Consider the following 72,089-nt stretch of genomic DNA (forward strand, 5'->3'; position numbering starts at 1 on the left):
GATAAGGACTTCACAATTTTTAGTGACACTTCATTGAATGGTCTTGGAGGCGTCTTGATGAAAGAAAGTAAGGTCATAACTTATACATCCCATCAGCTTAAACTCATAAGTTCAATTATCCCACCCACAACCTTGAGCTAGTATATATTGTGTTTGCCTTGAATATTTGACGACGTTGTCGTTTTGGTGAGAAATGTCACATCTTCACCGATCACATGAGTCTCAAGTATATACTCACCCAGAAAGAGTTGAAATTTAGGTAGTGTAGGTCGGTTGAGTTTCTTAAGGACTATAATTGTGTGATAGACTACCATCGTGTAAAGAAAATATTATGGCAGACCCCTTAAGTACAAAGTCGATGTCAGAGTTGCGAGCTCTCTTAGTACGATGTAGCTTGTTTAGTGAAGGTAGATTATTAGCCGAGTTGTGAGTTGGGCTTGAGTTAGTATGCAATATTAAGAGATTATATAGTTTAGATGATTGGTTAAAGACTCAGTTGATCAAGCTCGCTAAGGCGAAGCATCGGGTTTAGAGTTGTATGATGGGGGTGTATTATATTTCAAAAACTGATAGTACGTACCCGTAGATACTCATTTTCATAGAAGAATTCTTCATGAGGCACATTGTAATCCACTCTTAGCTCAATCAGGTAGTAACAAAATATACCAAGAGGTTCGACAGTTATACTGGTTGCCATGCATGTAAAGGGAATTGTCAGAGTTTTTCGTAAAATGCTTAGTGTGTCGGCATGTTAAAGGGAAACACCGGGTTCATTCAGGATTACTTTATTACATTCATATTCCTCAATGGAAATAAGATAGAGTAACCATGGACTTCATGACTGGGTTATCCATGATTAGAGAGAGACATAATACAATTTGGGTCATAGTCGACCGTCTGATCAAATCAGCTCATTTTCTCCTAGTTATGATTGATTATACCTTTAAGAGATTAGCTCAGTTGTATATCCGTGAGATAGTGAGGTTACACGGGATACTGAATTCTATCATATCCAATACATATCCTCAATTCACTTCCCAATTTTGGAAAACCCTTTATGAATCACCAAACTAAACTTCAATATTGCTTTCCAGCCTCGAACAAACGACCAGTCAGAATATGTTATTCAGATCCTAAAGGACATGCTTAGGTGCACCATTTTTTATCTTGAGAGTAGTTGGGATGAACACCTATCATTAGTGGAGTTCACATATAATAACAGTTTTCAATCGAGCATTCAGATGGCTTTGTACGAGGTCTTGCATGAGCGTAAGTGTATAACTCCACATTGTTGGACAGAGCTCAACGTGGGTAAAATAGTGGGTCCCAACTTGATTAGAGAATATGAAGAGAAGGTTCAGTTGATTCAAAATCAGTTAAAGGAAACTTTATATAGGAAGAGATCTTCCATAGATTTGAAATGCAGGGACATAAAGTTCGCAGCGGGTGACTAAGTGTTCCTCAAGGTTTCCCCATGGAAAAAAGTGGTTTGTTTTGGGTGCAAGGGAAAGCTAACTCCACACTTCATGGGACCAGTGGCTTACCGGTTGGCTAGAGTTGGAGCGCATCCACAATGTCTTCCACATATCCATATTTAGGAGATACTGTTTCGATCCTTCTCATGTCATAACCCCAGAGAAGATCAAGGTAAGACCAAAACCTATGAGGAAGAACCGATCAGAATCCTAGCAAGAGATGTAAAGGAAATGAGGAATAAAAGAATCCATCTAGTAAAAGTGTTGTGCAAGAACCACGACGTTGAAGAGGCGACTTGGGAAATCGAAGAAGATATACAGCTTCAATACCCTCACTTTTTATACTTAGTAAATTTCAAGAACGAAATTTCTTTCAAGGAATAAGAGTTGTAACACCTTGAATCTCGGGTTAAGAGTTTTGTGCTAACCTGGTAGGACCTTAGAATAAATACTTCAGCTTGTAGGAAGCCTACACCCAAGTTGAGTGGATTTGAGCATGGTTTAAGCCCAACATGAGTTAATAATCAAAACCAGTATCTTTAGAGCTTCCATTTGAGACCACAATATCAATTTTTGGTCATGGTATCCAATTATGGGTTTTACTGGGGGTTTAGAAACCTAAGTGAAATCAATTCAATTTTTAGAGATTCAAGCCTCAAGAAATATTTTAAACTATTTTCTAAGCTTCCTAACAACCCTAGTAATATTTATGCTTGAGAAGGAAGTTAGAGAAAGCTCCAAGAACAACGGGAAAGAAAATGTGACTCTTGGTTGAGCATTAGAAACTTCCAACAGCTTAGAAGTTTAATGTAACTCACTTCTAACTCAACTCTACTTCATATAGGTCACTAAGTGATTTTGTTAGCTTGCATGAGTCATGAAGTATGTTCATCGTAGATTTCAGTGTTTTATGTTTCTCAGCATGTTTATGGACTTATTATGACCCCTATTATCAGACATAACACTTTAATAATGTTTCAAGACCTCTTTAGGACTCATGGGATTGTTATAGAGGCATTTTTGTGCCTAAAATAGATTATTTTGGGCTCGAGTATCGATACTGGAATAACAATACTAATATTGTTCATTAGTTGTCTTAAAACAAGAGAGTTTTGAGAGGGAAGTATCGATATTTACCCATAGAGTATCAATATTGTAGGCTCGGTTTCGATACTCATAGAGTAGTATCGATACTAAGCATACTTAGTAGATTCCAATAGGCACTTTTGGTATAGGTACTCGTGGGAGTATCGATATTGGGGGTTGAGTATCGATACTCCCAGTTGGACTATTAGTGCTAAGGTATTTTTCAAAACATCAAAGTCAAATTTGGTATCGATACCCTAGCCCAAAAGAATCAAACTAGCCCTTTTGCTCTCAGTTTTTAGTAGTTATTAGTATCAATACCAGTCATTAGTATCAATACCCAAAGGTTAGTACTGATACTAAGGGGCTTAGTATTGATACATACGAATAATTTTAGGTATCAAACCCAAGAGTTTCAAGGGATAGAATTGAGGGACCTAATGATACCAAAACACCATGAAATAAAACTACAACTGAGAACAATAATAAACTCAGAACATTTAGAAACAATAACAACTAGGATGATATAAAACTAGCTTTGTTTGATGCTTGGGACATGGTAAGGACACCTGAGTTAATTTAGAAGATATGATCGTACAGTTCGGATATCCCAATTAGTGACAATGAACTTTAGCTGCCAGTTGGTCGTAGATTCCCTAAGACTCAACTTAGTATGTTGGTTGGGTGTACGTTTCCAATACAGTTATGAATCTCACCTCAGATACCCGAGGGTATTTTAAAAAGGCTAAAGGGGTGTGTGAGCTCTGATATGCATAACCCTTAGCTACACCATGATGCCTACCTTAGCATGTCATACCAACATTTCCTTATGTCTTCATGCTTATGCCTCTAGCATGCACATTTAGTGAATGCATGTAGTATAGTACAATTATTTACGAGGCTTTGAGCTCGTAAGCTCAACATTCGGAATATATTTTGATGCGTAGGTTCTTAAAGATCGTCTGTGAAGCGTTAGTGTCAAAAGATCTTCCCTCACAGCAGAAACTTTAGAGTATGTCTTGATGTACTATTATAGACCATGTACTATTATAGACCCTTTTTTATAGTAAGTCATAACTCTATTTTGATTTAACTTAGTGTATTTATTTGGATGATTTGGGAGCTCCCCCATATTTGTGAACTTCGATTATTATATTTTATTTCATTTACCTTGGATGGATTTTATATGATGTTTAATAATTGTTTTAAAAAGAAAAATTTTGGTTAGCCACTTCAGTGGTCTCGTGTGACATCATAGTCCGTTGATCTTCGAGTCGGATTGGATTAGAATATTACATATTAAATAATAAATACAATTTATGGTATTTACACTTTAACTTCGTGACACTTTAATACATGTGACACATGTAACGAAATTGGTCACTTAATTTAGTGTCATACTTTATGATAACATTGTACATTATACATATGTGCCCACCACTTTGGATTTTAATCTAATATGGGGTAATTACAATGTACTATTTATTGAAAATTAATGGCTTAATACCAAAATAAGTGCCCAAACTATACATCAATTCTCAAATAGGTGCCTAAACTATTTTTTGATCCATCTAGGTACCTAACGTTACAAGCATTACCATTTTAGGTGACCGGGCCATCAACGACGTTAATTTCCCTTGTTAAGTGGCGCATGTCACAATTTGGTGATTTTAAATTTTTTTTAATTATTATATTTATAAAAAAAACCGTAATTTCTCTTAAATTATTAAATAGCCCCAAAATCCCTAAAATCCCCAAATCCTATCCTTAACCCGCTGTCGTCGCCCTTTTCGGCCACAACTATCACTGTGGACGTAGTCCCTGCCATCCTCCTAGTCATACGCCGTTGAAGTTGCCATCGATTGGTTGTCGAGATCGTGTGGAATCGCGATTTTCATCCTAGGGTTTGAGAGGTATAAAATGTCAATTTGTCATCGATCAACCGTCAGTCAGCCACAATTTCATGGGGTTTTTGGTCATTGGGGGAGGTGAGGTCAGGTAGATCTTCCTCAACGGTAAAGGGTAACGATCGGGGTGGTTTAGGGGTTGAAATGAAGGTTTTCAAAGTTTTAGGGTTATTTCAAAATGTTTATGTTTTTCTTTTAAAAATATATAATTTATTTTTTTAATTTTAGATAAAAATTTTAATATCACTATATTGTGAAACGTGACATGTAACTGGGGAATTAACACAGTTGACGGTCTGAGCACCTAAAATGGTATCATTTGTAACGTTAGGCAGCTGGATGGGTCAAAAAATAGTTTAGGAACCTATTCAGGAATTGAGGTGTAGTTTGGACACTTATTTTGCTATAAGTCAAAAATTTATTAGTCAATTGACACGACCACGTCCGCGCGGATACTATCTTTTTAGAGAAAATTCTTACGAAACAAAATCTTTTTTTAATTTACTGTAGACTATCGCAACGACACTGTAGACTATCGCAACGCGAAATGGAAAATCGCAACGACACTGTAGACTATCGCAACGCGAGATGGAAAATCGCAACGACACTGTACACTATCACAACGCGAAATGGAAAATCGCAACGCGATTTTCAACTATCGCAACGCGAAATGGAAAATCGCAACGACACTGTAGACTATCGCAACGCGAAATGGAAAATAGCAACGACACTGTAGACTATCGCAACGCGAAATGCAACGCGAAATTGTAATACTGAAAATCGCGTTGCGAATTAGAGATCGCATTGCGATTTTATTGGTCATTTTGGCAAATCCAAAAAAAGTTGGTTAAAATCGTATATTATAAGGCATTTTTGGTCACTGATGCGATTTTCTCTTAATAAAAATGTTAAAAGACTTAATAGGTTGTTAACAAAATCATTTTACAATATAAATAATCTGTTCGTTAAGGCATAGCATCTTACGAAATGAGAGAAAATCTGCAAAGATATTGATGCTTATGGTATATCAAAATTTGGCCTATGTTATATATAAATATAGCCGACGTGTGAATTCATAAAGTGATTCTATTAATTAAGAGAAGTGTTGTTCTTTTTAGAGTTTTAGATTAGAACAACATCGTCTATATGGTATGCATTGTTAATGACTAAAAATAATTTTAAATAGATATTATATTATAATCACCTATATGTGCTTTTATCATGATTAAACTTATTTATCTTCATTGGCAATAGAATATATGACTTCGTTCAAACAATTTAATCATAAAAGTAAATCATTTGAATTTGGTTAACAAAAATGTTGACTCAAGAGGGATGACTTGAGTAATTGTAGAAAAATATAAAACTTAAAACTAAAATAAAGGAGACAAGAACTCTTAGGTTAATATATTTTTCAACTTCATCCTTTTCAACTAAAGATTTCTTAATTCATTGTGATTGTGTTATAGTCGAAGACAATATAATTCTAGTCTTAAGAACAATTCTAAAAGAAGAAAATATTACAAAAATGATATTGAACCTCTAATAGGTTGAATAATGCAAGTATACTCTTATATATACAAACAAACACTTGAATGAAAGAATAACATAAAATTGACAAGTGTTTGGAATAATATAAAAATAAAAAATGAAGCATAAGATGACTTGACCTTAGTTTGTAGTTAGAGAGTTTTAATTTATTGTTTATTGTTGACGTTGTTGTAGATGTGTCTTAATCTTGTATTTATGTTTTGTTATTTAATTTTAGTCGTTTGAAGTTATTGTAGGAATAATTTCGCACACAAAATAATCCACGTAAAATCTACTTTTAAAATGAAAATTTGTCTAAGTTAGTGATGAATTATGAGTACTGTATGATTTTGGATGAACCAAAAGCATGGGGATTCTTATTGTTTCCTTGGCGTCGGACAATGATCCATAAGGTAAAATATAATTATTGATATCATCCATGTTAAAGCAAACAACATCTTATCCAAAAAATATTCCAAAGATTTAGCTTATTGTGTATTTCTCTATTGGAAGTCGAAGAAATCAAACAGCACATGTACGTTGTAGTGTCTGGACCCGATAACCTATAGAGATTGGGGTCAGGTTTAAGAATGAATATGTGACTCAAATTTGATGGATTCTAACTTGATTTAATTTTATTGAGTTAAGACTTGAAAAAAAAAGATTAAATTTAAGTTAGGTCAAGTTCATGTTTAGGGTGAAAAGCATTTGATTCAAAAAAATAATTATATATCGTATATTTAGGGATAATTACAATAATATTTTTTTATATTATTTTTTCAATTATATCCTTATTTTTATTGAATAAAAGTAAATATTTTTATAAATATATTTATTTGGAGTTGGGCCGGGTCATATTTGAGTTTTATCTCAAAAAAGTGGGTCGAATTCGGGTCAAATGAAATCACCTTAAAATCGGGTCAGATCATATTTCAAGTACAGACTATATTATATTTTTCAGGTTGAGTCGGATTGACTAGAAACCCGATTTAACCTGATCCATGCACATCCCTAATCAAGTTTATGGATTGAGTTATTTTTATCTCCCAATGGTTAAATAAAATGTTATTTTCTCTAAAGTCCTGATTTTAATCAGTTGTGTTTGCATGATGTATTTATTGTCAATAGATAAAAATGATTCTAAACATATATTACCTTAAACTATTAAAAAAAAATTGTTTTCTAACTTTATCATGGATTTTATTTGGTTTTCTTGCAATAACATATTTAAGCCTTAACTTCGCAAAATTCCTTTTTGTTTAAAAAATGATTTGTTGAACCAAATTTACCCCAATTATCGCTCGTATTCTAAATTAATTCTTATATTTTAAATCATTCTAATTGAGTGCTTAAAGTACAAATGTAAGTGTCAATATCAATACCAATCAAATCCTTCATTAATCTTAACATCAACTTGGGTGCAACATATTAAAAACATATGAATCAAATTTTAAGCATGTATTAAAAAATATTGTTATTAAATTACGTATACAATTTGATTCTAATGTGTTAAAAAATATTGTTATTAAAATTTAGGAGAATTACTTTTAACATGTTTGATTACAAGTTGTTTACAAAATATACGTGCTTAAAATTTGACTCGTGTATTTTTTTTTTATATGTTCCACGTTATATCTATGCTAACATTTATAATCAAACTTGATAGCTAAAGATGTTTACAAGTATATTCATAGAAAAATCTATAATTTTATATTGAGATGATGAATTTATAAATTTTAAATAGCGATAAACTTATAAAATTTTAGGAAAAATAAAAACAGAATTTTATAGAAAATATAAAATAATTATCTAAAAATAAAAAAAAAAGATTTAAAATTTTTAAAAAGTGATTGTCCCCGCCCGTCCTGCCTAGATTCATCCCTAAGTAGAGTCGGACTTATGCATAAGACTAAAACATTTTATGTTTGTCCCAGCTTAATATAGTCTAAAATGTCCACCTTAAATTTTATTTAAATTCATCCATATTTGTAAATACATATCCCAAATCTATTTCAGCCTACTCGTATTATTTTATTTTTAATTTATCATTTAATAATGTTATTACAATTATAATAATTCTCTTCTATACGTGTACTTAATATGTTTTTAATACTTACATTATAGTAATATAAATTAATATAAATTTAACTTGTACATAATATAAATTATATAATATATTAAAATAAAATAATAAACTTACTATAAACATAGAAAATATGTCAGATCGAATTCAGGTCCGGACCTTGAATGTTGGAGTCCAAGTATGACCCATACTCTAAACAGACCTTGTCTAAACCCCTTTTTTAGGCTTAAATTTTTGTCCAACCCCTCTAAAATGTCAAAAAAAAAAACCTTACAGTTTGAACAGATAGCATGACGCTTGTAAAGATTTAATGATGGTGGAACTGAAACACTTAATTGATAAAATATTAATATTTTGAGAATTCGATTAAATTTTTTTAAATGTTTCAAACTTAGGGATAATTTATTTATTTTTAATAAATTTGAGGTGAATATAAAGTTATATATGTGTGAAAACTCTTAATTATTTGTCAATAAACATTTATATCCTTAAATATGCAATGTTCAAACTCGGAATCTTAAGAAATAACAACACGCTTGGTTGTTGTTTAGAGATTAATTTAAAATTAATATCAAAATTCCACATGTCCGGTGTTTTTAACCAAATGTAGTTCGACTCATTTTGATTTAGATTTAATTCAGGTCAGGTTCAGGTAATGTCGGATCATTTCGGGTTTCGGATTTGTTCTGGTCAATAGTAAGTCAGGTCGGGTCAAGTAAGGTCATTTCAGGTTTTGGTTTTATTTAGATTTATAGTAAGTCGGGTCAGTTCAGGTATCGAGTAATATCAAATTGGATTTCTTGATTTCGAGTTAGATCAAATTGGATCGATTGATTTTTTAGGTCAGACCAATATCCGATCAATTATTTTCGATTTGGGTAAACTTTGAATCTTCAGAATTCATATTGAGTTAGGTATAAGTCAAATCAAATGTATATAGAATTATTGATATATTTTTTTTAAAATAATGTGTCTTTTTTTAAAAAAAAAAAAATCTTATCATTTGTGTTCAATGTGATTCAAATTCAATTATCATTTACAGATTTCATCCTTAAACTTTTAAATATTCTAATTTCATCCTTAAAATATTACTCTCATTCTAAATTAGTCCTTAAACTTTTGAACATTTAAATTTCATCCCAAACTATGAATCTTATTCTAAATTGGTTCCAAACATTTTAGATCTTTCAATTTCATCATCAAGAATTTAGGATAAAATTGAAATATTCAAAAAGTTTGTGGACCAATTTAGGATGAAGATCATAGCTTGGGAATGAAAATGAAATGTTCAAGAGTTTAAGGACTAATTTAGAATAATAGTCATAGTTTAATGATGAAATTGAAATGTTTAAAAGTTTAGGGACTAGTTTGAAATGAGAGGCATAGATTGGGGGCATGTGATGCAATTAACTCAGTAATAATTATTCATAATTTGATTTAAATAAATTGAAAACTAGGTTAAAATAAGTTATTTTAGTATTTTTATACACTTTAACTCAATTATTGGGTTAAAAGCAAGTCAATGTTCGGTTCATATCGTGTTTAGATAAATTAAATCCGGGTTACTTTCGGTTCATGTTATTTTCGATTCGGTTGCTTTCGGTTCGAGTTACTTTTTGCTTAACTGAAATTCGGGTTGGTTTCGATTCGGTTCGGGTTACTTTCGGTTTGACTAATATTCGAATCGATTTCGGTTCGATTCGGTTTTTTCAATTTTCGAGTCAAATTTAGGTCATCATATTCAAGTCTATTTCAAGTCTCAGTTCGAGTAATCGGGTACGGGTCAATTTAGCAGGTCTAACCAAAAGGAGGGGTTGAAGTAAATATAAAGAAGCTAAAGATTAGCCTAAATTCTTAAAAATAGAATAATATTATGTGTTCTAACAAGCAGTGTTACCTCCATGGGAGACAAATGAGAATTAAAGAAATCTATAGCCAATAAAAAAACTCTGCTTCAATTAAGCTGATGCATGTTTTTATCCTTCCCCCCTAGTAAGAAGTTCGGACTCTCCGTTGAAGCCATACCGAAAAGTCTTCCAGATAATATTCCAGGTAATGGCAGACTAGGTTCAGCGTGGCCTGAGCCTCTAATAGTAACTGCATAGCTGAAAATAACCAGGCATGCAAGCAACACGATAAGGATTAGCATGGCAACGATCAATGATTTAAATTATGATTGCGCTCGCGTCTTCAATTACATTATGTTTATTGCGATTGCAGATATAGTGGAGGTTATGTTTATTGGGATTGTAGGTATAGTGGACGGTATTCAATCATTGTAAGTATCATGATCATGCAATAACAGTTCCGGATGATATTAGTAATATTATATAACAATCACTATTCTGATAGCATACCGTTATTTAAATGCCTGACAATAAAGTAAGCTATAAGATTAAATGCGTGATATTGATTTGATTGAGATAAATTAAACAACCCCAGAAAGCAAATTTGATAATAAGAATCCAAGGATCTTATTAAAAAAATACAAAACAAGCCCTTTTTATTCACAGACTAGAACAGTTATGTTGTTCAATTCAAGACTCTTAACATTGCAGCAATCCTGTATTGAGGCATTTTAAGCTTCACCATTTCAGCTTTGCTGGAAAATACTGCAAAAATTTGTTTTGCTCAATAAGGGATTCATAATATGGTTTGACCTCCTCAACATCAACCGGGACTTTCCTCTTACAGGTCATAATTGCTGCCAAAATTTCATGGGAAAAAAAGCCAATAAGTTGATTTTTTTTCATTTGCAAAAGCAACAAATTTGAGTAAGGAATATCCATTTACTTAAACACTTTTAAGCCACTTCTTGTTTTCTTTATCCTCTTCATTCATGAACTGGAAATAAGCCCCACACTTGTGCAATGCTGCAAGTAAGGTGTTGAATAAATTCAAATCCTTTGTTATGCCATTAGGGATTCATAGCATCGATATTGGAAAAAATGCTTACGATAGGAGGAATGGTATCTGATGATGAACAATCCTGCAGAAGGCAGTGTGGTTCCATTTTTCTTGGCCGCCATGTGCATATAATCATCATGCCCCCATGACATGAGGACATTGTCTAGTCCACATCCTTCAGTGTAAATCCCATTTTTGGTGTTGTACTTTGGGTTGTTGAAATCAGGGTTTACCTTAAAATACCGCAACAAAAGACGAGAATCACACAATTCATTGTTGTAGCAGGGAAGTGATTACAGAATCAAAGCAAAAGATTCAAAAACCTCGTGATGAACATTGCTCTCATCAAAAGCACATCCAACAGGGAATATATCACCAACAACAGCGCATTGAGGTAGCCCTCCAAATTGTAGAAGAATCAGGATTTTTCCAAGATCTGCAAACAATAACTTTAAATACTTTTTCACCATAAGAGAATTGAAAGGAAAAGGGATAATTTTAATGGGGGTTGTGACCATGAATGAGGGCAGTCAAATGCAACCAATCTTCATTAGGATAGTCTTTTCTGATTGCTTCAGCAGACTGCAGCAAATGCGGGATTTGGGGTTCATCAAGGTCAGGATCACTGTCATCAACAACTTCATTCAGAAGTTCACAGCATTTCCATATCCCATCTCTGCCTTGACAGCTTCTTATATTCTTCCCTCAACATCTTCACCTACAATCATTTGAATTAAGTTGTTAAATCTCACCAATCAGTATAACTCCCCCCATGATTTTTCTAATTTGCATACAAATTTACTTACAAAAACCATATGTTTGGTTAATGACTTGATTTGTAGTGTTGTTCCACAATATCTTTTCTGCCACCATCTGCTTCATAATCTCTGTCAAACATTTCATCAAACAATGAGTTAGCTATATAAAAAAACCAACAATATATGAACCTGCAATGCAAATTCTTTTCTTTTTAACCGCAAATTCATCATTTGATACTAATTCAATAGCCATATAATAACGAAGGGTAACAAGGGAATCAAAGAGAAAAACAAATGGGATGAATTGAGAGTTAAAGAGAAGGGTATTAATAGCAATGGAAGAATGTCCTTATGAAGGTATATTACAAGAACTGGAAACCTGCAACGAAAACGTTACTTGCCATTTTAGTAAAGATTTGGTTTTGGGTTATCCTACAGCTAAAAAAGTTATGAAATTTCTATATTGAGTCACGAACTAATCTCATTACCAAACAATTATAACTTTGGCCGACTCAAATTAACGTGGATATTGTTATCTTTCGAGAGTAAACTTTGTATAAATGGGAATCATGAAGTGAGTCCGTGATTTCAGAAACCAAGGATTTCTACTTTAAATGTTTTCAATTTGATGGGATTGATGAGTTTCTTTTACCAACACAAGTTCAATGAAAAGAATTTTAAATTTGGACAAACCTCTTCTAATTAAAATAAATACTATTTTATGATCATTTTAATTTAATAAAAAAAAGTTTATTTACTCGTCCAAGAAGAATTATGAAAAGCGAAATATATGTATATGAACTATCACCATTACTTTTTCTTGCATTTGTTAACACACATCACACGCAAATTATTATTTGACATTATTTGACATTTAGCTCAAAACATAACCTACTAATTGAATAAAAGAATTTTATATAACTCTCATTTTAGTAGGGACTCACATGCATCCTAAATTCACAATGACCGAAGTAAATCTTAATGCATCAACTTAATCGCTTGAATTTTCTCAGAGCAAAGTTCAATGTAACACCCTTGTCGTAACCATTTTTATATATAAATAATTAAAGTTAAGTTTAAAAGTAATTATGACTTTAATTTTTTGGAAAATTTGAATTTTATTTAACTTGAAATTTGAAGTTTTCATCGACCTTTGGATTTAATATGTCGAATACCTAAAAATGACTTTTAAAACGATTTCAAGAAAATCATTTAAAAAGTCAACATTGGTATGCGTATTACAAAAAATTCATTTTTAAGAATTTGAGAGTCGATTATGCGTGGAGAAGGGTAAGCACCCTCACAGCGCCCAAAACTCGTACCTCTCGGTTATGTGTTATCTAAATAGTGGAACTTTATTTACTTGAATCCAAAAAAATTACGATCCTTTTATTTCGATGTATTTGAAAATAAGTAATTTATTTTTGTAATACTTAACGCTATAAAAATAACTTAATTCACTCGATTTTATTTTAAAATAATGTTTATTTACTACGCGTGTAACACCCTAATTTAGGGGCTAAATTTAAGAAAATATAAATTGGTGGATTTAATTTGGTATTTTGAAAGAAATAAGGGATTAAATTGTAAGATTTCAAAGTTGACAGACTGTTTTAAGAAGTGCAGGAAGTTCAGTGGCTAAACTCTTGGTTTAGCCATTTTTAATTATGAGATGTTATAAACCCCAGACTCCCGTATGTTTCTGGAAAATTTTCCAGTTTTCCTCTCCCGTTCTCCCTACTTCCAACTCCGATCTACTCGCCGTCCGACCTCCAAACGACAAGCCGAAACAACCATCGTGTTCGTTGTCAACCGAGGAACAAAACCCCTCAAACCTTTTGTCGTGAATCATCGCCGTTCGTCGTGAATTTCAGTCGGAAGTATCGTCGGTAATAACTCGGTTTTAGTTGGTTTTTCATTGATTCACAACGATCGGGTCATCCGTTTACGACACCTCCCGCACCATCGTGTTCCTTGTGCCGTTCCGAGTCCACCGGTGTTCTCCTTTTTCTCCGGTGGCGGCGGCGCGTTGGGAGGTGAACCGGTCAAACTTCCCGATTTGTTGAAATCGAGCTCTCCGCCGTTCAAAATTGTGAAACGAGCTTTGTAAGTATCTCGAAATCGCTCAAAATAATTTTTAGAAATTTTTCCGGGATTTTATCACTGTTCACGCGCCCCCACGCGCCGCCACTGCGCGTGGGGAAGGGAAAAGTGACCGGTTTGACCGGTTTTAGAACTGTTTTGACCGGTTTGACCGGTTACAACCCGACCCGACCCGTTGACCCGACCCGACCCGTTGACCCGACCCGACCCGTTGACCCGACCCGTTGACCGTTGGCCGTTGACCCGTTGACCGTTGACCGGAGTTGACCACTGTTGACCAAAACTTTGACTGGCTTTGATCGGGCATTAAACGACCTTTGACTTCGACCGAGTATACCTATCCTGACATTTTTCGACGTTCCAAATCCGATTCCGCTGTCCGTTTTTCGAAATTCGAACCGAAGGCCTCAAAATTGTCAGTCAAACCCGTTGACTTTGATTTTGACCGAAAATTCCAAATTTCCGAAAAGTCATATTTTATGCTATCGACGTCCTGAATCCGAATCCGAAGTCCATTTCGCCAAATTCGAACTTGGTAAGCCGTCTTTCACTGATTTATCACCCGATTCGATCAGTTTATCGTAATTAAGCTCCGTTTCTGATATAATTTATGTTGATATGTATCTGAGGAATTATTGGAAGTTGAATTGAAGATCAAAGGCGTTCGAATGGAATTTTTATGGTCGATCAGTATTGCACGGAAATCGAGGTAATACTTTACTACCTCTTTATGCTTTATGGAACATGTTGGTATTGATAAATGCATGAATGGAAATGTTTGGTCTCATATGTGTAATTAATGAAGATCTACACTAGGTACGAATACGGTAGAAAGTAGATAACTGAATATGGCTCAGATGACTATTATAAGAAATTGGAGGACGGTTTGAATTAAATTACAAGTTCTGGAATTAAGTAATAAAAGAATTAACCATGGATTGTAGATTATAATTTATCTCATTAAAGGTACTTAGATGATAAATTAAGAGAATATTTCGATTAGGGAAAATTACGAAATTACCCTTATGTTGGAAAATGATAAGAATTGTCTCTGGAAGTGGATTAATAAATCTGAAAAGAATTATTGATCTGCTAAAACTATTGATGTGCATAAGAAATGTTAGTTTTACTTGGAAATTATGGAGAACCGGTTTTTAACCCCAAGAAGGTTTATGTAAGATACTAGAAGTGTGTTAAGGGAATTATTTCAAGATCAGAGATTGTTCAAGAAAGCAATTAATCATAGGATCTCTAAATTATATTATTTTCGTTAAGAGCTAATATCGAACTTATCTGGCTAAGAAATTACGGAAATGCCTTAAGAGGTAGAATAGTCTGAGATGACTCTGAATGAGAAAATACTTAGAGGATTCGTACTTAACTCGATTAAGTACGGATTTAATTGTTAAGATTCCGACTTAGTGCAGGAAAATTTATGATATTCCGTTTGTAAAGTCTGAGAAGACACTTGACCTGAAAATATTCGAATAATGAGTAAATACTGGAAGAGTAATTTATCGGGGGTATTCTGCTGTCAGAATTGTTCGAAAGGACTGAAGTAAATGATAAGATTGAATTAAATAATAAGATCGGATGGAAGGAAAAGATTGAAATACCGTAGATTTGTAAAATGACCAAAATACCCCTGTAATGGAAATGACCCAAGAATATCACCAAGCTCAGGAATGATTGAATATCCTCGAGTTCTGAAATGAATGGAATAAAACTGAACATCAAAATTACCAAAATACCCTTATGGCCTAAATTAAGTAAATGTCTTGGATTAATTAAGGAATCCAAGTAAGCATAGGTATTGGACTACCTTTAAAGGTAATGGAAAATAATTTAAGTGAGTAGATCAACCCTAAAGCTATGTCAATACCTGAATGGCATAGATATTACTGGAACATATGTTCGTCTTCTCAAGTTTGGCTCGATTACGAATCTTGGAAGTATTCAGTTCAGCTCAGATCTAGATCGTATTCAGTACTAAGAATTGGACGTTTGTTCAACAATCAACCACGAAGACCAAATTGAATGGGATAGAAGTACATGTATCTGAAATTCAGGAACGTTTGAATTACTCTGGAAAATTCTGAAGTAACTGGAATGGAGATGACTGCTAAATGAAATAGGTAACCTCAATGACTGAGGATTTAGTAAGTGATTTGGATAAGTCTGGAAACTCTGATGAGTTTACGTAGTGTACAATTACAATGGGTTATGAACAAATTAATCAAGTACGTCAACATTTCATGATATTGTGGAAGCGTGGAAATGAAATAAAGTCATTGGAAGATTTATTCAGCGATAATTCCGAAAATGGTCTACGGACAAGAATTTGTGGTATTAAAGAGTAAATACCCTAGAAGGAAAATGAATTGACCAGTCGACATAGATTGTTAAGGTTCTGAATCTTCGTTCTCAAGTTGTTCGATTATCCGATCAATCGACATGGATGTAAAGGATTCTGAATACCCTTCTGATTACGTACAGCTTCTGAAAACTGTCCGAATAAGATAATATCCTGATAATTCACATTCTGAATAACTGATGATTCTGTCAGTTAATGAACTCTTTCAAATAGTGATTCTCAATTCTGATATCCTATCGGTATACTGAATATTCATGTTTCTCTACCTGTTAAGATTATCCAATACCTCTGAATAATATCTGTAAATTCTGGTGTGTTCCCTACTCACATGAATATTTTACCTGATTTTCGATTTGATTTCTGATTTGATACTTGACTTGGATTCTGATCTGTTACTTGACCTGATTTCTGATATGATACTTGACCTGATTTATGTTTGATTTTTGATATATCCGTTTACGGATGGACATATCTTACTTGGGGGGTAATGTTGGAGGAAGTATACCTGGAGGCTCCTCGGCTGTGTGCTCAGGGCCTTATTTACCGGTTCCTCGGCTGTGTGCTCAGGGCCAACTGGACTTGATGGTGGGTGTATGGTTCTGGGGAACCTACACAACTTGGACTTGTTGGATGGGGGTATATATATATGTTTTTAAAAAAAGATCTGAAAAGTTACATGATTTTTGGGAACACACTAGAAAACCTATTCTGATCTCCTGAACTCAGTCATCCGAAATATTTCTCTGAAACGAAAGCTCATTGTCCGTTACCACCTGAAATATCAGTAGGATCTCTGCTCAACATAAAAATGTGTAAATATCTGAACCAATAAGGAAAATATGTTTATCTGTATCTGCACGTTTTTCAGCATCATCTGGTAGTTCTGTATTACTGAGCTTTCCAAAGCTCACTCTATTACTCCCCTTTTCAGGTTAAAAGAATTGTACCAGTGCATCTATCGACTTCAGTAAGGGAGTTCTTCCGGTGTTGTAGCAGAGTATGGTACATGTGATTAGGGGGCATGTAATTGTATTTTGATTTATATACGAGTCTGGAAATATGTTTTATTTTTAAATAGTGACAAATGATTTTATAAGTTTACATGTTCTGATAAAAGTTTTAAAATTTCCGCTATTTTTACGGTGGGTCGCTCCGGTGGCCCTAATGTGACTTCCTGGATCGGATCGGGCTACCTGCATCGGTTTGGGGGGTTACATTTAGTGGTATCAGAGCTATGGTTTGAGTCAAGATTTTCAAGTTAGACCGGCCGGTCAAATGTCAAAATATGTCTGATCAGTACATGCCCCTAGACTGCAATCGTACCTCTCTGAGCCGGAACTCCAGGGCTGAGTCCCTATCTGTATTGAGTAAACCAAAGTTTCTATCTACTAAGGCTATACTTGTACAGAAAGGAATACCAGTAACATATGTCTAAACGCTGTAAAGTATCTCATGAGCCATGTGAGAGTTATTCATCTGAGAATTTCTGACTCGACTCCGGAAATGAAATTGAGATATGTTGCTGCTCTACGAGATTATTCACGTATCCAATGCTGAATTGATTTCACAAGAATAAAGTTGTTCTGATTATTTACTTGGACCGAGGGAGAATTTTGAAGAGATTGATTACTCGAGAAAATTTTAAATTCTTTTATTGAAATAAGGAAAAATTATGATAAGAATGTATGCTCAACTGGTTAAGGATAAGTGGAGGAATCGTACTTTTATAAAACTATTGATAGATTTGAAAGAACTGATGGAAGTTTCATTTATGCAATTATGTGACATGAATGAATTTCGAGGACGAAATTTTTTTAAGGAGGGGAGAATTGTAACACCCCAATTTAGGGGCTAAATTTAAGAAAATATAAATTGGTGGATTTAATTTGGTATTTTGAAAGAAATAAGGGATTAAATTGTAAGATTTCAAAGTTGACAGACTGTTTTAAGAAGTGCAGGAAGTTCAGTGGCTAAACTCTTGGTTTAGCCATTTTTAATTATGAGATGTTATAAACCCCCCAGACTCCCGTATGTTTCTGGAAAATTTTCCAGTTTTCCTCTCCCGTTCTCCCTACTTCCAACTCCGATCTACTCGCCGTCCGACCTCCAAACGACAAGCCGAAACAACCATCGTGTTCGTTGTCAACCGAGGAACAAAACCCCTCAAACCTTTTGTCATGAATCATCGCCGTTCGTCGTGAATTTCAGTCGGAAGTATCGTCGGTAATAACTCGGTTTTAGTTGGTTTTTCATTGATTCACAACGATCGGGTCATCCGTTTACGACACCTCCCGCACCATCGTGTTCCTTGTGCCGTTCCGAGTCCACCGGTGTTCTCCTTTTTCTCCGGCAGCGGCGGCGCGTTGGGAGGTGAACCGGTCAAACTTCCTGATTTGTTGAAATCGAGCTCTCTGCCGTTCAAAATTGTGAACCGAGCTTTGTAAGTATCTCGAAATCGCTCAAAATAATTGTTAGAAATTTATCCGGGATTTTATCATTGTTCACGCGCCCCCACACGCGCCGCCACTGCGCGTGGGGAAGGGAAAAGTGACCGGTTTGACCGGTTTTAGAACTGTTTTGACCGGTTTGACCGGTCACAACCCGACCCGACCCGTTGACCCGACCCGACCCGTTGACCCGACCCGACCCGTTGACCCGACCCGTTGACCGTTGGCCGTTGACCCGTTGACCGTTGACCGGAGTTGACCACTGTTGACCAAAACTTTGACTGGCTTTGATCGGGCATTAAACGACCTTTGACTTCGACCGAGTATACCTATCCTGACATTTTTCGACGTTCCAAATCCGATTCCGCTGTCCGTTTTTCGAAATTCGAACCCGAAGGCCTCAAAATTGTCAGTCAAACCCGTTGACTTTGATTTTGACCGAAAATTCCAAATTTCCGAAAAGTCATATTTTATATGCTATCGACGTCCTGAATCCGAATCCGAAGTCCATTTCGCCAAATTCGAACTTGGTAAGCCGTCTTTCACTGATTTATCACCCGATTCGATCAGTTTATCGTAATTAAGCTCCGTTTCTGATATAATTTATGTTGATATGTATCTGAGGAATTATTGGAAGTTGAATTGAAGATCAAAGGCGTTCGAATGGAATTTTTATGGTCGATCAGTATTGCACGGAAATCGAGGTAATACTTTACTACCTCTTTATGCTTTATGGAACATGTTGGTATTGATAAATGCATGAATGGAAATGTTTGGTCTCATATGTGTAATTAATGAAGATCTACACTAGGTACGAATACGGTAGAAAGTAGATAACTGAATATGGCTCAGATGACTATTATAAGAAATTGGAGGACGGTTTGAATTAAATTACAAGTTCTGGAATTAAGTAATAAAAGAATTAACCATGGATTGTAGATTATAATTTATCTCATTAAAGGTACTTAGATGATAAATTAAGAGAATATTTCGATTAGGGAAAATTACGAAATTACCCTTATGTTGGAAAATGATAAGAATTGTCTCTGGAAGTGGATTAATAAATCTGAAAAGAATTATTGATCTGCTAAAACTATTGATGTGCATAAGAAATGTTAGTTTTACTTGGAAATTATGGAGAACCGGTTTTTAACCCCAAGAAGGTTTATGTAAGATACTAGAAGTGTGTTAAGGGAATTATTTCAAGATCAGAGATTGTTCAAGAAAGCAATTAATCATAGGATCTCTAAATTATATTTTTTCGTTAAGAGCTAATATCGAACTTATCTGGCTAAGAAATTACGGAAATGCCTTAAGAGGTAGAATAGTCTGAGATGACTCTGAATGAGAAAATACTTAGAGGATTCGTACTTAACTCGATTAAGTACGGATTTAATTGTTAAGATTCCGACTTAGTGCAGGAAAATTTATGATATTCCGTTTGTAAAGTCTGAGAAGACACTTGACCTGAAAATATTCGAATAATGAGTAAATACTGGAAGAGTAATTTATCGGGGGTATTCTGCTGTCAGAATTGTTCGAAAGGACTGAAGTAAATGATAAGATTGAATTAAATAATAAGATCGGATGGAAGGAAAAGATTGAAATACCGTAGATTTGTAAAATGACCAAATACCCCTGTAATGGAAATGACCCAAGAATATCACCAAGCTCAGGAATGATTGAATATCCTCGAGTTCTGAAATGAATGGAATAAAACTGAACATCAAATTACCAAAATACCCTTATGGCCTAAATTAAGTAAATGTCTTGGATTAATTAAGGAATCCAAGTAAGCATAGGTATTGGACTACCTTTAAAGGTAATGGAAAATAATTTAAGTGAGTAGATCAACCCTAAAGCTATGTCAATACCTGAATGGCATAGATATTACTGGAACATATGTTCGTCTTCTCAAGTTTGGCTCGATTACGAATCTTGGAAGTATTCAGTTCAGCTCAGATCTAGATCGTATTCAGTACTAAGAATTGGACGTTTGTTCAACAATCAACCACGAAGACCAAATTGAATGGGATAGAAGTACATGTATCTGAAATTCAGGAACGTTTGAATTACTCTGGAAAATTCTGAAGTAACTGGAATGGAGATGACTGCTAAATGAAATAGGTAACCTCAATGACTGAGGATTTAGTAAGTGATTTGGATAAGTCTGGAAACTCTGATGAGTTTACGTAGTGTACAATTACAATGGGTTATGAACAAATTAATCAAGTACGTCAACATTTCATGATATTGTGGAAGCGTGGAAATGAAATAAAGTCATTGGAAGATTTATTCAGCGATAATTCCGAAAATGGTCTACGGACAAGAATTTGTGGTATTAAAGAGTAAATACCCTAGAAGGAAAATGAATTGACCAGTCGACATAGATTGTTAAGGTTCTGAATCTTCGTTCTCAAGTTGTTCGATTATCCGATCAATCGACATGGATGTAAAGGATTCTGAATACCCTTCTGATTACGTACAGCTTCTGAAAACTGTCCGAATAAGATAATATCCTGATAATTCACATTCTGAATAACTGATGATTCTGTCAGTTAATGAACTCTTTCAAATAGTGATTCTCAATTCTGATATCCTATCGGTATACTGAATATTCATGTTTCTCTACCTGTTAAGATTATCCAATACCTCTGAATAATATCTGTAAATTCTGGTGTGTTCCCTACTCACATGAATATTTTACCTGATTTTCGATTTGATTTCTGATTTGATACTTGACTTGGATTCTGATCTGTTACTTGACCTGATTTCTGATATGATACTTGACCTGATTTATGTTTTGATTTTTGATATATCCGTTTACGGATGGACATATCTTACTTGGGGGGTAATGTTGGAGGAAGTATACCTGGAGGCTCCTCGGCTGTGTGCTCAGGGCCTTATTTACCGGTTCCTCGGCTGTGTGCTCAGGGCCAACTGGACTTGATGGTGGGTGTATGGTTCTGGGGAACCTACACAACTTGGACTTGTTGGATGGGGGTATATATATATATGTTTTTAAAAAAAAGATCTGAAAAGTTACATGATTTTTGGGAACACACTAGAAAACCTATTCTGATCTCCTGAACTCAGTCATCCGAAATATTTCTCTGAAACGAAAGCTCATTGTCCGTTACCACCTGAAATATCAGTAGGATCTCTGCTCAACATAAAAATGTGTAAATATCTGAACCAATAAGGAAAATATGTTTATCTGTATCTGCACGTTTTTCAGCATCATCTGGTAGTTCTGTATTACTGAGCTTTCCAAAGCTCACTCTATTACTCCCCTTTTCAGGTTAAAAGAATTGTACCAGTGCATCTATCGACTTCAGTAAGGGAGTTCTTCCGGTGTTGTAGCAGAGTATGGTACATGTGATTAGGGGGCATGTAATTGTATTTTGATTTATATACGAGTCTGGAAATATGTTTTATTTTTAAATAGTGACAAATGATTTTATAAGTTTACATGTTCTGATAAAAAGTTTTAAAATTTCCGCTATTTTTACGGTGGGTCGCTCCGGTGGCCCTAATGTGACTTCCTGGATCGGATCGGGCTACCTGCATCGGTTTGGGGGGTTACATTTAGTGGTATCAGAGCTATGGTTTGAGTCAAGATTTTCAAGTTAGACCGGCCGGTCAAATGTCAAAATATGTCTGATCAGTACATGCCCCTAGACTGCAATCGTACCTCTCTGAGCCGGAACTCCAGGGCTGAGTCCCTATCTGTATTGAGTAAACCAAAGTTTCTATCTACTAAGGCTATACTTGTACAGAAAGGAATACCAGTAACATATGTCTAAACGCTGTAAAGTATCTCATGAGCCATGTGAGAGTTATTCATCTGAGAATTTCTGACTCGACTCCGGAAATGAAATTGAGATATGTTGCTGCTCTACGAGATTATTCACGTATCCAATGCTGAATTGATTTCACAAGAATAAAGTTGTTCTGATTATTTACTTGGACCGAGGGAGAATTTTGAAGAGATTGATTACTCGAGAAAATTTTAAATTCTTTTATTGAAATAAGGAAAAATTATGATAAGAATGTATGCTCAACTGGTTAAGGATAAGTGGAGGAATCGTACTTTTATAAAAACTATTGATAGATTTGAAAGAACTGATGGAAGTTTCATTTATGCAATTATGTGACATGAATGAATTTCGAGGACGAAATTTTTTTAAGGAGGGGAGAATTGTAACACCCCAATTTAGGGGCTAAATTTAAGAAAATATAAATTGGTGGATTTAATTTGGTATTTTGAAAGAAATAAGGGATTAAATTGTAAGATTTCAAAGTTGACAGACTGTTTTAAGAAGTGCAGGAAGTTCAGTGGCTAAACTCTTGGTTTAGCCATTTTTAATTATGAGATGTTATAAACCCCCCAGACTCCCGTATGTTTCTGGAAAATTTTCCAGTTTTCCTCTCCCGTTCTCCCTACTTCCAACTCCGATCTACTCGCCGTCCGACCTCCAAACGACAAGCCGAAACAACCATCGTGTTCGTTGTCAACCGAGGAACAAAACCCCTCAAACCTTTTGTCATGAATCATCGCCGTTCGTCGTGAATTTCAGTCGGAAGTATCGTCGGTAATAACTCGGTTTTAGTTGGTTTTTCATTGATTCACAACGATCGGGTCATCCGTTTACGACACCTCCCGCACCATCGTGTTCCTTGTGCCGTTCCGAGTCCACCGGTGTTCTCCTTTTTCTCCGGCAGCGGCGGCGCGTTGGGAGGTGAACCGGTCAAACTTCCTGATTTGTTGAAATCGAGCTCTCTGCCGTTCAAAATTGTGAACCGAGCTTTGTAAGTATCTCGAAATCGCTCAAAATAATTGTTAGAAATTTATCCGGGATTTTATCATTGTTCACGCGCCCCCACGCGCCGCCACTGCGCGTGGGGAAGGGAAAAGTGACCGGTTTGACCGGTTTTAGAACTGTTTTGACCGGTTTGACCGGTCACAACCCGACCCGACCCGTTGACCCGACCCGACCCGTTTACCCGACCCGTTGACCCGACCCGACCCGTTGACCCGACCTGTTGACCGTTGGCCGTTGACCCGTTGACCGTTGACCGGAGTTGACCACTGTTGACCAAAACTTTGACTGGCTTTGATCGGGCATTAAACGACCTTTGACTTCGACCGAGTATACCTATCCTGACATTTTTCGACGTTCCAAATCCGATTCCGCTGTCCGTTTTTCGAAATTCGAACCCGAAGGCCTCAAAATTGTCAGTCAAACCCGTTGACTTTGATTTTGACCGAAAATTCCAAATTTCTGAAAAGTCATATTTTATGCTATCAACGTCCTGAATCCGAATCCGAAGTCCGTTTCGCCAAATTCGAACTCGGTAAGCCTTCTTTCACTGATTTATCACCCGATTCGATCAGTTTATCGTAATTAAGCTCCGTTTCTGATATAATTTATGTTGATATGTATCTGAGGAATTATTGGAAGTTGAATTGAAGATCAAAGGCGTTCGAATGGAATTTTTATGGTCGATCAGTATTGCACGGAAATCGAGGTAATACTTTACTACCTCTTTATGCTTTATGGAACATGTTGGTATTGATAAATGCATGAATGGAAATGTTTGGTCTCATATGTGTAATTAATGAAGATCTACACTAGGTACGAATACGGTAGAAAGTAGATAACTGAATATGGCTCAGATGACTATTATAAGAAATTGGAGGACGGTTTGAATTAAATTACAAGTTCTGGAATTAAGTAATAAAAGAATTAACCATGGATTGTAGATTATAATTTATCTCATTAAAGGTACTTAGATGATAAATTAAGAGAATATTTCGATTAGGGAAAATTACGAAATTACCCTTATGTTGGAAAATGATAAGAATTGTCTCTGGAAGTGGATTAATAAATCTGAAAAGAATTATTGATCTGCTAAAACTATTGATGTGCATAAGAAATGTTAGTTTTACTTGGAAATTATGGAGAACCGGTTTTTAACCCCAAGAAGGTTTATGCAAGATACTAGAAGTGTGTTAAGGGAATTATTTCAAGATCAGAGATTGTTCAAGAAAGCAATTAATCATAGGATCTCTAAATTATATTATTTTCGTTAAGAGCTAATATCGAACTTATCTGGCTAAGAAATTACGGAAATGCCTTAAGAGGTAGAATAGTCTGAGATGACTCTGAATGAGAAAATACTTAGAGGATTCGTACTTAACTCGATTAAGTACGGATTTAATTGTTAAGATCCCGACTTAGTGCAGGAAAATTTATGATATTCCGTTTGTAAAGTCTGAGAAGACACTTGACCTGAAAATATTCGAATAATGAGTAAATACTGGAAGAGTAATTTATCGGGGGTATTCTGCTATCAGAATTGTTCGAAAGGACTGAAGTAAATGATAAGATTGAATTAAATAATAAGATCGGATGGAAGGAAAAGATTGAAATACCGTAGATCTGTAAAATGACCAAAATACCCCTGTAATAGAAATGACCCAAGAATATCACCAAGCTCAGGAATGATTGAATATCCTCGAGTTCTGAAATGAATGGAATAAAACTGAACATCAAAATTACCAAAATACCCTTATGGCCTAAATTAAGTAAATGTCTTGGATTAATTAAGGAATCCAAGTAAGCATAGGTATTGGACTACCTTTAAAGGTAATGGAAAATAATTTAAGTGAGTAGATCAACCCTAAAGCTATGTCAATACCTGAATGGCATAGATATTACTGGAACATATGTTCGTCTTCTCAAGTTTGGCTCGATGACGAATCTTGGAAGTATTCAGTTCAGCTCAGATCTAGATCGTATTCAGTACTAAGAATTGGACGTTTGTTCAACAATCAACCACGAAGACCAAATTGAATGGGATGGAAGTACATGTATCTGAAATTCAGGAACGTTTGAATTACTCTGGAAAATTCTGAAGTAACTGGAATGGAGATGACTGCTAAATGAAATAGGTAACCTCAATGACTGAGGATTTAGTAAGTGATTTGGATAAGTCTGGAAACTCTGATGAGTTTACGTAGTGTACAATTACAATGGGTTATGAACAAATTAATCAAGTACGTCAACATTTCATTATATTGTGGAAGCGTGGAAATGAAATAAAGTCATTGGAAGATTTATTCAGCGATAATTCCGAAAATGGTCTACGGACAAGAATTTGTGGTATTAAAGAGTAAATACCCTAGAAGGAAAATGAATTGACCAGTCGACATAGATTGTTAAGGTTCTGAATCTTCGTTCTCAAGTTGTTCGATTATCCGATCAATCGACATGGATGTAAAGGATTCTGAATACCCTTCTGATTACGTACAGCTTCTGAAAACTGTCCGAATAAGATAATATCCTGATAATTCACATTCTGAATAACTGATGATTCTGTCAGTTAATGAACTCTTTCAAATAGTGATTGTAAATTCTGATATCCTAACGGTATACTGAATATTCATGTTTCTCTACCTGTTAAGATTATCCAATACCTCTGAATAATATCTGTAAATTCTGGTGTGTTCCCTACTCACATGAATATTTTACCTGATTTTAGATTTGATTTCTGATTTGATACTTGACTTGGATTCTGATCTGTTACTTGACCTGATTTCTGATATGATACTTGACCTGATTTATGTTTTGATTTTTGATATATCCGTTTACGGATGGACATATCTTACTTGGGGGGTAATGTTGGAGGAAGTATACCTGGAGGCTCCTCAGCTGTGTGCTCAGGGCCTTATTTACCGGTTCCTCGGCTGTGTGCTCAGGGCCAACTGGACTTGATGGTGGGTGTATGGTTCTGGGGAACCTACACAACTTGGACTTGTTGGATGGGGGTATATATATATATATGTTTTTAAAAAAAGATCTGAAAAGTTACATGATTTTTGGGAACACACTAGAAAACCTATTCTGATCTCCTGAACTCAATCATCCGAAATATTTCTCTGAAACGAAAGCTCATTGTCCGTTACCACCTGAAATATCAGTAGGATCTCTGCTCAACATAAAAATGTGTAAATATCTGAACCAATAAGGAAAATATGTTTATCTGTATCTGCACGTTTTTCAGCATCATCTGGTAGTTCTGTATTACTGAGCTTTCCAAAGCTCACTCTATTACTCCCCTTTTCAGGTTAAAAGAATTGTACCAGTGCATCTATCGACTTCAGTAAGGGAGTTCTTCCGGTGTTGTAGCAGAGTATGGTACATGTGATTAGGGGGCATGTAATTGTATTTTGATTTATATACGAGTCTGGAAATATGTTTTATTTTTAAATAGTGACAAATGATTTTATAAGTTTACATGTTCTGATAAAAAGTTTTAAAATTTCCGCTATTTTTACGGTGGGTCGCTCCGGTGGCCCTAATGTGACTTCCTGGATCGGATCGGGCTACCTGCATCGGTCTGGGGGGTTACATTTAGTGGTATCAGAGCTATGGTTTGAGTCAAGATTTTCAAGTTAGACCGGCCGGTCAAATGTCAAAATATGTCTGATCAGTACATGCCCCTAGACTGCAATCGTACCTCTCTGAGCCGAAACTCCAGGGCTGAGTCCCTATCTGTATTGAGTAAACCAAAGTTTCTATCTGCTAAGGCTATATTTGTACAGAAAGGAATACCAGTAACATCTGTCTAAACGCTGTAAAGTATCTCATGAGCCATGTGAGAGTTATTCATCTGAGAATTTCTGACTCGACTCCGGAAATGAAATTGAGATATGTTGCTGCTCTACGAGACTATTCACGTATCCAATGCTGAATTGATTTCACAAGAATAAAGTTGTTCTGATTATTTACTTGGACCGAGGGAGAATTTTGAAGAGATTGATTACTCGAGAAAATTTTAAATTCTTTTATTGAAATAAGGAAAATTTATGATAAGAATGTATGCTCAACTGGTTAAGGATAAGTGGAAGAATCGTACTTTTATAAAAACTATTGATAGATTTGAAAGAACTGATGGAAGTTTCATTTATGCAATTATGTGACATGAATGAATTTCGAGGACGAAATTTTTTTAAGGAGGGGAGAATTGTAACACCCCAATTTAGGGGCTAAATTTAAGAAAATATAAATTGGTGGATTTAATTTGGTATTTTGAAAGAAATAAGGGATTAAATTGTAAGATTTCAAAGTTGACAGACTGTTTTAAGAAGTGCAGGAAGTTCAGTGGCTAAACTCTTGGTTTAGCCATTTTTAATTATGAGATGTTATAAACCCCCCAGACTCCCGTATGTTTCTGGAAAATTTTCCAGTTTTCCTCTCCCGTTCTCCCTACTTCCAACTCCGATCTACTCGCCGTCCGACCTCCAAACGACAAGCCGAAACAACCATCGTGTTCGTTGTCAACCGAGGAACAAAACCCCTCAAACCTTTTGTCATGAATCATCGCCGTTCGTCGTGAATTTCAGTCGGAAGTATCGTCGGTAATAACTCGGTTTTAGTTGGTTTTTCATTGATTCACAACGATCGGGTCATCCGTTTACGACACCTCCCGCACCATCGTGTTCCTTGTGCCGTTCCGAGTCCACCAGTGTTCTCCTTTTTCTCCGGCGGCGGCGGCGCGTTGGGAGGTGAACCGGTCAAACTTCCTGATTTGTTGAAATCGAGCTCTCCGCCGTTCAAAATTGTGAACCGAGCTTTGTAAGTATCTCGAAATCGCTCAAAATAATTTTTAGAAATTTTTCCGGGATTTTATCATTGTTCACGCGCCCCCACACGCCGCCACTGCGCGTGGGGAAGGGAAAAGTGACCGGTTTGACCGGTTTTATAACTGTTTTGACCGGTTTGACCGGTCACAACCCGACCCGACCCGTTGACCCGACCCGACCCGTTTACCCGACCCGTTGACCCGACCCGACCCGTTGACCCGACCTGTTGACCGTTGACCGGAGTTGACCACTGTTGACCAAAACTTTGACTGGCTTTGATCGGGCATTAAACGACCTTTGACTTCGACCGAGTATACCTATCCTGACATTTTTCGACGTTCCAAATCCGATTCCGCTGTCCGTTTTTCGAAATTCGAACCTGAAGGCCTCAAAATTGTCAGTCAAACCCGTTGACTTTGATTTTGACAGAAAATTCCAAATTTCCGAAAAGTCATATTTTATGCTATCGACGTCCTGAATCCGAATCCGAAGTCCGTTTCGCCAAATTCGAACTCGGTAAGCCGTCTTTCACTGATTTATCACCCGATTCGATCAGTTTATCGTAATTAAGCTCCGTTTCTGATATAATTTATGTTGATATGTATCTGAGGAATTATTGGAAGTTGAATTGAAGATCAAAGGCGTTCGAATGGAATTTTTATGGTCGATTAGTATTGCACGGAAATCGAGGTAATACTTTACTACCTCTTTATGCTTTATGGAACATGTTGGTATTGATAAATGCATGAATGGAAATGTTTGGTCTCATATGTGTAATTAATGAAGATCTACACTAGGTACGAATACGGTAGAAAGTAGATAACTGAATATGGCTCAGATGACTATTATAAGAAATTGGAGGACGGTTTGAATTAAATTACAAGTTCTGGAATTAAGTAATAAAAGAATTAACCATGGATTGTAGATTATAATTTATCTCATTAAAGGTACTTAGATGATAAATTAAGAGAATATTTTGATTAGGGAAAATTACGAAATTACCCTTATGTTGGAAAATGATAAGAATTGTCTCTGGAAGTGGATTAATAAATCTGAAAAGAATTATTGATCTGCTAAAACTATTGATGTGCATAAGAAATGTTAGTTTTACTTGGAAATTATGGAGAACCGGTTTTTAACCCCAAGAAGGTTTATGCAAGATACTAGAAGTGTGTTAAGGGAATTATTTCAAGATCAGAGATTGTTCAAGAAAGCAATTAATCATAGGATCTCTAAATTATATTATTTTCGTTAAGAGCTAATATCGAACTTATCTGGCTAAGAAATTACGGAAATGCCTTAAGAGGTAGAATAGTCTGAGATGACTCTGAATGAGAAAATACTTAGAGGATTCGTACTTAACTCGATTAAGTACGGATTTAATTGTTAAGATCCCGACTTAGTGCAGGAAAATTTATGATATTCCGTTTGTAAAGTCTGAGAAGACACTTGACCTGAAAATATTCGAATAATGAGTAAATACTGGAGAGTAATTTATCGGGGGTATTCTGCTATCAGAATTGTTCGAAAGGACTGAAGTAAATGATAAGATTGAATTAAATAATAAGATCGGATGGAAGGAAAAGATTGAAATACCGTAGATCTGTAAAATGACCAAAATACCCCTGTAATGGAAATGACCCAAGAATATCACCAAGCTCAGGAATGATTGAATATCCTCGAGTTCTGAAATGAATGGAATAAAACTGAACATCAAAATTACCAAAATACCCTTATGGCCTAAATTAAGTAAATGTCTTGGATTAATTAAGGAATCCAAGTAAGCATAGGTATTGGACTACCTTTAAAGGTAATGGAAAATAATTTAAGTGAGTAGATCAACCCTAAAGCTATGTCAATACCTGAATGGCATAGATATTACTGGAACATATGTTCGTCTTCTCAAGTTTGGCTCGATGACGAATCTTGGAAGTATTCAGTTCAGCTCAGATCTAGATCGTATTCAGTACTAAGAATTGGACGTTTGTTCAACAATCAACCACGAAGACCAAATTGAATGGGATGGAAGTACATGTATCTGAAATTCAGGAACGTTTGAATTACTCTGGAAAATTCTGAAGTAACTGGAATGGAGATGACTGCTAAATGAAATAGGTAACCTCAATGACTGAGGATTTAGTAAGTGATTTGGATAAGTCTGGAAACTCTGATGAGTTTACGTAGTGTACAATTACAATGGGTTATGAACAAATTAATCAAGTACGTCAACATTTCATGATATTGTGGAAGCGTGGAAATGAAATAAAGTCATTGGAAGATTTATTCAGCGATAATTCCGAAAATGGTCTACGGACAAGAATTTGTGGTATTAAAGAGTAAATACCCTAGAAGGAAAATGAATTGACCAGTCGACATAGATTGTTAAGGTTCTGAATCTTCGTTCTCAAGTTGTTCGATTATCCGATCAATCGACATGGATGTAAAGGATTCTGAATACCCTTCTGATTACGTACAGCTTCTGAAAACTGTCCGAATAAGATAATATCCTGATAATTCACATTCTGAATAACTGATGATTCTGTCAGTTAATGAACTCTTTCAAATAGTGATTCTAAATTCTGATATCCTATCGGTATACTGAATATTCATGTTTCTCTACCTGTTAAGATTATCCAATACCTCTGAATAATATCTGTAAATTCTGGTGTGTTCCCTACTCACATGAATATTTTACCTGATTTTCGATTTGATTTCTGATTTGATACTTGACTTGGATTCTGATCTGTTACTTGACCTGATTTCTGATATGATACTTGACCTGATTTATGTTTTGGATTTTGATATATCCGTTTACGGATGGACATATCTTACTTGGGGGGTAATGTTGGAGGAAGTATACCTGGAGGCTCCTCGGCTGTGTGCTCAGGGCCTTATTTACCGGTTCCTCGGCTGTGTGCTCAGGGCCAACTGGACTTGATGGTGGGTGTATGGTTCTGGGGAACCTTCACAACTTGGACTTGTTGGATGGGGGTATATATATATATGTTTTTAAAAAAAAGATCTGAAAAGTTACATGATTTTTGGGAACACACTAGAAAACCTATTCTGATCTCCTGAACTCAGTCATCCGAAATATTTCTCTGAAACGAAAGCTCATTGTCCGTTACCACCTGAAATATCAGTAGGATCTCTGCTCAACATAAAAATGTGTAAATATCTGAACCAATAAGGAAAATATGTTTATCTGTATCTGCACGTTTTTCAGCATCATCTGGTAGTTCTGTATTACTGAGCTTTCCAAAGCTCACTCTATTACTCCCCTTTTCAGGTTAAAAGAATTGTACCAGTGCATCTATCGACTTCAGTAAGGGAGTTCTTCCGGTGTTGTAGCAGAGTATGGTACATGTGATTAGGGGGCATGTAATTGTATTTTGATTTATATACGAGTCTGGAAATATGTTTTATTTTTAAATAGTGACAAATGATTTTATAAGTTTACATGTTCTGATAAAAAGTTTTAAAATTTCCGCTATTTTTACGGTGGGTCGCTCCGGTGGCCCTAATGTGACTTCCTGGATCGGATCGGGCTACCTGCATCGGTCTGGGGGGTTACAACGCGAATTAACAAAATTGAAATCCAGTCATGTTGGATATAATTTCGTTAACTCGCGACATAAGACATCATTGCCTTTGATAAAAAAAAGGAGAAAAAACAAATACACAATTCTTGTATGCAGTAATAATAACATGACATATATAAAGATGTGTGAAGTGACAATCATATCAAATAAATAAAACTAAGTATAGATAATAAATCAAATAAAATAACTAAATAATAATAAATAAGTAGACGCATAAAATAAGTAAAAATGAACATTCTATATTTAATAAAATAGTTAGGCGAAAATAATATATCTAATTAAATATATATATAATATAAAAATAATACTTAATAAAGAATTATTTAAAACGAATAAAATATATATTTAATTAACTTAATAAATAATGTGAAAATTATTTTTTATTCGAATAACCCTCGGAAGGCACCCATGTTTTTGGAGGTCTTCCATAGGTTAGTCAAATAATAAATAAAGGGTCTCATAAATTTTGTAATATTAACAATAATCCCCTTTTTATTAAATATAAGTACATAATATAATATTGAAAATATCCCCAGTAGAGTATGTGTCATAACTATTTTTTATAAATAATTAAATTTAAAAATAATTATGACTTTATTTATGGAAAATTTAGATTCCGATTTAATTTGAAATTTGGAGTTGCTATCGACCTTTGGGTTAGGTAGGTCGAATACCCAAAAACGTCTTTTAAAACAATTTTAAGAAATATCGTTTTTAAGAAAAAATGGTATGCGTTTACCAATGATTCATTTTTACGATTTCGAGAGTCAATTATGCGTGGGGAATGATAAGCACCTCCCATAATGCCCAAAATTAGTACCTCTCGATAATACGTCGTCTAAAAAATAGTGGAATTTTACAAATTTGAATTCAACATTTAGATTATGAACATTTTATTTCTATGAATTTTGAAGAATGGGTGAATTTATTTTTTAAATATTTGACTCAATAAAAAAATACTTAACTCACTTGGTTTTATTTAAAAATGATGTTCCCTTACCATGTGAATTAACGAAAATTGAAATCTAGTCATGTTGGACATAATTTCGTTAACTCACGACGCAGACAACATTATCTTTGATCATTTTTAGAAATCAAGAAAAAATGTGTGATTTATGAATGTAACAGTAATAGGAGGCATATAAAAGAAAAATGAAATATTAATAGAATATAATAAACTAAATAGGGATAAATGAATAAAATAACTAAACTGAGGTAAAAGAATAAATATATGAAATAAATAAAAAAGGCACCCCAATTTTTTGGGACCAAACATGTAAGAAACATTAGCTTAATAAATATTTTAGGTGTCAAATAATATCCAATTAGCTTAATAAGAAACGAATAATAATGTTAAAATATTTTATTCGAATAACCCTCGGAAAGACACCCCAATTTTTTGGGATATTCCCAAGGTTAGTCAAATAGTTAAGCAAATATTATAAACTTTTAAAACTAATAATAAAAATATTTAATACAATTGAAGATATCCTTTTTGATATTAATAAAAAAATATGTACACAAACTTTCAAAAAATATAAATAAATATTAGTCAAAATACAAATAAATATATACATGGCACACAAAGGGATGACAAAGAAATATATATATATAATATGCCAGAATGAATAACAATATAATAAAATATATGGGTAAAATAATAGATAAATACATATATCAAAAGTATATGGATTAAAGTTAGATAAATGAAAAAGGGCTAAACATATACTTTCACCATTTAATTAAGGACCAAATCGTAAAGAACTAAAATAATATAAGTAAACTATATAAATATCCCATAAAAAACTAAGATAGTGACCAAAATGTAATGTGCACAAAATTTAAAGTTCAAATTAAAATAATTAAAAGGTCTCGACTAGAGGGCTACAATAAAACACACGTAAAATCAGAAATACCAAACATGTAAATAATTCATAACATACAATATTAATTAAATTAGTGACTAAAATATAAGTATGGAAACATTAAATTCTTAAAATCACAAATAACTCATTGCATTTGAGGACCACAATCGAAGGATACAAAAGGTCAAATGGACAAAAGCGCAATTCACCCCTAAAGTTATAAAAACACGGGGTGGAGAGGGGATTAAACGGTGCCGTTTTGACCCATTTAAATACCCTATTATAACATAACAAACCCTAATTTTCCTTCAATTTTTTCATTCGACTGCTTTTCCTTTCCCCTCTATTCTCTCTTTTACTTTCACTCAACCGAGGGAAGAGAAGCTTTCCCTGCCCGCCTCCACCCACAGCCACAATGAGAGACCAATATCTTCTTTACGAGCTCCTAGACCTCTTCTTCCCACCCCACACCAAACCGAAAAACAAAAACACAACCCAGCCCTAAAACTCATTTCAACCCAAAAATAAACTATCTTTGAAGATTTCTTCAACTCCAGCGAAGCAAGGAAATCCGAATCCATGGTTAAGTTCTCTCCTTTCTTCTTTCTCGTTTTCTCTTTATTTTTGTTCGAATTCTTATAACTGATTTTTTTCTTTTCGATTTTTTTTTTCATATCGATCTTCTCCCCTTTTCGGTTCGCTCTCTTGTTCTAATCACTCTCTTTTCGTTTGATTCTTCTTCATTTTATACTGTTGCATGTGTACTTGATGGCTTGATTTTGTGCTACTGAGAGAATATGGTATGAGAACCATATTTTGTGATTAACAACTTTGGATTTGACTGGTTTTGTTCAATTGAGTAAAAAACATATAATACATATTTTTTTTACTAATTTAAGTCTATTCTTTTGATTGACAAGGTGATGGTCGGTGGTGTCAAGTAGTGCGTTAGTGGGTGATAGTGGTGGTGGCGAAAAGTGGAAACCCTAGGGTTTCAAACCCTAAAATATTTAGGCTAGAGTTAACTTTTTGTAATTTGGGCCTGACGGGGTTTAGGCCTACTAATTGGGTGTTGTTGTAATTGTAATTGGGCTTTGTTTTGGGCTTGTAAAAATAAAAATAAAATTTTATAATAATAATAATAATAATAAAACAATGGATGAAAAATGGTGTCAACAGCTACCCCTCTTTGCTCATTGGTGTGAAGACACGAATAGGGAAAAGATAACTAGACAACATTTTTCGTTTGATTAGATCTTTTGTTTTAAAAAATTGACTGAAAACAATCTTTATTTCAAAAGAGAATGTTCAAGGTTTTGTTTCAAGGGAAACAATTTTAAAAGGATTGAAAATTGCAATACAAAAGTTATGTTCTCAAGAGTAAGAAATTTTACGCAAGGCAGAATTTGTTTTAAGAGAAACTATGTTAATGCTTAGGGTTCCAAAATAAACTGTCTCGAGTGAGACAAAATTAGTTTCAAAAGAAATTATCGCATGTAAGATGAAATTTTTTGCTTTTGAGATAAATCTGCCTCAAGAGAGGCAAATTTTGTTTTGTGTTTCAAGGGAAACTATGACAAGAACCATGCAATTTTGCTTCAAGAGAAATAATATCAAATGATACAAGTGATATGTTCCTTAGTGTTGAGGAAGTTTAATCAGTGGTCTCCATTGTTCTTACTTAATGAGGATGTCTAGTCATATTTGTGCGAGTACGCGTCTAAAGAAAACAATGTTCCTTCTTGTTGAGGAAATCAAATTGCCTAGAGATAATTTGGTGTCGAAAACGACACTACTTATCCACGATGAAGAGAATCTAGTCACATTTGGGGTGATTTACTAAATATCAAATCTGGTGCTGACATTGCTCCTTCATGTTGAGGAGGTCCAGTCAGTGAACGACATTGTTACTACTTGATAATGACGTCTGATCACATCTGAAGACAACATTATTTCTTCTTGGTAAGGAACTTTAATTGCCTGGAGATAATTTGATGTTGGAAAAGAAACTGCTCATATGCGATGAAGAGAATTTGATCGCTTATGATGACATTGTTCCTTCATATTGAGGAGGTCTAGTCAGTGTACGACATTTTCCTACTTGATGAGGAGATCTAACCATATTTGAAGAAAACAATGTCCCTTCTTTTTTTAGGAAATCTTATTTCCTAGAGATAATTTGATGTTGAAAATGGCACTGCTCATCCACGATGAAGAATTTAGCCGTTTATGATGACATTACTCTTTTATGTTGAGGTATAGTCATCACCAATCCTTCTTTCTTCAAAGGCTTGTAAAAAAGGTGTACATGCATGAATACACTATCTTAAGGTTTTTCATGAATGACAATATGAAATTCATTTTTTGTAAGATGTAATTTCAAGATAAATTTTAAAGGTATCATAATGAGAGAGAAATTAAAGCTTCTTATTTATGTAATGATGAATGCTTGATACAAAGATGTAAATTTATGTAACATGTATGTCTACTATGGTGGCCTCGGTCCCTATACTATTGAACCTCGATGACCAAACCCCTGTACTATTTTACGCTTAGTTGCGGTGACCAATTTTACTTGTTGCTGCCTTTATTTTGTCTTTTTTGACTTGATCGGAGAACCATGTCTTTTGCGAAAGTCGAATCTTCTTGAAATGAGTCGATTCAATGAGATCACACATGGGGTACCCTTTGAAATTCTTGACTTGCGTCAACTTGTTCTTCTTGCCACAACAAATTTTGCCCAAAAAATTTTGGTTTTTCTTTCCCCAGTTCTGATAATGAGCTTCTATGTAAGAGAAACATTTATCAATTGCCAAGATCTATTTTAGAGAGGTTGTCTTGATTGAAGATGTTTTTCTTCCTCTTTTTGTTTTTTAAAATGTGAAAAAGTTTGATGAAGAAGTTTTGAAAATGCTTTACGAAATAATTTTAAATAATGAAATAGTTTTGAAAAATGTTTGATGAAAGAATTTTGAAAAATGTTTGACGAAGTTTTGAAAAATGCTTGACTAAGTTTTGAAAAATGGTGCCTCTTATTTTAGGTTCAGAATTGAGACAAATTACAAAACAAGAGTATATTAGATATCAAAAGAATTAACTACTCTTTTAATCTTTCAAACTTATGTCTCTTTGACAAGTTTTAAGAGTTAAAGGGTTGATTTTAGGTTAGCTTCCTAAATTTTATGGTTTCTGTCATTGAGCTACCTTCTTTGTCTCTATCCATATGAACATTGTGACACACTTTGTTTCTTTGTATCTTGGCATTTTAGTTGAATGTGGACATAATGATGCAACAAGCATACCCATTTGCTAGACCTTTTAGAACACTTTTATTTCAGTTCTCTGGAATCTTCCATTTATTCAAGCTTCGTAGACTCCCTTAATAAACTCAGTGCAGAAATATTGGTCTAAAAACAAAATTTTTGAGTTCTTGTGTGAAGTTGATTATAACATGTGCTCCTCAACTCCCTTAGTCTATTTTCACTAGAACTCCTTATTTTAATTAAACCTTTAATTTTTCTTTTTGCTTTAATTTATTAAATTTAATTTTATTTACCTTGATTCGGCGAGCTGAAAGATTAATATTGTCACAAAGACTTTGTCTTGACAACTATAGTGGAGCATACACCAAATTGTCAGGTTTCCAATCGATGTCACATTTTGAACGCAATCTATTCATAAAGTTAGGGCTTTTAATCAATTGCTTTAGCGGAATAGCTCAGATAGTTGAAGGATCCATCTCATCACAAAGTCTTTGACTTGACAACCATATTGGAGCAAACACCAAATTGCCAAATATCTGATCAATGTCATGGTTTGAATTGTAACCTATTAATAATTCCAGGGCTTTTAAGTTACATCTATAACCAATTGCTTTAGCGAAATAGATCAACTTTATTACATATATATAATATTATATATATGTTATTGGGCATACGTATTTAATTTCTTAAGCTCATCGAGAAGAACCTATTATAGTCTGGGTTTCGTTTAAGGTCAGAAAATCTCATATTTAGAGTTCAATTCCCAAGTAACTGGCCTACACTAGATTCATCCACTCCACAATTCCATTTGTGAAGATTAGAATCATCATTTAATGCCCTCAATAAAAGCGAAAGCTAATCAGCTTTGCAACCTCATATGCAAGATGCACCATTTTATCCACTTTTAACATACTTGAATGTCAAGTCCTTTGATCATCTCTTCATGAAAGGAGAAGACTATCTCGGCCCCTGCAAGAGAAGGGTAAGATGTTCGAGAGTATTTTCCGTGAATTGTGACTACTAAATATGATCATAAAATATTTGCATGTATACACAATCAAACAAGTAATACAATGATGAGTGAGTATCGTATCCACAGGGATTTGAGGAAATTTATAAGTTCGGTCAAAGAAATTAACTACTTTACCTAAGTATAGTTAGTGATGGTATGTACAAATGAGAATGTTGTGGCAAAATGAATTGGATGTTAGTAAGAATGGAATAATAGTGTGATGTGAAAGCAAATGGAGATGTCGTGGCAAAATGGATGGAAATGTCATGACAAATTAAATTGTGTTTAGTGTAATCAAATGAAAATGTAAAGGTAAAACAAAATGTAAATGTTGGACTTGAATAAAATGACTTGACAATCCTCACACAACAAGCTACTATGGGAATAAATGATAAGAGTCACTTAGGAAACTTAAGCCTATTTTCTCAGGATGGTCTTACTCTATGCCTTACATGCCCAACAGAGTTTACAAAAGGTTCCCTATGCTATCTCTAGTAAAGGGACTCGACATGTTGAGGATGCCATGGCAATACCTCTCGGCGTTAGCAGGTGCAGGGATCCTATTTGTTCAGATAACAGAATATGTCACAAAAATACCACTCAGCGTCAGCACTAGCATCTAACCTCTCGACCGAGAACTACTCCTTTTAGTCAATTGAAATCCTAGCCTTATGTCTAAGGTTGGATTAGGCCTAGTTACTTTATTGAACCCCTTGCTTATGTGGATCCTCCCTAGTTTCTCTTGAACACTAAAGATATGTTACTTAGTCATTCTCTCGAGCACTAAGCATTCTCCTAAGGAATGGCTACTCTCATAACTCCTACAACTTTAAGGCATTAAACATCATAAGTAAAACAATTATCAGTATAAAAAAACAACCATCCATTAAAATAAAAATAAAGTATCCAACAAAATAAGGCTAGTTCATGGTGGGGTTCAAATATTGCATGAAATAAAACATGAAAATCATTCGTTCCATACAACTGAACTAAGATAAATGAAAGTAAATAGCAAAGGGATGGAGGAAAAGCCTTCTACGTGCGCTGTAGGAGCTCCATTCGGCCACCATGAATCACCTTAGCTTGCTAGCTCCTCTCGGATGTCTAGCTCACCACTCCCTTTAGCTTGTTAATGAAGGAATGCCACGGTAAAAGCGAATGACGAAAAAAAGGAGGAACCTTTTTCTTCCAGTCGCCTCTTCACTCTTTTCTCAAAAATCAATTCTCATAATATGGTGGCTTCATCTCCTATTTATAGTGGGGAATAAACCTATGGTTTTTTTGTCAAAGTTACCATAGTACCCTAAAGTTCATTCATTTCACATGAGAGATGGTGCAGGGGTGGTAGTGGACCCCTCCTATTTGGCTGGCAGTAGAAATCACGTGTAGACAATGACAAGTGGCTCTTAATCAAAATATATTCTTTTATCTTTTCTGCCCAGAAATGTTGTATGAGTTGTCACGGCATTTGCATTCTTCTTATCATTTTCAATCAGTGTTCCTAAATCCTACACATCATCAAATAAAGCACATTCCTCATAACGCAACACCGATTTTAGAATAAAATACCATGTCAAAATATATTTCCACTATATATAACTATATGCTCCTAAATGCATCTATATGAGCTCTTATATAGTCAATAACTTAAGTGAAAATGCCCTAATATGTCTTTTTTACGGAGTTATCACACCCAAACGTAAGTTATTGCTTGTCCTCAAGCAATAGATAATATTAAGTAAAACAAAAATACCATGGCAAGTTCAGGGTCAAGATAATCACATGAGATAGAATTTCAGCCCTCAAAACAGTTAGCTTCAACATGCTAGACTAGTTTGAGAAATCAAGTATTGTTCCACAGGGCAAGATCCTTTGTGTGAGTGTGTGTGTACTTGTATCAAGTTCATGCTTAACAAATCTAGAAAATTTCTAAGCAAGCTCTCATGTTTTGCCACGACATTTACAAGTTTACTCCCACATTGTTTCTTCTTCTTCTTCTCTAATTGCTACGAGGGGATTCATCCCATCACACCTACCATCCCACACTCTAAGTGAAAGGGAGCATACCTTACACCCCAAGCTAGTCAGGTAGAGTCATCTCATGACTACTTTCTTTCACTCATATGTTGTGGCTTCCATTTATTTAAATACAGTGTCCAGGCAATGCCATGGCATAGCGGAGTATCCCACTACAGTTATGCCGAATCATTTATTTATAAATTTTCATTTTTTTTTCATTTTTTAAACATATGGGGTTTTCATCATTCAAGGACATTATCAAAGTTTTATGCCAAGGCATGCAAGAGTTCTCTTATAAAAAATTTCTAAGTTCCTTAAGCATGGAAAACATACAATCGTGTATCAAAAGTTACAAAGAAGCAAGTCCTAGAGTTGGTTATATCATCCTCAACAATCCTGTACATTCAATTCTAGCCATAAAGAGTTCATCATCATCGGGTATCATTAATTTATTCCAGAAAAATAATACGAACACTTACTAATGTTATGTCATATTCATTCTACTAATACTATCATGCAATGATTTGAGATACCCTACCTCCTCCAAACTTGAGAGAATCATTGTCCTCAATGCTAAATAAAAACTAAGTTAAAACTAGACTACATGCTATGCAATGCAAGATACATTGACTATATGTGGTGGTGTTAGGGCTGTCGTGCAATGTGGGCGCTTGCGAAATGGTGTAGGGCTGGAGTGTTCATAATCTATTGGTGGTGCAATAGGGGATCCTAAGGTCTTCTGGAATCAGGGTGAATTGAGGTTCATTGTATTCAGGAACCTTCTTTAAACAGCATCAACTCCTATGCAAAGAAATTACTGTGGCATTTCTGATTGTACCGCATCGTGTGTCTTCGTGGGATACGGTGGTACTATCAGGGTTAGTAGTTAGGGCTCAATCTCGTGTTTCTCGATTGTGGGCACACTGTGGATTTGGTCAACATCATATGGCTCATCCTTATTAGCTGGTTGGGGAGCATCTGCTGATGTCGTGGCATCCGAAGAGGCACGCAATAGTGTATCAGGAAAGATTGGGAGATCAAGAGCTACATGCGGAAGGAGCACCATGAAGGTCATTGCCACAACCTTGCCCCTTTGATTGACATAGGTAAAGAAGGTCGTCAGGTTACTGTTCAGATTCTCCACTTGACCCTAGGTCCGCTTGGCCATAAGTGTTGCAATTTACCATGGCATTTGTGCATATGGGTGGACATCATCAACAATGTCATTATTTGTGCCAACACCAATTGAGTATTCTTTCTAAGTGGGTGCAGCTACTGTAGGGACTTTACCATTGTCCACATGTTTGGTAGTCTGTTCTTTCCGAAACATTTTAAATTATTATGGCAATTTTGTCACGTTCGATCGGAGCACCAGTATAAACAAAAATACCCCACACATATAACAGTTCCACCTTTAAAATATTTTGCCTTAGCATTTCATACCTTTCACATATGAATTGTAGGACCTTTGCACTAATCATCTCTTCTTCAAAGTGCTCTCTGCATGAAGTTGAATGGTAGTGGAATGAAATCTTTTTTCGCTCCTCTTTGTTGTGGCAACTTGTAATCATTTGGGCAGAAAATTCTTTGAAAAGATAGGAGTTATCCTAATGATAGTAGCTTCCATCATGTATGATCTTGTTATTTCCCTGGCTAATCAAGTAAGGAAACAAAACAACACTAACGAGAAAATTGACAATATCAGCATACCACAAATTACCGCGGCAAATAATAATTTCACATTAGGGAATTTTTCCTTAATTTCCATTTCATTCCTTAATTCTTTTATAATTTCTAGCCTAAACAAATGGGTAGTTACTTGGGGTTTAGGATGAGTAAATTCAATAGAATCCAAAGGTTTAAATTCTATACCTGGTCTAGCTATGGGTAAACTAGACTGACTCATCTCCTTTGGAATATCCTCGATCTCCTCTTTGTCTTCTTCATCAAGCTTCAAGTGATTATTAGTGCATAAAAGTTTATTGTGACAAAATTCTACAGCTTTCCTTTAATCATCAACTCATACTGATGGGGGCGTTTCTTTTACTGTTGTAAAATTTTTATTATCTTTATTGGTTGTACTCTTCGAAACCTCATTCTTATTTTCCATCAAATATGAATTTTCTTGCATTTCTGAATCTTCATGCACAATCTCATGATAGGGCTCTCTGAGTATCTCCCCCCCAAACTTAGCATCTTTATAGATTTTTATGCCACTTCTTCAGGTGAATGTACCATAATGCTCCCTATCTTGAGCCTTAGTGACTTCAGTATCAATAGGTAGCCTTCCTTGTGAGCGAGAATATAATGTCATTGCAATTTGGCCAATTGGATCCTCCAAGGCCCTCAAAGATGAGATGTGGCTTTGAAGCAAAGCTCCTTGGGTTTTTATGGATGTAGCATGGTATTGCGTAATGGTCCTCGTGGTTGCTATAAAATCTTGGATTGTGTCCTCCAAAGAACTTGTGTTGGATGAAGATGATACTCCCTTGTTAGAATTATGCCATGAAATATTCATTTGAGAACCTTGGGAGTCATTTAAATTCTACGGCCTAACGGGTTGATTAGTATTGTTGGTTCCTTGATTTCCCCATGAGAAGTTTGGATGCTGATGCCATCTAGGATTGTAGGTGTTATAATAGGGGTTGTTATTACCTCGATTATAGTTCTCTACATAGTTGATGGACTCCTGATTTGTCGGACACTTGCACTCATGGTGATTGCCATGGCATAATATACATGTTGAGTTTGTTGCCTTCACTTCTTTCACCTCACTTGATCGTTGCAAATTCTTCAACATATTGGTGATGGAAAAAATTTGGGTGGACATAGAATCCATAGTATCCAACTCAAATGTCCCAGGCGCTTTTCGCCCGACTCTAAGCCTTGAAGATGAAAACTGATAATCATTGTTGGAAATCCTATCCAGGATGTCAAATGCCTCTGCAAGAGATTTTTCAAGCAATGTCCCATTTGCCGAGGCAACTAGCATTATCCTTGTGTGTGCATTGACTTCATTATAGAACATTACAACTTGAGTCCAGTCATGGAATCCATGATTGGTGCACTTACGAAACAAACTTTTGTATCAATCCCATCACTCATACAAGACTCTTCATCACATTGGCGAAAAGATACTATGACATTCCTAAAATGATTGGTCATATTTCTTGGATTATGCCATAGAATTTTTTTGCACAAGTGTACCCAAGACCTTATCAAACCAGAAGGTACTTCATTAAGCCATGTCCTGGTATGATCTTTCAAAGAATATGGAAATAACTTCAATTTCAGCACATCTTCATGCACACCTTGTTGTCTAAAGGAGTCACAGACCTCCAAAAATGCCAGAAAATATTGCCTTGCATCCTTGTGAGGACTACCACCAAACTGTCCAATCAAGTTCAACATGTCGAACATAACCGGTTTGAGCTTGAAATGGGCTGCTTGAATCTTGGGTGCCATAATTCTAGGATTTAGGTCATCCAGCATAGGGTTTAAGTGATCTCGAATAGTACGAGGCCTAATTGCTTTCCCAGCATTCGAAATTGCCTCGACATTCTGATTTTCCTCTTGACCAATTCCTTGATTTATGATTTGATACATGCTAGCTTGAGCATGTTGAGTACATAAAATAAAAACCTGAAACAGAAAAGGAAAATAACAACTACAACTATACAAAAAATGAAGAAGTAAAATAAAAATGCAATGACAAAACTAATTAACTTCCAGTTGCAAATCCCTGGCAACAGTGCCAAAAACTTGTATGCGAATTATGACTACTAAATATAGTGGAGAAATATGTGCAAGTATACACAATTGAACAAGTAATACAGTGATGATTGAGTATCATATCCACAGAGATTGGAGGAAATTTATAAGTTCAGTCGACGCAATTAACTACTTTACCTAAGTATAGTTAGTGATTGTATGTACAAATAAGAATGATGTGGCAAAATGAATTAGATGTTCACGCAAATGGAATGAGAGTGTGATGTGGAAGCAAATGAGATGTCATGGCAAAATGGATGTAAATGCCGTGACAAATTAAATTGTGTTTAGTGCAATCAAATTAAAATGTAAAGGAAAAACAAAATGTAAATGTTAGACTTGAATAAAATGACTTGACAATCCTCACACAGCAAGCTACTATGGGAATGAATGATAGGAGACACTTAGGAAAATTAAGCCTATTTTCTCAGGATGGTCTTACTTCTATGCCTTACTTGCCCGAAAGAGTTTACAAAAGGTACACTATGCTATCTCTAGTCAAGGGACTCGATAGGTTGAGGATGCCATGGCAATACCTCTCGACGTTAGCAGGTGAAGGGATCCTATTGGTTCAGATAACAGAATATGTTACAACAATACCACTCAGCGTTATCACTAGCATCTAACCTCTTGACCGAGCACTACTCCTTTTAGTCGATTGAAATCCTAGTCTTATGTCTAAGGTTGGATTAGGCCTAGTTACTATCTTGAACCCATTGCTTATGTGGATCCTCCCTAGTTTCTCTCAAACACTAAAGATATGCTACTTAGTCATTCTCTTGATCACTAAGCATTCTCCTAAGGAATGGTTACTCTCATAACTCGTACAACGTTAAGGCATTAAACATCATAAGCAAAACAAATAACAACATACAAAAACAACCATCCATTAAAATAAAACTTAAGTATCCATAAGGACTCCCACCAAATAAGGCTTATTCATGGTGGGGTTTAAATATTTCATGAAATAAAACATGAAAATCATTCGTTCCATACAACCCAACTAAGATAAATGAAAGTAAGTAGCAAAGGGATGGAGGAAAAGCCTTCAACGCGCGCTATCGGAGCTCCCCTCAGCCACCACCACCGTAGCTTGCTAGCTCCTCTCAGATGTCTAGCTCACCACTCTTTCTAGCTTGTTAATGGAGGAATTCCATGACAAAAGAGAATAACAGAAAAAAAAGGAACATTTTTCTTTCATCCGCCTCTTCACTCTTTTCTCAAAAATCAAGTCTCATAATCTGGTGGCTTCATCTCTTATTTATAGTGGGGAATAAACCTAGGGTTTTGTGTCAAAATTACCATAGTACCCTAAAGTTCATTCATTTCACGTGAGAGATGGTGCATAGATGGTAGTAAGCCCCTCCTATGTGGCTGGCAGCAGAAAACACGTGTAGACAATGACAACTGCCTCTTAATAAAAATATATTCTTTTATTTTTTTCTGCCCAAAAATGACGCCTGAGGTTTTGCGACATTTGCATTTTGCTCAGCATTTCCAATCAGTGTTCCAAAATCATGCACATCATCAAACAAAGCACCTTCCCTATAACACAACACCGATTTCAAAATAAAATGCCACATCAAAATATATTTCCACCACATGCAACTATATGCTCCTAAATGCATCTATATGATCCTATATTAGCTCTTAGACAGTCAATAACTTATGTGAAAAGGCCTTAAATATGGCCTTTTTACGGAGTTATCATGTATATATTGGAGAAGGATCAAGGGTTATTATTTTACAAGGGTTTAATCTTACCACTTGCCAATAGGCCATAACTTTGATTCTTAAGAGAGCATCTAATTCAATTGATATTTAAAGAATTTCAAGATTAAAATTTTCTCATTGTTTATAACCTCAAAAGGTAGTATTTTATTTAACATGTTCAAAAAAAAGTCTGATGACATACAAACTTGAAAATAAAGGAAAAGGAAAGTAAAACAAGTTCAAACAAGATGAAATATCTCTTTCATGCAAGTGCAAAAAGCTTCATGGTACATGCAGATGAATTTTTCCTTGGTCGAAATGCCCCATTAATTATCAAATGTCAATACTTATGAATCAATTAAATTTTGGACCTTGCGTTTTCGTGTTCCGCAGTTCTCAGTTTTGTGCCCCGAGCTTCCTATTTGGTAGTTATGCACCGCATTGACATCGTAACCTTAGGGATACGAGGGTTATTTTGGCTTGGACTAAACCAAAATCACGAGATTCTTTTCAATGAGTGTTAGAAGCAATTCTTCATATGTCATTGGAATCGAGTCAATATGTTTCCTCCATCGGATCATTCTATGTTCGGATAAATAAGATACCACCACATTGATTTTAGCTTCATTCTCAGAGTCAGTATCTTTAGTGCTTCCTAGCTTGTTGTTCATGATAACTCTTTCAATCATATCTCCACACATGACGATATCAGAAAATTTCTTTGTGGCAACCCCTAGCATATGGTTGATATATGGAGATTTTAGCGTGTTGATGAACATGGTGATGAATTCCCTTTTGGTCATTAGTGGATGCACTTAGGAAACAACATCCCTCCATCGCTGTGCATATTGTCAGAAGATCTCGTTATGCCTCTTCTCTATGTTTTGCAGCGTTGTCCGGTCAGGGGCCATTTTAGTCATGTGTTTGTATGACTCAAAAAAAGAATGAGCTAGATCCTTCTAGGAGCATATTTGAGTGCGGCTCAGCTGATTATACCACTTAGAAGTGGGTCTGACCATGCTATGTTAAAGGCAATGGATCAATATTTGATCATTACTGGTGTATCCAGTCATCCTTCGAATAAACATCGTGAGATGAGCAGTAGGGAAATTGGTACCATTGTACTTTTCAAATTCAGGAATTTTGAATTTAGGCAGGAGCACTAGGTAGGGGACCAAAGCTAACTCTCATGCATCTCCTTCATCTTGGGAGCTCTTTCACCTCATTCCTTTAAGATATTCTTTGAACAAACTCTTTAAATTCTTAAGGATCTCATTCTCACAATTCTTCATTTTATCATAATTAGAAATACTATAATCAGTGGGGCTACACCGAGCATTGGTATTGGCTTCTTGAGACTTAGGGGTAGATAAACTTGTTTGGTGGCTTCGAAGCCTCCCAGGTGAAATGATTAGCTGTGGAGAAACATGTTCCATCACACACTCAATGGTTTCATCATTTGTGGAAATATTTTCCTTACCTTTTGCCTTGTTAAGCCTAGCTAATTTCTCAATAATCTAGTCGACCATGTTGGCCTGGTTTTGCAAAATGGAATCTGTAGCGGTCTTTCTTGATTCTTCTAATTTAGATTCCTAGTATGTTTGCATTTTCTGCAGGCTCTCTTTCAGTTCTTTCTTCAATTGCTCAGATTTTGCATCCATTTTGAATATCTTGTAGCATGATTAGGACCACTGTCATGGAATTCTCCACGAATTAATCCTATATTTTCATGAATGATGCATGCTTAAATACTTATATAAAATGCAATGTAAATGAAAAATGAAGAGATGCAAATGCGAATGCAATGCAAAAAGGTATGGATCCCAAAGATGAATATCCTAGAACAAGTTTCATTAGAAACGAAAGTCTTCATTATTCAAGATAATCCATTTTCACAGACATGTTTTTGCTTGTATGCTTGTTCTAAAGTAGGTCAATACTTTTGTTGAACCATGTTTTATAATGTTTTGATATAAAAAATTAAGGCAAAATGTTTTTGGACTTGATTGAATTTATTCAAAGTTTTTAAAAATAATTCAAAGTCCATTAAACAAGAATTTGAGCACAAAACAATTTCTTGGGTACGTAGTATCGATAATGTTCTTACAGTATCGATACTAGATGAACAATACTGATATTGTTCATGTGGTACCGATACCAAAGGTAAGAGAAGTACCAATACTATTTAGGTAGTATCGATACTACCAGATGTTTTCCAAATTGCTCAAATTCTAGAATGCAAAATAGGTACCAATACTCAATGGGTACTGATACTAGTTTACACAGTGGTATCGATACCATGAAGCATAGTATCGATCTTGGTCATGCCCAACGGTCTTCATCAACTAATTTATTTAAATATTATAAAGGTAATACCGTTACTCATAAAAGTAGTACCGATACTCCCTGTTCTGGGCAGTTTCATTTTGTAGAAAATTAATCCCTAACGGCTCCAAAACATCCCCAACGGCTAGAAACGACCACAAACTCATTCTAACTTATAATAATAAGTTGAGGACACTTGAAGAAGGTTACCAACACCTATCCAAGCAATAGAGATCAAGAGAAAAACTTTTTCACTCTTTATTTTTCATTTTCTCTTGTACATAAGCGTGTTTGAGCTCATTGCAAATCTTTTAATTGTTTTCTTGTGAGCTTAAATCTTGTAAACACCCTACCTTTGAGAGGTTTTCTTGTTTACTTCTTTTAACCTTGTAAAAAGGGAGTGGTTTTAATTTAGCCATTGAAAAACTAAAGATTTTGTAGAGGATACTCTTGAGCCTAGAAAAAGAAAGAACAAATTAGTGAATTTGTTAGAAAATCCATAGTGTGGAGCTAAGGTAGTGGATGTAGACTTGGTGAAAATTCAAACCAATATAAATCCTTGTGTAAATTGTTTCATCTTTATACTCCTTACTCCATAAACTCAAAAAGTCAATTCATCACCTCTTGGAAAATTATTTGAATGTTCATTTGAGCTTCATTGAATCCCAACAATTGGTATCAGAGCTAAACTCATTAGAATGTGTAATAACATTAAGATGATCCTTGAAGAAGCTCTATTCATTTTTGACACAACCGATAAGATGACTTCCACATCCGGCTCATTCCACATGGAAGACTCTCAACTGATCGGAAAACCTTCATACTTCAATGTAGCCAACTCCGTCATTGGAAGAAATTAATGAAGTTATTCATCTAATCTAACGATCTTGATTCATGGGAGATGATCGAGAACGACTACTCTTCTCTAAAGAAGAAGGCAAAGGAGTGGAGTGCCCAAGAACAGAAGAAAACTCAACAAAATGCAAAGGCCATGCACATGTTGTTTTGTGCATTTGGTCCCGATATCTATGAAGGATTTTCTTCTTGTTCAAAATCCAAGGAGCTTTGGAATAAGCTCGAATAGATCCATGGAAACAAGAAAAATGAACCAACAAATGTGGAGTGCTTAATGGCTCTTGAAGATATCTAACTCTAATGAAATTGATTCATATTCTTTTGATGAGTTACAAGATGCATATGATGAATTATTTTTAGAGGTTGAGACCATGAACTCCAAATGCAAGAAAATTATTTCAAAACTTAAAGTTGAAAATGATTTTCTTTTGAAAGCAAAAGTTGATTTTGAAAAACAAAATGAAATTCTAAAAAAGGATTTAGAGCTTTAAAAAATGAAAATTGAAAATTTTTAAAAAGAATGTTTTGATTTAAAGGTTAAACTTGAATGCTTAAGAAAAGAAAGAAAAATCATTTTAAATAATTCATTTAATTTCATAATGATAAAATGCTCTCATTGTCATTATCATGGTCACAAGGAACATACTTATCCTTTAAAGAAAGAAAAACATTTTTAAATTAAACAAGTATGGATTCATAAGGAAACAAAGGCCATTGAAACTAACGTTCAGGGATCCAAAGCAATTTGGATACCAAAATCCACATAAATGTCTCTTGTAGGTGTATGGGAGCAATGGTGATGAAAGTGAATATATTCAAATGCTCTAGCCACACTTGAAAAAGAATGAGTAACCTCTAAGCTTAATGTTTTTATTTTAATTAATTGGTTGCCTATTTGTTGTATGCATGAATGAGTTTTGAACTTAAATGATATTGTGTTGATTTTCTATCTCATGTAAGTTAAAAAGCGTTGTGATGAACATTTTCTAAAGTTTTAATGATTTTTCATAAATGCTTGTTTTAATGCTTTGTTTTTTTACAAATTTTAATTTTTGACCTTAATTTAAATGCTTATGCATGTGATTTACTGCAAATGATATATCTCTAACAATTGATATCAAATTTTCAAATGCATAACATTTTTAGATAGCTTTATGCAGATGCACTTAAATACAAAAATTGGTATTGTATAAAGTATATTAGACTTTGGTATATTGAATTTCATGTGCTACTAACATGTTTGTTCATCTTTGTTGAAATGCAATGTCTTTTAAGTGTCAAGATTTTAAAGTCCAATTTTTTGTTTGGATTGCTTTTATTAAGGGGGAGCTTTGATTTTTCAAATGATTTTATGCTAAAATTTACAACTTTCTCTCCATTGTAATTTTTGAACTTTAGAGTTGAATTATTTTTGATATAACAAAAAGGGGGAAAAGTCTACGAGTTTGAAAAATTCAATTTCTCAATGAAAAAGGGGAACTTTAATATTTTCCAAATATTTCTCTTTTTTCATGAAATATTTTATTAAGGGGGTTTGCAAAAAAAGTTCAAATATTTTGTTATATCAAAAAGGGGAGATTGTGAACCATGTTTTATAACATTTTGATATAAAAAATTAAGGCAAATTTTTTTTGGACTAGATTAAATTTGTTCAAAGTTTTTAAAAATAATCCAAAGTCCATTAAACTAGAATTTGAGAGCAAAACAATTTTCTGGGTACGTAGTAATGATATTGTTCTTACAATATCGATACTACAAGAACAATACCGATATTGTTCATATGGTACTTATACCAAAGGTAAGAGAATTATCGATACTCTCTAGGAGTATCAATACTACTAGATGTTTTCCAAATTGCTCAAATTCCAGAATGCAAAACAGGTACTGATACTCAAGAGGTACCAATACTAATTTACACAAGCCCAACAGTTTTCAACGGTTAGTTTATTTAAATATTATAAAGGTAGTATCAAAATGAGCATCAATACTCCCTGTTCTGGGCAGTTTCATTTTGTATACAATTAATCCCCAACGACTAAAAATGGCCACAAACTCATTCCAACTTATAAAAACAAGTTGAGGACACTTGAACAAAGGTTACCAACACCTATCCAAGCAATAGAGATCGAGAGAAAAAAAATCACCCATTATCTTTCTTTTTCTCTTGTACATAAGTGTGTTTGAGCTCATTGCAAATCTTTTAATTGTTTTCTTGTGAGCTTAAATCTTGTAAACACCCTACCTTTGAGAGGTTTTCTTGTTTACTTCTTTTAACCTTGTAAAAAGGGAGTGGTTTTAGTTTAGCCATTTAAAAACTAAGGGTTTTGTAAAGGTTAGTCTTGAGCCTAGAAAAAGAAAGAACAAATTTGTGAATTTTTTAGAAAATCCTTAGTGTGGAGCTAAGGTAGTGGATGTAGAGTTGGTTGAGAAGTCTAACCACTATAAATCCTTGTGCAAATTGTTTCATCTTTATACTCCTTACTCATTAAATTAAAAAAGTTAATTCACTCCCTCTTGGCAAATTATCCGGTTGCTCATTTGAGCTTCATTGAATTCCAATAACTTTCCCTTGCAACTTTGTCCTTAAAAACTAAGTCCTCAAGTTCTCTATGACCTATCTTGACTGATGCCCCTATAGTGCTAGAGTCGTGCCCCATTCCTTGATGATTTAGAGGTGAAACGGCCGTATGTAAGGTCCAACCACTGCATCACTTCTCGGATCAAGTGATCATCTCAAATATTGAACGTTGTTTAATGGATTAACTTTGATGTCCGATCTTCAAGCGAACTTTGTCCTCATTTTCTTAAAGCTTTAATTAGCCAGTAGTGCATGTATGTGTATTCGACTACTTGAATGAAAAACGTTTCTCTATTTATGAATTTTTTTCCAATTAAAGAGTCATCTGCGGATCAACACCTTCATGTTATGCTATGATGATGATGCAATACAAAAAGGAAAAAATGACCAAAAAATGAATTAGTATAGGTAAATAAGTGATAAGGATAAAAGTGCTAAAAATTAATTAGTACAGGTAAAAAATTGATAAAGATAAAAGTGTTATTCAAATATATCACATACCCCATCATGATAACTACCCAAACATGTTTTTATTAAAATAAAAATCCTATCTTAACATGCTTTCTACCCAACATGATTTATTTTAGCAAAATAATCCTAACAGCATGGTATCTAGTTCACATGCTCTCATTCGAAAAAAAATTTATTCTATGTAGCAAAGAGTGAAGGTGTTGAGTTTTTGCTTTTTTGTGTAAACCTATCAGGGTGACTACTATTGGATAAAATTTTGGCATGGCTCTACCTAAGATTATGATTCTATGGTTCACTACATGCATGGTTTCAACTCTAAAGTAAAGGATATTCAAATTGTCCTTGATGTTGGTACCCCCTTGGGCTGCCAAATCCTCAATCTTTTTCCATTATAAACTTAAGCAGATTGAGCTCAATTCGAGGAAGTACATTTCTTATATCTACATAGAGGGCTGCTCATGAAAATCATAAGGGTATGTACTTTAAGAGTGATTCACTAGCCTGTGCGGGGGGCTACTAATGAAGGCACTAGTGACTCACTTCCACTTAGTGGGACAAAGCTCGGGTATAGAGCTTATGGCATGCAAATGTGTGTGATGTGTGTGAGGAGGAACTCACAAACTTTTGGACAAAGTAAAGACTCATTTTCGAAAATCTTAATAAGTCTGAAAAAAGAAATCAAACATCAGTGCAACTATTTACAAGAGTAAAAAAATGACGCGTGATTATGAAAGTTGAAATTAAAAGGATCACAATTCAAGTAAAGGTTCAAATTTATAAAATTTGAACTACTCAGACAACATATAATTCATTAAGGTATGACTCTCAAATAGTCCCCAGTGGAGTCATCAAGCTGTCATAACCATTTTTTTATAAATAATTAAGACTTTATTTTTGGAAAAATATAGATTTTGGTTTAATTTGAAATTTGGAGTCGTCATTGACCTTTGGGTTAGGTAGGTCGAATACTCAAAAACTTCTTTTAAAACAATTTTAAGAAAAATTATTTAAGACAAAAACTGATCTATGTTTACCAAAGATTCATTTTTAAGAGTTCGGGAGTCAATTACGCATAGGGAAGGATAAGTACCCCATAACGCCCAAAATTGGTACCTCTCGATTATATGTCGTCTAAATAGTGGAATTTTACATATTCGAATTTAAAATTTAAATTGCGATCCTTTTATTTTGATGAATTAAGAATGAGTGAATTTATTTTTTTAAATATTTGACTCGATAAAAAATGACTTAACTTACTTGGTTTTATTTAAAAAGGATGTTCCCTTATTACATGAATTAACGAAAATTGAAATTTAGTCATGTTGGACATACTTTCGTTACCCACGATGCAATTCAACATTGCCTTTGATCATTTTTACAAATCGAGAAATGAAATTAAATAGAGATAAATGAATAAAATAACTAAACGGGTAAAAGAATAAATACATGAAATAAATAAAAAAGGAATGTTTGTACATTAAATAAGAATATTATATCTAACTAAAACATATATAAATACATTGAAATAATATGTCTAATGACAATAATATTTTAGTAAAAAATAATAATATATATATATATATCTAATTAGCTTAATAAGAAACAAATAACAATGTTAAAATATTTTATTCGAATAACCCACGGAAGACACCCCATGCTTTTGGAGATCTTCCCTAGGTTAGTCAAATAGTTAAGAAAATATTATAAACTTTATAAAACTAATAATAAAAACAATTAATACAATATTTGAAGATATCCTTTTTGATATTAATAAAAAATATGTACACAAGCTTTCAAAAAAATATAAATAAATATTAGTCAAAATACAAATAAATATATACACATCACATAAAGGGATGACAAAGAAATATACATATATATATACATGAAATATGACATACTGAATAACAATAATAAAATATATGGGTAAAAGAATAGATAAATACATATATAAAAAGTACAGGGATTAAAATTAGATAAATGAAAAAAAAACAGAGGCTAAACATATACTTTCACCATTTAATTAAGGAACAATTCGTAAAGAACTAAAATAACATAAGCAAACTATATAAATAGACCAAAAAAACTAAGATAGTGACCAAAAAGTAATTCGCACAAAATTTAAAGACAAAATTAGAATAATTAAAAGGTCTTGACTAGGGGGCTAAAATAAAACACACATGAAACCAAAAGAACCAAACATGTAAATAATCCATAACATACAATATTAATTAAAGTAGTGACCAAAATATAAGTATGGAAACATTAAATTCTTAAAATCACAAATAACCCATTGTATTCCAGGACCACAATTGAAGGATACAAAGGTCGAATGGCCAAAAGCGCAATTTACCCCTAAAGTTATAAAAACACGGGGTGGGGAGGGGACTAAATGGTGCCATTTTGACCCATTTAAATACCCTATTATAACAAAACAACCCCTAGTTTCCCTATCCATTTTTTTATTCGGCCACTTTTTCCTTTCCTCTTTTTTCTTTCTTTTTTTTTCACTCAACCGAGGGAAGAGAAGCTTTCCCCGCCAACCTCCACCTACGGCCACAACAAGAGACCAATGCTTTCTTTTGGAGCTCTTAGACCTATTATTCCCACCCCACACCAAAGCGAAAACAATAACACAACCAAACCTTAAAACTCCTTTAAACCCAAAAAAGAACTACCTTTAAAGATTTCTTCAACTTTGGCGAAGCAAGAAAATCTGAATTCAGGGGTAAGATCTCTCCTTTCTTCTTTCTCATTTTCTCTTTAGTTTTGTTTGAATCTTCTCTACGATTTTTTCTGAATCGATCTTCTCCCACTTTTGGTTCGCTCTCTTGTTCATATCCCAATCTTTTCGTTCGATTATTCTTCCTTTTATAGTGTTGCATGTGTGTTTGATGGCTTGATTTTGTGATGTTAAGAGAATAGAGTATGAGTGCTTTATTTTGTGATTGACAACTTTGGAACTGACTGGTTTTGTTCTATTGAGTAAAAAACATATAATAATAATTTTTTTACTAATATATGTCTATTATTTTGAATAACGAGGTGATGACTGGCAGTGTTAGAGCAGTCGACGGTGTCAGGCGATGCAGTAGTGGGTAACAATGTCAGTGCAGCGGTGAGCAACAATTACCGTGGTGGCAAGTGGAAACCCTATGGTTTCAAACTCTAAAACATTCAAGCTACAATTAACTTTTTTGTAATTTGGGCCTGATTTGGTTTGGGCCTACTAATTGGGTGTTGTTGTAATTGTAATTGAGCTTCGGTTTGGGCCTGCAAAAATAAAAAAAAATTATAATAATAATAATAATAAAATGACAAACGAAAAATGTTGTCAACAACCCTAATCCATTCCAACAAAAAATAAGAGGATTAGAATATTAAACGAAACCACCTAAGTAGCTAACCATTTTTTTAAAATCATTGAACACATCTACACATTCAACCATGATAAAATACCAAGTGTGTGTGTGTGTATATATTTACGAATATAGGGAGTTCTCACAATAGTCTAAAAAATACATAAGTTTAAAATAGAGTGTACGACTCGATATTACATAAGGGTGTATGATAGTGCATGCCCACTACAATATTTGAGACGTACTCTGATAGACGATCAAGTTTGGAAATATTGAGATCCAGCGATGAGCTCCTTCAACGGGAACATAATAACTTGTACATGTAAACAAATTTCATACATCGAGCTCACAAACTTAGTGACAGACAAATAACCCAACTATACTACATGCATCCAACAATTGATCATGCTACATGCATAGTTATTAAATCATGAGTACATCTATCACACAACAAAAACAAGCATTATAGTGTAACTCGGGGTCACTGTAGCATCACAAAACTCACACCCCTATTTGCTTATTGAATGTACCTCGGGTAAGAACTGTGTCACATAGCACTGACGTCTTATAATATCATAGGCTAGGTCGTGACACAAAGAGTCGACAACTTGACTGGATAGTATACTCCCTTCGAGTAATCAGGACGCGTCTGGGTCACCTAGCATCAGCATGACATCCAGCTAGCATTTCGAGTGCCAGAACACTAGGTTGGATATATCCAGATAAATCCCTTACTCAACTAGACTATCATCGTACACAAGTAACTCGAGTATCCTCAATGTTTCCCGAGCATCAAATAATGCATAAGTCTTATGGAATCTCACTTCATAATGATCTTATTTTATCACACAATTATTAAGGTTCTCACTTGTAATCTTATAGAAAAGTCTCCCCTTGAACGAGACCCTTTTTTGGCTCTCTAAAGAAAGCAAGGCTTATAGCCTTCAAAACCATGATGGTACCGATACTCAACCTTGGGTATCAGTACTTCCCCTCTTAAGGTATTGATACTTTATAGAGTACCGATACTAAAATAGAATATTATAATTTGACATAGCCATTTATATCGATACCCCTACTTAGGGTATCAATACTTCTCTTTAGTGGTATTGGTACTACCTTAAGTACTGGTACCAAAGTTTTATTCGATGATTGAAAAATTGCATAAGTATCAATACTACCACCTTGGGTATTGATATATTCCCCTTTGTATCGGTACTTACCTAGGTACCGATACAAAATAGCTCACTATAATCGGAACCCGAGTATCGATACTAGGCTCCTGAGTATTAATACTCTATGAACAATATCGATACCCTAAGAGTTGGTATCGATACTCCTCTCACACTAGCCCCTTTGAATTATCCAATCCAAATGAATAGAATCAGTGTTGTTCATACAGTACATACACTTTCAACCTAGAAAGCTGTTGGAAATCCTAGAATTAAGGAATTGAATCTTCTTCCTTATTTTTAGGAGTTAACCTAGTGTAAATATGTCTCTAATTGTAGTTCCTAATTTTTAGGGATATTTTCCTATTTTTGTAATAATCCTTCATTTAAAGTTGTAATCTGATGTTAGAGAAATATCAGAATCATTATTTTCTCAAATCAGTTCATGGCATCAGAGCGGTAGGGATTTTCTGATCCATTCTACTTCTCTAGTTTTCTCCCCTGTCTTGTTTTTCTATCATGGAAAACATTGGAAATATTTCTGATTCTGAGACTTCACAAGTAACTCAGAATGTCTATCAAGCACTATCTAATAGTGATGTTAATTTATCCCTTACAATCACTAATCACTGATTAGATGGGAAGAATTTTTTACAATAGTCTCAATCGGTACTCATGGTGATTCGAGGCCATGGGAAACGGATATATCAGTGGAAAAATTCCATGTCCTTCCCTTACTGATCCTACGTATCCTATGTGGGAACTCAATAATTCTATTGTCATGGTCTGGCTGATCAACTCCATGGAGAGTCACATAAGCCGAACCTACCTCTTATTCATGACTGCAAAAGAAATGTGGGATGTACTCAAGGAGAACTATTCTAATCTAGGAGATTCTTCTCAAGTTTTTGAAATCAAGTTAAAATTAAAAGATATTCAGCAAGGAACTCTTGAAGTTACACAGTACTACAACAACTTAAAAGTCTTATGGCAGGAACTCGATATGTACTATGAAGTAGACTGGGATGAAAGCTTGGAGCACACTAACTTCATGTCACATCTCAATAAAGAACGACTCTATGAGTTCCTAGCAGAGCTGAACCGAGACTTGGACGAAGTTCGTGGCCGTATTCTGGGTAGGACCCCTCTTCCAACCATTGGAGAAGCATTTGCAAAGGTTCGAAGAGAAGAAAATCGTCACCGAGTGATGGGAGATTCCAAGGAACCAAAACCCATGACCAATTATGGTCATAGTCCTACTGAATCATCTTTCCTGGTCTGAAGGGGCCCTCAATCTCAAAAGCATCGAGCAGGGAATGATTCAAAACTAAGTCACTTAGGAAATCGACTGTGGTGTAGCTACTGTAACCGTACTGGTCACACAAATGAGAAATGTTTCAAGCTCCACGGTTATCCTGGTACAACAAAAATTTAGAAGAAAATAAGAAACTTTTATCCTTAGGCAGCTCATCCACAGCAACCCCTGTACCTACTAAAGTTGTTTAGGATGTTCACCTAACAAAATCCCAACTTGAAACTCTTCACAAGTTACTCGATGCACCAATAAGCCATGGTTCCTTGGTTGTTCAAGGTACTGCTTTTAATATTACTTCTAAATCTAGTAATCATCCATTATGGATTCTAGATTCGGGAGCATCTGATCACGTGAAAAGTAATTTATCACTATTCCATACGTATGCCCCCTACCACAAGCAATCTAAAATTCGGATATATGATGGCTCATACTCATCTATTGTTGGAATTGGGGTTGTTCGACTCACTAAGGACTTCTCACTCAAAAAGTTCTTCATGTCCCTAGTTTATCTTGTAATTTACCGTTAGTAAGTAAACTTACTGAAGACAAGGTTGTTTGTACTGAATTTTCTGCTGATGATTGTATTATACATGAATAGAAATCGGGGAGGATGATTGGAACTGCTAAAGTTGATGATGGACTCTATATATGGAATGATTACAAGAACAAGAATACAAAAGGAGTATTTGCTCTCTCTGCTTCAAACGAGGGCATTGTCATGACATGGCATCGTAGGTTAGGACATCCAAATTTCCTGTATTTGAAGCAGTTGCTTCCTATTTTATTTTGGGATAAAAAATCGATTCCCTAAAATGTGAAACTGTCAATTGTCAAAACATACCCATATTTCTTATCCTTTGAAGCCTTATATACAACCCAAACCTTTCTCTTTGATTCATAGTGACCTATGGGGGGCAAGTCTTGTTAAAAGCACCACAGATGCTAGATGGTTAATAACATTTATTGATGACCTTATAACATTTATTGATGACCTTATAACATTTATTGATGACCATACTAGAGTATGTTGGGTTTACCTCCTAAAAGAAAAAATAGAAACACTAAAAGTATTCCATAATTTCTACTCCATGATTCGAACCCAATTTGACTCAACATACACACGCTCCACACTGATAATGGAAGGGAGTATTTCAATTCTATTTTAAGCCCCTATCTCTCTAAACAAGGCATCATTCATCAAAGTTATTGTCCTGACACACCTCAACAAAACGGGATCTCAAAAAAAAAATAGATACCTACTTGCTATTGCTCAAGCCTTGATGTTTACCATGAAAATTCCAAAATACCTATGGGGATGTTGTCCTTACTACACGTTATTTAATAAACTGTATGCCCTCTAGAGTTCTTAATCTCCAAACTCCTTTACATGTCCTAAAAAAAATTCCCCCTATTTCTTGTTCCTATTCTACCAGCCAAGATATTTGGTTGTAAAGCCTATGTACATAATCACCAACCTAATCAATCCAAACTTCATCCCTGAGCACACCTATGCGTCTTTATTAGCTACTCATCTTCAAGGGGAGATTGTTAGTGAAGATGAGACTCTTCATACTCTTCTTATTATGCCCCCTGAGCCTATCCTTAACACCCCTGTCACACAAAATTCTAAGGATGACCCTGTCCTCATAATACCATATTTGAGTGTTCCACTGGAGAGAGATGAACTTCCCAGTGATGAAATCCCCATTGGAAGTAAGCTTCAGCAACCTAATCCCTCTGAGACACCCCAGCTACAGCCTCCAAAAATAATTTTGTATTCTCGGAAACATTTTCCTCGTAAAAACAACATAGCAATAGTTGAAAATTCATCCAACTCCGAGGACTGTCCTGTTCCAGATCAGTTTCCTGGTTCATCGAATATGGACCTTCCCATTATTGTTCGTAAAGGCACAAGAACTTGTACTCAGTATCCAATCTTTCGATTTGTATCCTATGGAAATTTATCTAAAGCTTACAAAAATTTTGTAACTAATATTGACAATGTAGAGACTCCAAGAAATGTGAAAGAGGCTTTGCAATCAACTGAATGGAGACATGTTATTTTTAAAGAAATGAATTCCCTCAAAAATAATGGGACATGGGAAGTTACAGATCTTCCAGAAGGGAAGAAAATCATGGGTTGTAAATGGATTTTCACCACAAAAATCAAGCCTGATGGGAGTATTGATCGACACAAGGCTCGGCTTGTGGCATGAGGTTTTACTCAAACCTATGGACTCAACTATGATGAGACATTTTCCCTCGTTGCAAAGCTCAATACTGTTCGAGAACTCATTTCCTTAGCTGTTAACCTTGATTGGCCCTTAACACAACTTGATGTAAAAAATGCATTCCTCAATGAAGACTTGAGCGAGGAGGTATATATGGAATTTCCACCAGGTTTTTAAGAAGAAAAAGGGAGAGTATACAGATTAAAGAAGTCCCTATACAGACTGAAACAATCCCCAAGAGCTTGGTGCAGCCGATTTGCCAAGGCTATGACCAACAGGAATTACACATAAGGGCAAACAGATCATACACTATTTTACAAACACTCGGGAAGTGGGAAATACTCTATTTTTATCATCTATGTTGATGATATTATCCTAACAGGGGATGATTCGAGTGAGTTGATAAAACTAAAAGACTTACTCAACACATAATTTGAGCTTAAAGATTTGGGGAATCTCAAATACTTCCTTAGCATGGAAGTAGTACGGACTCGGACAAGCATCTCTATTTCCCAACGAAAGTATGTTCTTGATTTATTGGCTGAAACTAGCATGCTTGGTTGTAAACCTGCCGAGGCCCTAATGGAGTTCAATTCTAAGCTAGGCAATGATGATGATGGGAAGAAGTAGGCAGGGGAGATACTAGCGACTCGTGGGAAAACTTATTTATCTATCTCACACCCGACCTGATATTGCATTCGGGGTGAGTGTCATCAGTCAGTATATGCATGCTCCAAAGAAAAAAACATTTGGAGGCAGTTTATAGGATGCTAAGGTATTTGAAGGGAACATCGGGTAAAGGTCTTCATTTCAAGAAAAATACCAGTCGTGACATAGAACTTTACACTGATGCAAATTGGGCAGGATCAGTGAGTGACAGATGATCTACAAGTGGTTATTTTAGCTATGTGTGGGGCAATCTTATGACATGGAGATGTAAAAAATAGTCTGTTGTGTCTCGTAGTAGTGTAGAGGAAGAATATCGAGCTTTGTCTCATGGTATATGTGAGGGAATTTGGTTACAAAGATCAATGAAGGAACTTAAAGTACGCTATGTTAAACCTATGAAGGTATATTTTGATAATCAAGCTGCTGTCAGTATAACACATAGCCTAGTTCATCACGATCAGACAAAACACGTGGAGATAGATCGTCATTTCATCAAAGAGAAGGCAAATTCATGAGAAGTTCGTATCATTTATCTTCCTACTATGAAACAAGTTGCATACTTGCTAACTAAAAGTCTGAGTAAGAACGTGTTTGAAGATTTTATTAACAAGCTGGGATTGATAAATATCTACACAGCAGCTGGAGGGGGAGTGTTGGAAATCCTAGAAGTAAGGAACTAAATCTTTTTCTTTATTTTTAAGAGTTAACCTAGTGCAAATATGTCTCTAATTGTAGTTCCTAATTTTTAGGGATACTTTCCTATTTTTTGTACTAATCATTCCTTTAAAGTTGTAATCTGCTGTTAGGGAAATATCATAATCATTATTTTCTCAAATCAGTTCAAAAGCATTGTTTCACTCATGAAAAAACTTTCTAAATCACTCATAACACGCTATGAAGACCTCAGACGATGTTTAAAGCTTTTGTATGATTATGGGATCATGAAAGGTCATTTATTTATGCATGAGTAACATCAAACCCCTCATTTTTATACTATCAACCCAAATGCACCCCAATGGCTTCATATACATATACAAGCAACAACATTACACATACTAGGCTACAAGTGGTATAAAGGGGTTAGGAGTATGTTACCTTTCTACAAGAAGCTGGAGAATCACCTCAAGCTCACCCAAGTACAACTTTCTCTTTTCCCTTGCTTTTAGAGCCTTCACCCACTTCTCTCACTAGAAAAATCAATGGAATGGGTTATTAACTCACCTAAGAACTTAAGAAAGGTAAGAACAAAATTTCTAAGGTTATGGAATGATTTAGAGCCACATACAATCTCTAAAACACAAAACCCTCCTTAAACCCAACTATGAACAAACTCTAAGGTTGGGGGTTTAAATTGAAGCTTAGAGGATGGAGATTTCCAAACTTACCTTTAGAATTTCGAGCTAAGGAGAGACACCAGCAAAGTCTTCACCTTTGTTCAAATTACCAAGAAGAAAGAAGGAAAGTTTGAATAAGGAATGAGACAAAAGGTGAGGAAAAAAATATAAAGAAGTCACCTTTTTTCCCCTTTTCCCTCTGTCGTGACCTCACTCCACCATTAAAGAAATCATCCTTTTAATATTTCTCCTCATATGCCTAATTAAAAAATACCCTTTTTATTCTAACTGGGCTCAATTCAAGCCCAATCCATCTCATACTTGGACCAAGGCTCCCCAAAATCCTATCAGGTTTACCCAAAACCCTTTCAAGTTAGCTCGAAACTACTAACCCGAAATTTAAGGAGTTACATTTATCGTACCGATATAACCACTTAATTATGATTTCTCACACATAATAAAAATGTAGAGTACTCTTTTCTAGGTATACCTTTCTTAGCTAAATATCTCCTAATGAATAATTTATCAATTAATTCATATTTATCGTAAGTAATTATTGTTTAATGCATAACTTATAATATATACATTTCAAATCATAAATTTGAAACCCAATAGATTGATTACCATGGTCAACCTCAATTAAATAATAAGAAATACTCACTCGTACATGGATAATAGAGAATATCTACTCATCTCACATCACATAGACTCACATAATTTTCTAGATCACTGTATAGAGAGTAGCACAATGCACATGCTTAAACATTCATGCTTCCAATGACGTATAAATTCAATGCATAATCAATCTCAATACACGTTAACTCAAGAAATAAACAATTACTCTAGGGTTTTAGAATATGACTTAACCTACGATTCAATCCTCGTCCAACATTGAAGATGTATATCACAAGTGAATGGACAGTCATTCACCTTGGTAAACCAAAGCACAATTCACTGTGATTCGATCGTCAATTTATTGTCAGACAATTCTCCAAATTAAATCATACTTCCACCTTAAAGAATATATTTAGAAGTGAAACACGCCTTTTTAATGTATATTTTTCATATTTTGACCTTTCTTTTTTTGTTCTTTCATTTCAGCCCAAGTCAAGTGCTTTCTGTTAAGGTCAATAAAAGATGTTTCCTATAAAATGCGTCTTATACCATATTATCAGAAGACGCTTCCTACAAAATACGCTAAACATTGTCTGAAAAAATAGTGTAAGATTCAAGAAATAATCGTATATGACTATTAAAATAGAAATATTTTTATTGAATGATATTTGAGTGAAAATACATTGAAATTAAGTATATCTATTTTATAAAATATATTAATATAATACTATAAATCACGATAATAGTTTTATAATAACAATTACAATGTATTAAATTTATAAAAAATTTATAATTTATATTTAAAACTAAAAGACCTGTAAAATAATAAAAACTATTATTTATAACTACTCAATTGTTGTTAACGAAAATGTTTGAAATGGAAATAATTTTAATTTTGGTGACCAAAGGACACATGTACAAAACGTAAAGTGACTAGTGATGTAGTTTAGCGAATAAAATATCTTATCCGCTTGAAAAGTTGAAATCTTTCTCAAAATTTTTAAACGAAGGAGAGTTGAAATTCTTGCTGCTGAGTACTGAAAAACTCAGAAACAATGGCGGCCATTGAAGCTGTAACTGCACTCTCCTTTCTACGTCACCCTTCTTCTTCCCCAAAGACCTTCTTAAGTCCAAAACCCCAAAGCTTATCTTCCTTAACTTTTCAAATATCCATATCTACCCCCCTCTTTTCCCAAAATTTCCCCATCCATCCATTAATCAACACCCAGAAGAATCTGGGTTTTAAACTCTGCTCCACTTTGCAAGAACTAAGCGTAGAAGCTGAAACAGAGAAAACCCAGAAACCAAATGTGAAAAGAAAGCTTTTTGTGTTGAATTTGCCACGGGCTTATACGGTTGCTGATATCAAAGACCTCTTTTCCCAATGTGGGAACGTTAAAGATGTTGAGGTTCCTTTTTATTGCTATTTTATGCCTTTTTTATTTTTCTTTTAAAAAGAGATGATTTGTGACATGGGTGATTTTGGTATTTGGATTGTTTTCAGATTATTAAGGAGAAAGATGGGAAAAGTAGGGGGTTTTCGTTTGTGACGATGGCTTCTGGTGAAGAAGCTCAGGCTGCTGTAGACAAACTCGACTCTCATGTAAAATTTTCTTATCATTTTTAAATTCAAATTTTATTTATGTATACAATGCTATTCAACTTGATTTCCATTTTGATTGTTCATTAGAAGAAATTAATTAAAGAAAGAGGACAAGACATAATCATAAAAAATAAAATCAGAGAATTGCTTTCCATTGTATGTATGTACCTTATTTGGATATTGGAGTGTCGTTTCTGGTGCAGGAAGTGTCCGGGAGAATTATAAGGGTAGAGTTTGCTAGGAGATTCAAGAGACCTTCACCAGCTACTTCTCAGCCGATTGTTCCTTCCTGTGAGTCGCGCCATAAGCTTTACGTGTCGAACCTTAATTGGAAAGTCAGGGCGAATCATCTGAGAGAGTTTTTCTCGGCCTTCAACCCGGTTTCAGCTAGAGTTATTTTTGGTACCCCGTCAGGACAGTCTGCAGGGTATGGCTTTGTTTCATTTGCCACAAAGGAGGAAGCTGAGGCTGCAATTTCTACTCTTGATGGAAAGGTAATCTAACGCATTCTGTTTATTTGCACTGTTTTCATGTTTGTTGTTAAGAGAGCACTATCCATAGATCATAACTGTCGGTTAATATGGTTACTAGACAGACTACATCAGTGACGATACATTTGAAGGTGATTGTCAACTACAACTCATTTGTAGTACGAGATTGTCTAGGACATAAGTTTGATGTTCCTCTCAGTATATGCAACAAGTTTCATTTATGTTTGCAGAAACTTGTCTGTAGGCAGCAATATGTTCTAAAATGTTCCTTCACTTTGTCAAGTATTTTCATTAGTTGATGAATGCTTAGTTAATCAATCTGGCTGATAACACATTGTCATACATTTTGCAGGAGTTGATGGATCGGCCACTGCGTTTAAAATTCAGTGAAAAAACAGCCAATGAATTCGGGGATGAAGACACTGAACAGAAGGAAATCGAAGTCTTAGATATTCACTTGGACCTCATGTCTCCATCCTTTTGAGAGCAGTGTACAAATGAGAAAGAAAGTTTTATCACCTCCCTCCGGATAAGTAATTTGTAAATGTTTGGTTGTGTATATTATTTCTTTTGTTCGTATCCTAATAGATCTTATGTTAATTTAAGCTACTTTTTTCTCTTCTGTTAATTGGAATCTTATGTTTTCTTATATGTTTCTGGTATATCTTCATAAATCCCACTAACAGTTATGGACTACATTATAAGTCTTGACGATCTTCCATGGTTCCACCCATTCAGGAAATGGAAGATATGCCATATATTTGCTTCATCCATGAGTTAGCAAATAAACTTAAGTCAAGGGTAAATTATTGGTGATCTTTTATCTTTTCAGTCCCTTCTATTTTGGTCATCTGTTTAAAAAAGTTTGATTTTAGTCTCCTATACTATCGATTTAATACATTTTGGTTCCTCAATCGTTAACTCTCATTGCTCCAATAATGAAAGTTTGACTTGATATTTAAAAAGTAAAAACAAAAGCTACATATGTATTTAGTCCCCATCATTCTAAAACCCATTACTCCGTCCTCTTTGTCCTTGTCTAACAAAACTTCATCCCAAATTTAAGGTTTAATATTAAAAAAGTGTTCAAATCATATTATTTTTAACTTAGGTACTTAAACTTTTTTCGATCAATGTAGGTGCATACCATTTTTTTCTGTTATCCTTTTAAGCATATGGTCAGTCAGTTGTTAACAAAATCCTTTAAATATTAGTCAATCACTAAATGAAACAAGTAATATGCTTATAAGATTAAAAAAACTTTAAAATTTTGAAAAATAAAATAAAATAACTCTAAAACCTAAAAACAAAAATTTCTTAAAATCCTAAATCCGAAAGCATCAATCCACCACTCCTTGGCCGCATACCCACTCATTGTTAGTTGTCACGGTCTCAATCCCCGAAATCCCTAAATCCCAAGGCATACATCCATCTCAATTAGTGGGTAAGTGGTCGACAAATCCCAAGGCACATATCCATTTCAATTAGTGGGTAAATAGTTGACATGTGAGTGGATGATCACTAACGGTGATGGTGGTCAATGACAAAATCGAAGAGATATTTTAGAGCTTTATGATTTTAGAGTATTTTCTAAAAAATAAAAAAGGTCGGGATTTTTAATGAAAATTTATAATTTTAATTTTTTTTAAAACTAAAGGGGGAAAAGACTATATGTCAACCATTGAATAGTTGAATAATATTTAACAGATTTTTTAATGAGTGTGAGGGCCAAACACTTGAAATAATAAGGCCAAAAATGTTAAGCATCTACATTTACGCATGTTAACACAATCTATAAGATTAGTATGAATAATTTCAAATATTCCATTTTAACACAATCCATGCCAAGAGATAACATAGTGCACATCCACTACTGAATAAAGGAAGGAAAATAAGACTCCATATAAACCCTTTTAAACCATTTTCTCACTCTAAATGCGAGATTCTTCGCAATACGAAATGTAACTGTTTCTGTATACAATTTCTAAATATAGTATATATCATTCAAACCTAGCAAGTATCGATGGTACAAGCTGTATTAGAAATCAGAATGTTGCCCTGTTCCTGTAGATATATTAGGGCTACTATAGTTCAAAACACAAATGCTTTTCAAAATTAAAAGCACAATGTTTCATATAGTGTGAGATGGAGCTTCCAGAATTTATACTTAATGCCAGAAAAATCTAGGAGCGCCATGACAACACACCAAGTCAAAGAATAGGAAGCCAGGATCAAAACACCCGATGATGATGACACAAATATGGTATCCACAGATAAGTTTACCAGCCCCGTCAGCAGATTTGCCTGCACAAATCGATAAATAAAGCAACACAACCTGTTCAGTTATTTCTAATATGAGATGATGATCGAGAACAACATAAAATTCCTCAAGTCACATACATGAATGGATGAAATAATGAAGAAAGAGGGATGGTCAATTTACCACAAGAAAAGAAGCCAATAAATTACGGTCAAATGCTCTTTCAAGAGCTAAAACTTTAATCCCAACGACGTTATCGGCAAGAAGTCGTATTGTTAATAGCTGAAACAATGGGTAAACCTCTCGTTAGCCTTGCACCACATGTAATAGTAGGTAATAAAACTATACATATCCATCACTGTTCGAAAGGACCGGGACATAGTTCTTTTATTTGAATTTGCAAAGCTTTAGAATAGAATCGTGAAAACACCAACATGCATTTCAGTTATCGGTTTTTAAGTGATTGCATCGATGCTCACCCATTACACCAAAAACTTATGCCTATCAATGGCATGGTTGATGCTTGATTTTTTTATTCCTAAGTCGAAACAAACAAAGATCCCTCAGTCTCACCATATTGACACCATTTCTGCAGAAGACACTGATTTACAAATGTCAAACTGAGTTTCACATCTCCAAAATATATCTTAAACAAAAAGGAAACATACTCAAAGAATGCCCTCCTTCATCTTTCACTCAACGTATTAGTCGACATGCATATATAATCATAGAACCAACATCATCCAAGTCTCTTTTTGAACATTAAATTTTTTTTACAGTGGTACATTTTGAGATTCCATGTTGTCTGAAAATAGATATTAAAACCAAGTGTCGAATGGTTCAATATGATCCCAACCAGTCAAATAAAGAGGATATATCGATAATAAGAAAATGAGAAACATGGTAATTCTGCCAATGATCTAGTCCTGATGTTATATGTTTGAGGAAAAGGAATGTTTTACATTGATAAATTCTAAATTTAATGAACTTAAATAACAAAAGGGTGATGAACATTAACAATTCTTGACGTATTTGGAGGAAATCAGAATAACCTGTAGATTTTGAGCCACCACCCAAGTAACATAAGCAAGGTTGCACTGCAGAAATTGCATATTACGGTTAATCATGATTGTTAATTCCAAGATGGTTTTACAAATTAGTAAATATATGATGAGTATGTCCTACCATTCTACGAGAAATTCTTTCAACATGCCTGTCTATAAGCAATGTTAAAATCCTGTAACAAACAGATGCAAACAAAAATCAGCTCAGTTTCCATGCAATCAATTTATTGAATCGACACAATCAGTTTTGGTAACAAAAATCACGTGAGAGTTATAAATACCAAAACACAATAGTAAGAAGACAGACTCTGAATTGCGTTTCATGCTTGCTTCTCTACTTGGTTGGACGATTTTCGATGAAGAGGTAGTAGCTCACCTGAACACCAATAAGATACATACCCCAGTATCCTGGGTATGATAACAAGTAATCACTTGACAAAATCTTATATCAGATGACAAGATGAGTAGAATTGCTAATGAAAAGGGAATGCAGCCTGCGGCCCCATTTTATTTTATATTTTAATGAAAAGAACACTAGCCTATTATTGGAAAGTGGAAACAAATCAGGAAGACACAGATCAATGAAAGAACTCGTACTTAAAATTAATCTAGAAATTATTCTCTTTTCATTCTTTTTTTTAAAAAATGATTTTCAATTTCCTTTAAATCAACACAAGCTGTTTCTTAACTTCGATCAAAGGTTAACATCAAAATGTGAAGAATACAGTTTGATTCTTGCTCAGGAATTGGGATCACAAGAACCTTACAAACGACTACCCAAGATAAAGCTGTAGGTGAAAACAAAAATTATGATGACGCATATAGCAATAGTACATTAGGTAGAGTCCAGAATTTTCCTTACCAAATAAGCTAAAAATCCCCTCCTTGTTTCTGCTTATGATATCACTCCTTTCATTAGAAAGAAGATAAACATTTAGCCCATTAGTCAACCAACTTTGGTACCCTGAGAGTTAGAAAATCAACTTATTGTACAAGAAGAATCAAATGGAAAATGCCAGCATATCGAAACAAACTTCATAAATAGGAAGGTACTAAAATTGCTGAACCGAGAATTCCGGAATATTTCGCAGGAACATTTAAAATGGTTGTGAGAATAGATACAACAGCAAGTGTGAAAAAGAAATTCCAGTTCACACCGTATTCCCCTACATGTACCTGTACGGAAGAAATGGAATTAAACAAAAAAAAGTATTGATTATCAATCACCACCAGGTGAAAAGTTGAACAATCAACATTGAGAAGAGCATCATGCACTCAAACCAGTTTGTATAAATAATGAGTATTATGCAAAATGCTTTCAGTAAAGACAGGGATTTCTGGTTAAGAATACAAACTGGTTTGGAGCATTATTTTAGACATCTCCCAGAATTTCATCAGTTTTATGTTAGTGAGCAGACATGGTAAACAACTTATCTGATGCCATTGCAAAAAACTATTGTCGTAACCGGTTTTCGTCCGGGTACGAAATATTAAATTTGGCGGGGAAATTGATATGAATAAATAATTTTGAAAATAATTTGAGAGTCGCTATCGGCCTTTTGGATCAGGTAGGTCGAATACCTAAAAATTATTTTTTTTAAAGAGTTTTAAGAAAACATCAATAAAAAAAATGAACTGATCTGCGTTTTATAACCAAAAATTCGTTCTTTTTAGTAAAAAGGGATTCGTGGTCGGTTACGTTTAGGGAAGGATTAGCACCCCTACAACGCCCAAAATTGGTACTTTTTAATTATAAATTGTCTCTATTATTAAAAATATATTTAATTTTTAATCTTATTATTTCAAAATTATATAAAAATATTTATTTATTTAAAAATATCTGAAAAGAACTTCTAGGTACCTTAAGACAGCTCTTTTCTTTGATATTGATAAATATTAATTTAAATAATATTGTTTAATTTTTAATTTTAAAATATCAAAATAGGACATCCAGTTGTATTAAGACTGTCATTTTCTTTGATATTAAAAATAAATATTTAAAAATTACTATTTATTATATGTATATTTATGAATATATAAAAATATTTAACAATATAATAAAATAAAAATATCACTAAAACAATATATTTTAAGCAGTAAAATGAAAACATATAAAATAAATAAATAAATTATAATAAAAATAAAACTAAATCTAATTCCTAATTAATTGAAATTATAGGTATTAAATATTTTATTTTCTAATTTAATAATTTAGTGACCAAAATAAAATTATCTAAAATTCGAATTTTATAATAAAATAAATTAAAAATATGAACTAGGGATTAAAAAAAATTATTTATTAAAATTAAGGGACTAAATCTGTCATTTATCCTAAATATATTATTTTAATAAAAAAGACTAAAATGAATAAAATTAAAATTCAAAGACTGAATTAAAATTATTATAAATTCAGTTTAGTGACCAAAATATAAAATTTACAAGTTGGGAGGACTACGGACGGGATTTAACTATTTTATAATTACGCGCATAGTCCTTCCCGAAACGACGTCGTTCGGGAAGGACTATATATGGTCCCAAACCGGCTGGCCCGAAGGGCCAGTTTTCATTTCTCATTTCCCTCTCTCTCTCTAAACCGAGAGAGTTTTAAAACTCTCTCGCCTCTCTCTAGCTTCCCTCACCGGAGGGAAGCCGGTCACCGGTCGGCCACCGTGTGCCGCCGTGATTATCACCGCCGGCCACCGCATCCGGTGGCCGGAAAAATTATTTTTTATACTAATAGATAGATCGGACCGTCCTAAGGACGGTTCCGGTATTGTTTCCTCCTAAAAAACTCCCAATCGGAGCGAATCTACAAAAGTACCTTCGGTGTTTCGAAGGTTCCGGTGAGATCCGGTGACGGTTGGGGCTCTCCGATGACAGGGTAAGCTTTTTCCTCTCTTCTCTCTTTTTTTCCTTGCTGCGTTGATGCTGACTGAGATCGTTGGTTTAGTTGTTGTTGTTTTTTTTTTCTCTGTTGTTTTTTTTTTCTCCGGTTCTGTCTCCGTTTTTGTCTCTCTCCTTTTTTTTCTTCGCAGATGGATGGTGGCTTTTATAGCCACCACCGTTGTAGCCGTCGGACCGGTCCGAAGAGGGGGTCTCGGTGAGTCACCGGACTACCAGTGGTGACTCACCCCGTAGCCTTGCATGGACGGCTGGCGTTGATCTTCTGGAGTCTTCATTTGGGACGTGGCAGCGGCGGAGGCGGCGAGAAAACTGTCGGCAGCCGCGTGGAAGCTGGGGCGGCGCCGCGTGGCCCTAGGGTATCAAACCCTAGGGTTTCCCTCTGGAGCCATCTGGACCGTTGGATCGTGCCAGATCCAACGGTTGTGATGAGGCGGCTGGTTTAGATTATGGTTAGGAAACCCTAACTGGAAACCCAAATGTTTAGGGTTTCTGGTTTGATTTGGACCGGTTATGGTTGGTTTGTAACTGGGCTGGTCCAATTGTAATTGGTATGTAATTATTATTTATATATATATGTTTAATATATATTTAATAATAATAATAATAATAATGATAATAATAATAATAATAATAATAATAATAATAATAATAATAATATGGATAAAAAAATTAATATCTTCAGCTGCCCCTCTTTGCTCATTCTTGTGTTAACAAGAATAGGGCAAAGATGAAAAGATAAATTTTTTTTTATCCATTTTGACTTTACTATGATCATAACGGAGATATTGAATAAATTATTCTCTCTCTCCATATAAGTTCTTCTTATTATGAACTTTCTGCTGGGGATGATGATGACCTCCTTTCTGTGATAGAGTCATTCAAAAGGTTGAATAAACTCTTGATGAGTTCTTCTCATTATGAACTTTTTCTAGAAAGGCTGATGCTAATCTATCTCCTTTTGTGATAGAATTATGCGAAAAGTTGAACAAGTTCTTCTTATTATGAACTTCTTCTTTTTTCTTCAGATGAGTTCTTCTCATTATGAACTTCTCCAGAAATGTTGATCCATCAATTGATGAATTCTTGCAAAAGATTGAACAAGTTCTTCTCATTATGAACTTCTTCTTTCTTCTTCAGATGACGAGTTCTTCTCATTATGAACTCTACCTGGCAATGTTGATCCATCAAATGATGAATTCAAGAAAAAGATTGAACAAGTTCTTCTCATTATGAACTTCTTCTTCCTTCTTCAGATGAGTTCTTCTCATTATGAACT

At 34.6% G+C, this 72,089-nt stretch overlaps 1 protein-coding gene, 1 long non-coding RNA gene and 1 pseudogene across 2 annotated transcripts; 1 reads left to right on the forward strand and 2 right to left on the reverse strand.

Annotated features, from left to right (window-relative positions):
• Positions 1 to 10,610: 10,610 nt before the first annotated feature.
• On the reverse strand, positions 10,611 to 41,158 carry LOC120200403 (annotated as a pseudogene).
• A 22,326-nt stretch (positions 41,159 to 63,484) lies between these two features.
• On the forward strand, positions 63,485 to 65,085 carry LOC120200464 (28 kDa ribonucleoprotein, chloroplastic-like). The gene is made up of 4 exons (XM_039201302.1): positions 63,485 to 63,900; positions 63,996 to 64,094; positions 64,298 to 64,588; positions 64,938 to 65,085. The coding sequence occupies exons 1-4, from the start codon at positions 63,547 to 63,549 to the stop codon at positions 65,067 to 65,069; spliced, it is 876 nt and encodes a 291-aa protein (XP_039057233.1). The 5' UTR covers positions 63,485 to 63,546; the 3' UTR covers positions 65,070 to 65,085.
• A 1,666-nt stretch (positions 65,086 to 66,751) lies between these two features.
• LOC120200465 lies at positions 66,752 to 68,786 on the reverse strand. The gene is made up of 6 exons (XR_005523546.1): positions 68,772 to 68,786; positions 68,191 to 68,317; positions 68,031 to 68,082; positions 67,898 to 67,942; positions 67,029 to 67,127; positions 66,752 to 66,889 (listed from the first exon to the last, which is right to left on the reverse strand). It is a non-coding gene; the product is annotated as an uncharacterized LOC120200465 (long non-coding RNA).
• Between the last annotated feature and the right edge of the window lie 3,303 nt (positions 68,787 to 72,089).

Source organism: Hibiscus syriacus, unplaced genomic scaffold (genome assembly GCF_006381635.1).
Source record: "Hibiscus syriacus cultivar Baekdansim isolate YM2019G1 unplaced genomic scaffold, ASM638163v2 tig00005974_pilon, whole genome shotgun sequence".
In the NCBI taxonomy this organism is placed as follows: Eukaryota; Viridiplantae; Streptophyta; class Magnoliopsida; order Malvales; family Malvaceae; genus Hibiscus; species Hibiscus syriacus.

What these genes read in the sequence shown, in the direction of transcription:
- LOC120200464 (XM_039201302.1), top strand. Translation starts at nt 63,547, where the DNA reads ATGGCGGCCATTGAAGCTGTAACTGCACTCTCCTTTCTACGTCACCCT. An exon ending in GGAACGTTAAAGATGTTGAG is followed by an intron (nt 63,901 to 63,995) that starts GTTCCTTTTTAT and finishes GATTGTTTTCAG; the next exon opens with ATTATTAAGGAGAAAGATGG. An exon ending in TTTCTACTCTTGATGGAAAG is followed by an intron (nt 64,589 to 64,937) that starts GTAATCTAACGC and finishes TACATTTTGCAG; the next exon opens with GAGTTGATGGATCGGCCACT.